Source organism: Chiloscyllium punctatum, chromosome 25 (genome assembly GCF_047496795.1).
Source record: "Chiloscyllium punctatum isolate Juve2018m chromosome 25, sChiPun1.3, whole genome shotgun sequence".
NCBI classification, from domain to species: Eukaryota; Metazoa; Chordata; class Chondrichthyes; order Orectolobiformes; family Hemiscylliidae; genus Chiloscyllium; species Chiloscyllium punctatum.
The window spans coordinates 3949679-4021767 of record NC_092763.1 but is presented as its reverse complement, the minus strand read 5'-3'; positions in this window follow the sequence as shown (position 1 = coordinate 4021767).

Sequence of the window (72089 nt, the reverse complement as noted above, 5' to 3'; positions counted from 1 at the left end):
ATCAGTGAGTTTTTAAATCATAGATGATCATTGAATCCCTACTGTGAGGAAATAGGCCATTTAGCCCAACAAGTCCACACCGACCCACCAACTCTACAATTTGAGTGTTTCAATCCCTCAGATATCAAGCACATGGTTGAGCCAACTAACTTTATTCGACATTTTGACATACAGCTAACTATTGTACAAGTGCATGCAGTGAATCACAGATGAAAATGTAACTGTTTTAAGAGATGGCATGAATGGCAACTGAAATCACCAGCAATGACTGCATTAATTTTGAGCAAAGTCATACTTCTGGCTGGGATATAGCTCCAAAGGCACTAGCAGCTATCAAATCCTTCATGCAAGGCATCACAGCAAACCTTTTGAGACCATATGCATTTTCAGCAGTAGTCACCATGGAACTGTCTGAAGTGAGATCCCTGACCAATTTATCCATAGTCCTAATCCAAAGGCACAGAGGGTTAATGGAACCATTTGATCTCTGACTCAGCTGAACGTTATATCAATGAAATTAAATTCTTATTATGGTAAGAACTTTTCTTATTTTTTTCTAAGGTATGGAAGCAATTTTAATATGTTCTACAAATTAGCTAGGATAAACACTTGCTGCATCCATCTGTTGCTGATGGAAAGCTCCATTGAGTTATAAGATTAGATATGTTTTAAAATAAAGAAGGAAAACTGATAGCACAAAAAAAACTCATTGAATGAATATAACACATTTTAATATACTAAAATATCCCAAAGTGCTTCACCGGTGAATAACAAATATTTCAATATCAATTATTTAAGAGAAAAATAGACCAGGGTGGAAAAGAGGTAGGATTGAAAAGATCTTCGAAAGATAGAGAAGCAATTTGAGAAAGGATTCCAGAGCTTACGTACCTGGTAATTGAAAGCACAGACAACAACTATAGAACAACCAAGATTAGAGATGTTTCAGGGACCAAAACTGGAGGAAGGCACAGATCTCAAAGTGTTTTGATAGGGTCCAAGTTAAACAATGGAGTAAATTGGAAACAAGGATGAGAATTGTTATGTCAAGGCATGGGTGGAATAGGACTCAATGTTGTTCAGTGGGCACTGGGTTAATGGGTGAAAGGACTTTGATCAAGTTAGGAGTAGAGGTAGCAGTGGATTGGAAGCGCTCCAGTTTAGAATGTGGAAGGTGGGAGGCTGAGCAGGAAAGCATTGCAGTTATCAAATCTGGAGATAACAAAATAAACGGATGATGGTTTTCATTGAAAATTGTGTGCAGGGCTGAAGATTGATCATGTTAAGTGGCTGATTTTTCCTGAGAGAATGCTGCTTACCACCCAATTCCCCAAACTCTGACAACAGTTTTCAATCCAGACCATCTTTAAACAGGGTTCCCTGCAGCTTTGTCCTGAAGCAGCTCAGGGTTGGTCTTCTAATTGGTTGGTGTGTGGCAGTCTCAGCAGTGGCAGAAGGCAGTATTGGCAACTGTGTTAGGGTTGTGAGGATGATGACAATGATTGTGGATAGATCACACATCCAGTTACATCCTGGATCTTTTAGATGAGGAGGTATCGGGGAGCCTCTGTGGTGTGAGTTTGCCTCCAATAGGGTGTTTTACCAGAGCAGCAATACTTTGTTTATTTCTTGTAACATAAACTGAGGGTGAATATTGTGGTATTGAATAATCTAATAGGCATTAGTAGAAATAATTCTTCTATACAAATGTTCCATTCCTCAGGCATATAAGTGTCTGAGCTTTTAGTTAGCCATTAGTTTATGATAGAAGAGCATACTTTCATGTTTCAAGTAATCTGAGGTAAGCTGCAGTATGAAATCTTTGTACCATCAGGTTACATACTATGATACAGTGCTGGTAAATGTGTGTCTCGTTTAAGGAAGACTAGCATACTGACACTGAGCCATAATGCAAGCTAGGTAGCAGGGAGGTTTGGAGATTGGTGGCCACATGGCAGTGATATAGGAGAATATCATTTTATTCAGGTGTCCCAGTTATGGACAGCAAAGTCCCAAAATAATGTAGTCCGCTTTCTTCCCATCTTTCAATCAGTTTGTAAGAAAATCGCTTTCTACCTGCCACCCACCCGCTCATAATAACCATTTTATTGCATGGGCAGCATAGTATTCAAATTAATTAGCTTCTTATTAATCTAATTTCCTGATTTATTTAAAATAGCATGAGGCTATTGATTTAAATGCCTGAATGGCTACTGTTTTATGAGCCTAATTTGACATCAACACTTGTTCACATATATAACAAGGCATTTTGGAGTTTGATCACCTTGAAACTTCATAGGTGTGAAAGGATTGTGTCTGCTTTCAACTAAATATGCTATGAGGATAGCCTTTAAATTGCAATTTACTTACTGCTAGTTCTGTAGTTGTAATTGCAATTATCATGCTTACAAAGGATCAAAGCTCTCCTTAATCTGAGTATTACAGACTGAATCTAATAAAACTCACTTTCAGGTAAGAGAGAACAGGGGTGAGAGCAGTTTCGTTCAACTGGAAAGTGGAAGTGAGGTCAACAATGCTAAAGGCTGCAGACAGGTTGAGTCGAATTGAATTGAATTATTGAATTAGCTTTATTGCCACTTGTACTCAAATGAGTACAGTGAAAGGTTTATAAGTCACCATTTACAGCAACATCTTAGATACAAATGTACCTAGGTACAATCCTTAGTAACAAAATAGAGAAATGAAGAAAAAAGTTACGTTACAGCTATACACAGTATGACTAAAGGTAAAAAAAAAATCAAGAAACAAAGTTTAAGGAGACAAACGTCACAGTCTGACTCCAAAGGCTCTTTGCAGCAGACCAATGCAGGGTGCCCCCACTTGGTCTGACACTAACTGCCGCCACGGTCCCTACTGGGAGCCATTATCCTTACTCCCACACCAGGCTGCTTCCATCTGGCCACTACCCCCACTCTGCATTGGATCGCTGATTGCTGACATCCCTTCTTTGTCCACTGGCATCCCTGCTGACCATTGACCCCACTTCAGAGGCCTTAAGTTGGGGGCTGCGGCTGGGTATTTGAGGTCAAAAAAAGGGAGGAGAGGGGAGAAAAACAAACAAAGGAAAGAACAGGTGGAGGGAGAAATTCTGCTCGGAGAGTCTACTCTGCAGCCATTCTACTGGAAGTGATGGTTAAGAAGATGAGGAAAGGTTGTTTATCACTAGACAATGCTGGGGTGGCATTATCATGACACTATTAATGTAGAGGCCCAGGTAATATTCCGTGGTGCTGGTATTGAATCCTCTCATGGCAAATAATTGAACTTGAATTCAATAGAAACAAAATCTGATATTAAGAAATTAATGATGACCGTTGTCAGGAAAAAAAAATCATCTGGTTCATGAATGTTCTTGAGGGAAGGAAACTTCTGATCCTTACATGGGCTGGCCGACATGCGACTCCAGACCCACAGCAATACGATAACAATTAGGGATGGGCAATAAATGTTAGCCTAGCCTGCAAGACCCTGTGAATGAATAAAAATACATAGGATATGGATGCCATTTTGGATTGAACTCAGGGTAGTTTCAGTGCTTTGCCATGGTGAAAAACAGCTCACACATGTTCATCAAGGAGTTACAGATCAGATAACTTGTTGACTTCTTTAGCAACAACACTTGAGTGGAAAAGGAGGCCAGAGATGGAAATCAGACAGATATACAGTTCTTGAAGTGGAGCTTGCATTTTCTGTAGATGCAAATAGAAACTGCACTGCTGAAGTAGCATTCAATTATTTTTGTATTCTGATTTTTGGACCTTGTCACAGAGGTCCTTGTGGAACAACTGTAGGACAGAAAACATTTAGGTAATCAATGGGTAATTCAGCTGGTATTAGTGGAGTGGGTGAACAGAGCAGGTGAATGCCAATATCACAGTTCGTCTGACCCGGGCTGCAAGTGCAGAAATTAGTTCTAAAGACCACAGCAGAGTTTCTAAGCTTAGAGTCAGCTACACATCTCTTACTCCCTTGACAGCTTTGTCACAACAGACCTAAGGCCCGGCAGAAGCAATTCTTCAATCCCACTCCATCACAAGCTTGTTCTCCAACCAGAATGGGCAGCCCGATGACACTGCCTCCAGTTTATACTCACGTTTATCACCCACCACTGTATTCATAATTATTTCACCTTCTTAAGTTATCTGCCAAACTGTGAATGTCAATACTTTAGAACTGGCCATGGGACCTAAGGTCATTTCAATGAGTATTTCAGCTGAACCCTCTTTACGGGAGTGTGTTGAACCACGAATAACATTTTTCAAGAACAGTCACACTTAGTATTTCCATCTCTGGATTCTACTAATTCTTCCAACTTAGTAAGATCAGGATACCCAGTGCATAAATGCTCCAACTGGATTACTAATATGCCACTGTCTATTTTGTGGTGTTTTTGTTAATTCCTATTGGTTATTGGGATGGGCTTATTTATTTTATCAAAACCTTTAATCTTGAAAACCTTTATTAGAATACCTTCTTCAGTTTTTTCTCTTCCAGAGAAAAGAATTCTAAAGTTTCCAATCTCTCCTCCTAACTGAGGCCTCAACCACTCTAATAAAATCTTGGTGGACCTTCTTGGTTGTCAAAGGTCTTTACTTCCTTTCTGCTATCAAGATTTGTCTATGGTGTCCCAGCTGATGCCTAACCTGTGATATAGAATATTCTTGAATACTCTCTTCAGATTATCAATGGAGGCTTATAACATAAAATCAAAGTATGCAACAATTTCAGAGACAGTTCAAATGACCCTGGTTATATGTGACTTGAAAAAATATTGAATTTGAACAACACTGCCACAAAGAAAACCTTTTCAGAGCCTTTGCTCTCTCTCTCTCTCTCCTTTCTCTGAAACATCTTAAAAGTTTTACAGTTGAAAACATTGCAAAATCTTATCACCACAAGTGGAAGATGCCTAAAGGCAAATCCAAAATCTATACCACAGCCTCCGGAAAAGTGAATTCAGCCAGCCATAGCTGATTCTCAGTGCCGGGCAAAAGTGAGGACTGGAGATGCTGGAAATCAGAGTCTAGATTAGAGTGGTGCTGGAAAAGCACAGGAGGTCAGGCAGCATCCGAGGAGCAGGAAAACTGCCCAAAACGTTGATTTTCCTGCTCCTCGGATGCTGCCTGACATGTTGTGATTCTCAGTGCCTACAGGTTGTATGCAAAATGACTTTGACTACTGACCAATGTTTTGCAAATAAGTGAATAATAAGTGGCCAGGATACTTTTATAACTTTTATATCTCCTACACCTGGAGGAATGTGTGTGTTTACTGCGTTTAAGAAGATGGATATATTTGCATAGTTTAAATGTATTGTTAATGGTTTTGCATCATTGCTCAAGTAATTTTGTTTGCAATATTTATTTATGTATGTGTGTATTTACTCTAAAGGAATCTGGCTGACTTATTGCTGATACTGAACTGTATGCAGACTGAAGTATTTGGCAATATCACCTCCCTTTTAAAATTCAAACTTTCTTGTGATCAGCAGAGGAGTGGGACAAGGAAAGGTATCAGTTCATCCTTCCTAACTTGGGCAGAGTAAGAGATAAGAACATTTTTGGTGAGATCGTTAGTTTAATTTCCACCAATATGCTTTCTGTGGATGAGAGGATAGTCAATCCTTTTTTTTTCATGCTTTCTGGAATCCATTTTGGAACAGCTATTGGAAACTATAGGAGACCATCTTAAAAAGTCCAGCATCTGTGGTAAATAAAAAAAACTAGAGATCTGAAATAAAAACAGAAAATGCTGGAGAAACTGAGGAAGTCTGGCAGCATCTGTAGAGAGAGAGGAAAACAGAATAAATATTTTGAGTTCAGTGAATCTTAATCAAAACTGACTTACACATGTCTTTTCAAAAGAAGAGTCTAGGGACTTACAACATTAACTGTGTTTTTCTCTCTCTAGATATGCTACCAGACACGTTTAGTTTCTCCAGCACTTCCTATTTCAATGGAAAATAGTCATTTTCTTGTCGCTTTAAAAAACCATGAACATTATTGAGAGTTTTGGCAGTTGTCCTGTGGTGCTTTAAAGCATATTGTCAGTTTATGATGACAACTGCTGCAATAAAAACCCACGAGATCTTGGGGAAAATTCAGCTACAACAAAAAGACAATTAACAGCTAAAAATGTTGCAATGTAATGCAGATTGACATTTGGCTGATTCTGCACAGGAGTAAAAGGGAAGGACATTTTCAAGAAAGGTGCTGGAGCGAGATGATGCCTTCTGCTCTGCTTGTTAATAAAGCTCATTGCATGCTTCATATACCATAAATTAGTGATTTTACAAAGTTTTTTTCTGTTAGATGGGTAATTACCAGCTACTAGTTGATGTTCCTATTTGGCAGGACTCCTGTCTTGAAATGGTACTGGTTTTAGAGAAATTCATGTGCCACACAATCTGTCTGGTTCCACCTCCACACAGATTATATTTATATCAATGCCATTATACAGGGCTTTCAACAGGATGTTTGTGTCAGTCCAACCAGTGCAGTGATACAACTCTTGATGACCAGAATATAGTCATAGTTGGAGATTAGATTGTATTCTTAATGAGAATTATGACTGGACATAAAACCTAATAGTGGGTGTCTTTGCACAGTGGAATAAGTAATGTTTAGTAAGATGAGATTTTAGGCACGTTTCCTGGAATATCACAAAAAAGGCACCTAAAACACATCTAGCGTAACAGAAAGCACTGATCTTAATGAAAGCAAAGTCATCCAAAACTGCATTTACTGAACAGTGTCCATGTTAATGCCTGTCAAATAAGACAATACTTACATAATCATTTAGGTGCACCCTGAGATTAGTATACATTCTAATTGCTGATTATGAGAAGTTAACTATAAACACAATATTCTGGATCTAAACCAAAAACAAAGTGCTGGAGAAACTCAGCAGGTCTAGCTACAGTATTGGAGAGAGAAACTGAGTTTGTGTTGTCTTCAGAACACAGTTTCTGTTATGTTAAACAACAATTATTCACATTATTATAATCCAAAGAATCCCCAATAGCTCTGGCTTTTGGAAGGTTGGTACTAGTGGAATTCCAATTGATCTTGGTACTCTTGCATGAGGTCTAATCAGTGACTTAAGTAAGTGTATCAAAACCTCCCTAGTCTTGTACTCTATGCCCTCTATTAATGAAGCCTATAATACTGTTTGCTTTATTAACAGCACTCTCTATATGTCCTGTCGCCTTTCATGATTTATACTCATATACGCCTCTCTACTTCTGTACACCCTTTTGAAAAGTATCCTTTGTTTTGTACTGTCTCTCCATGTTCTTTGTCCCAGACTATACTACCTCATACTTCTCTGCATTGAAATGTATCTGTCTCATATTTACCCACTCCACTCGTTTGTCAATGTCCTTTTGGATTTCCATGCTGTCCACCTCACAGTTTACAATCCTCCCAAATTTTGTGTCATTTGAAATTGTCCTCTTTCATTGAAAATCATTTATGCAAGAAAGCAAAGCTAACAATAATGGCCTCAATGGAACTCCACTACGAACCTTCCTATAACGCTTATAATTCTGTCCTTGACTCCACTGAAATATCTTCTTTCTCCAAGTGTATAATGCTCCTCTTAACCAAAAATGCCATCCTTTCTCATTTATCTGAATATCTTGTAACCAGGAATATTGAACACTCAAATCATCCCTTCCTTAAGCTATGTCTCCATTACCACCACAACATCAAGGACTTAAATTGACATTACATGATTCATGTTCAGAAATAGATGTTCCTTTTATATGTCAGTGACAGTCAATTGGCAAATGTCAGCCAGTAAGTCAAAAAAACTCGATAAATAGCAATTGTACATAAACAAGATGAAAAAATTGGGTTTGTTATCTATAGAAAGATATATTACTTCTTTTTTGATAAATATGTTAAATGAGTACTATTCCTTACACAGTGTTTCAAAAATAATTGCAATTTCAAAGTACAAGAACGTTGACTTAAATCTGTTCATTTTTAAGTTGTGATCAAACAAATTTCCTTCAACTCTACATGCTCTGCTTTTAGATTAGTACAAACAGGGCAGCACACCTCACATCATCAAACATATTATGTATCTAAAAGAAATGAGTCCTGAACGGTGGGGACAAATATACTTTCATTTGAAAAGTTCAGTCACCTTGATACCGTTGGTTTTCCATTAATGCAGCTGTCTGATGTTTCCTCTTTCTTTAGTAAGCAGCAATCATTAAGGCTGGTTAAAAGTCAGCACATCAAATTATGATATATTTCTTGCATACTGATCAATGAGGATAACCTTACATCTTGCAGTTCTGACAAACTCCCATTCAAAACACAACATTATCAGTTCCTTCTCAGATGTTAACTGATGGTTGTAATATTTTCTGTTATTTTTGTTTGATTTACATTTTTTCATTCATCCCTGCCTCACATATACAGTTTTAGGAATGTGAATTTGAGGGCATTTCTGTGTACAACAATGATAAATCAATCTATTTTCATTTAGTACCTTATTCCAAAAGGTACAGTACTCAGGTGGCACAGAAAATGCAATTTCTCCAGTCATTACACATGCCTACATTTCTAAGCCTCAAAAAAAGAACTGTCAAAATAATAACAAACATTTTCACCGTAGCTGGTGCAGCCAAATTGATCTAAGTTCTCAGGAGTCAGAAAATTAGAAGGTAAATCTGACAATCTCATTCCACTGTACACAATCTGCAAACCTTCACACTTATGTCCACTAAAGAAAAATGAGCAGCCAAGATTTGGTCTGGTGGAAAGTCAACTTTTAAAAGGCTTGCACGTTGACTGTCGAAATAGATGAAGTAAGCATCATCCTCTGTTTTCTTTACTGGCATTTTCTTCCCCACCCCCACTCTCCAAAATGTAAAGAATTGGAATTACACAGTTGCTTAATGCAAATACAATTCTGGAAATCACCATTCTTATAGAAAATTCTATTTATTGCTTAGAGACAATAGAAAAAGGTACACCTACATCTGCCAAATGGTCATAGCCATCTCAACTGGAACCATCTGGGATGCCTGAAGTAGATTGACCGTCACTAATTCATCTTATTGATACTAGTCGAAGTTACCATTACAAACTGGGGAGGGATGCCCATGATTTCATTTTGTCAGAAGAAGGCTCAGTTTTATTTGTTGGTTATTATATGGTACTTAATGGTAATTTCCATTGTATTTGAGCCAATGTCAGGCTGTACTAAAGAGTAAATACACATCATTGCTACTGAAAGATTTTAATATACAACTTTGATAAAACTGAACTCTGGGGGATTCATTGCCAGAAGGGGTGGAAAAGGTCAAGGATGGTGGTGGGGTAGGGAAGTGGGAACAGGATGGCAATGGACAGAGACCTTCTAGCATATGCAGGAAAGTGGGTCAGCACAATACAGGCCCTTCTGCTTGTTGTGCCAAGCATTTATCTTAATCTAAGATTAACCTAACGTACACACCCCTCAATTTACTGCTGTCCATGTGCTTGTCCAACAGTTGCTTAAATGTCCCTAATGTATCTGACTCTACTACCACTGTTGGCAGTGCATTCCATGCGCCCACTACTCCCTGCATAAAGAATCAACCACTGACATCTCCCCAAACTTTCCTCCAATCACCTCAAAATTATGACCCCATGTGGCAGCCATTTCTTCCTACTCTATCTATGGCTCTCATTACCTTGTACACCTCAATGAAGTCACTTCTCTTCCTTCTTCTCTCTAATGTAAAAAGCCCTAGCTCAGTCAACCTCTCTTCATAAGACAAGATCTCCAATCCAGGCAGCATCCTAGTAAATCTACTCTGCACCTTCTCTACAGCATTTATATTCTTACTATAATGAGGCGACCAGAACTATTCACAATATTCCAAGTGTGTTCTAACCAGGGTTTTATAGAGCTGCAGCAAAACCTTGTGGCTCTTAAACTTAGTTCCCATATTAATGAAAGCCAAATCACTATACGCCTTCTTAACAACCTTATCAATTTGGGTAGCAACTTTGAGTGATCTATGTACGTGGACCCCAAGATCCCGCTGTTCCTCGACACTGCCAAGAATCCTGTCTTGAATCCTGTATTCAGCATTCAAATTTGATCTTTCAAAATGAATCACTTTGCATTTATCCAGGTTGAACTCCATTTGTCACTTCTCAGCTGAGTTCTGCATCCTGTCGATGTCTTGTAGCCTGCAACAGCTCTTGACACTATCTACAGCACCTTTGTGTAATCGGCAAACTTACTAACCCACCCTTCCATTTCTTCATCCAAGTCATTTATAAAAACTACAAAGAGCAGAGATCCAAGAACAGATCCTTGCAGGACATCACTGGTCACCTGCCTCCAGGCAGAATATCTTTCATCTGCTATCACTTGCTATCTTCTTGCGGCCAGCCAATTCTGGATCCAGACAGAAATTTCCCTGTACCCCATACCTCTTAACTTTCTGAATGAGCCGACCATGGGGAACCTTATCAAATGCCTTATTGAAATCCATATACACCACATCCATTTCTTGACCTTCGTAAACTTGTCTCATCACATCCTCAAAATTCAATAAGGCTTGTGAGGCATGACCAGCTCTTCACAAAGCCTCACTGACTATCTTTAACCAAACTATGTTTCTCCAAATTGTCATAACTTCTATCTTTCTGAATCCTCTCCAGTACCTTACTTATCACAGATGTAAGACTGACTGGTCTTTATTTCCCAGGGATTTCTCTATTCCCTTTCTTGAACAGAGGAACAACATTTGCCTCTTTCCAATCATCCGGTACTACTCCCATGGAAAATGAGATCATCACCAGAGGCGCAGCAATCTCATTTCTTGCTTCTTATAGTAACCTTGGATATATCTGGTCTGGCCCTGGTGACTTATCTATCCTAATGCTTCCCAGAATTTCCTGCACATCCACTTTCTTAATATCAATCTGTTCAAGCCTATTAACTTTGGTGTTCTCACGATCAACAAGGTCCCTCTCTCTCATGAGTACTGAAACAAAAAAAAACTTAGGGCCTCTCCTACCTCTTCAGACTCCAGGCACAAGTTCCCTCCACTATCCCTGACTGAACCGATCTTCTCTCTGATCATTCTCTTATTCCTCACATAAGTATAGAATACCTTTGGGTTTTCCCTAATCCTTCCTGCCAAGGCTTTTTCATGCCCCCTTCTAGCTCTCCTCAGTCCATTTTGAGTTATTTCCTAGCTACCCTGCAATCCTCTAAACCTGTGTGAGATCCTTGCTTCTTCCACTAGAAGAAAGCTTCCTTCTTCCTCTTGACAAGAAGCTGCTCTTCTCTAGTCATCCAAGGCTCCTTCACCTTACCACTCCTTGCTTGTCTCAGTGGGACAAAGTTATCCAACACTCACAACAAGTGCTCCTTAAACAGCCTTTGCACTTCTGTTATGCATTTCCTGTAGAACAGTTGGTCCCAATTTATACTCCACAGCTCCTGTCTAATAGCAGGATAATTTCCCCTCCCCCAATTAAATACCTTCCCACACTGTCTGCTCCTATCCATCTCCATTGCTATGGTAAAAATGAGGTAGTTGTGGCCACTGTCACCAAAATGCTCTCCCACCAAGAGAGCTGACACCTGGCCTGGCTCGTTGCAATGCACCAAATCCAACATGGCCTCCCTCCAGGCAGCCTATCTACATATTGAGTCAGGAATCCTTTCTGGACACACCTGACAAAATCGGCTCCAACCAGACCATCTGCTTTAAAGAGGTTCCAATCAATAATGGGGATGTTGAAGTCACCCATAAATACATCTACACCTTTCCAAGATCTGATGTCTAATCTGCTGCTATTGGGGGCAGCGCGGTGGCACAGTGGTTAGCACTGCTGCCTCACAGCGCCAGAGACCTAGGTTCAATTCCTGCCTCAGGCAACTGTCTGTGTGGAGTTTGCACATTCTCCCTGTGTCTGCGTGGGTTTCCTCCGGGTGCTCTGGTTTCCCCCCACAGTCCAAAAATATGCAGGTCAGGTGAATTGGCCATGCTAAATTGCCCATAGTGTTAGGTGAAGGAGTAAATGTAGGGAAATGGGTCTGGGTGGGTTAAGCTTCGGCAGGTCGGTGTGGACTTGTTGGGCCGAAGGGCCTGTTTCCACACTGTAAGTAATCTAATAAAGAAAACAAAAAGTGACTGCTCCTGTTACTGACTTCCATTCATACTGACTCAGTCGACAAGCCCTCCTCAACCACCTCCTTTTCTGAAGCTGTGATGCACTCTCCAATTAACAATGCTTCTCCCCCACCTCTTTTACACCCTTTCCTGTTAATTTTAAAAGATCTAAATCCTGAAACATCCAGCAACCATTCCTGTCCCTGTGAAATCCACATCTCCATTATGGTCACAACATCATAGTTCCAAGTTCTGATCCATGCAAGTTCATCACTCTTATTCCTGACACTCTTTGTATTGAGATAGATACACTTTAATCCATCCTTTGCCCTATCAACTGTGTATCCTCCCTGACAGACTCTCTGCATTCTATTTCTGACCTCTCAACAGCTCCCCTCTCCTCTGATCTATAGCTCTGGTTCCATTCCCCTTGCCAAATTAGTTTAAACTCTCCCAAAGTGCTTTTGCAAATCTCCCACCCAGAGCATTGGTGCCCCTCCAGTTTAAGTGCAAACCATCCTTCATGTACAGGCTTACTGCATCATATTTAGTGGAGTGATTCTCACCATGAGGCCAAGTGAGTTATCTTGCTGAATATTACAAAACGTGTTACCTTGATTGCTGTCGTTGCCTCAGTGGTGAGTATCACTTCCAATTTGTGCACCTTTTTTGGAACAACTCAGCAGAGATCCTAGAATTGATCAATGTCCCTGCTGTTGGGGCCATATTTCAAATGGTCATTGTGACCTAGACAAGTGCAGTCAGTTCAGTGCTGACCTACATGGTTCTTGACATTTGCACTGGTCTTGGGGGCATGGGGAAATCAATACCCCATTTTCCGTCTCTGTTACCATCTTTTCTCCAATACCTCACACTCACTCTCTTTGTTACTATACTGATGTCCTACCAAGATACTGAAGCAGTTCATGCCCAAATGTAGCAAGACCAGGGTAATATCGGGGCTTGTGCTGACAAGTGGCAAGTAATATTCTCGCCGACACAGGTTCCAGGCAATGACCATCTCCAAAAAAGAGAGAGTCTAACAATTGACCCCAGACATTTAATGATATCACCATCACTGAATCCCCCATTGTCAATATCCTGGAGCTTATCATTTATCAGAAACTGACCTGGATTAAATTTGCAAGCACTGTAGTTACAAGAGTAAGTCAGAAACTAGGAAACATGTAGTTAGTATATCATCTTCCAAATGTCCACAGAGCCAGTCCACCATCTACAAGTCATAAACAACATTCTTCACTTACCTGGATGAATGAGATCCATGAACATTCCAGAAGCTGGATACCTTTTAGGACAAATCAATACAGTTGATTGGTCCCACATCTCTCCTTGATCCAATACTGCTCAGTAGCAACAGTGTGTATTATTTACAAGATGCACTCAAGAAATTCACTCAAACCTCTTATCAGCACCAGCTAAATCCAAGATAACTTGTATTTAAAAGGAGAAGAGCGGCAGATGCAAACAAACATTACCAAATTTAAGCTTGTTGGGCCGAAGAGCCTGTTTCCACACTGTAGGGAATCTAATCTAATCTAAATGAATGCACTATTAGTTTAGTTTGTTTTCCCTCTTGATGGTTGTAAATAAATATTTATGTTTGGAATTGTCCAATTACTTAACTTTCATCATACTTGTGTATGATATTCCCCTACTGGACATTATTGGGCTGTAGTAGCGGTGACCTAAACAGTGTGTTTAGATGTGAGAAGGTATGGAGAAGTGAAGTGTGTGCTCCGTTGGTTAAACAGTGACTAGGGTAAGGCAAAGGGGTTATGTGTGAGGGAGTAACACTGTATGTGCCATGAGCAGTGTGGCGTTTTGGCTGCTGTCCCATTACACTGCCAGTGAGGTGCAATGCCAGATTTCCAGTGCTTGTCCAGGTGCACAACAGTCTTTCAAAAATAGTGCAGATGCCAAGGGTGTCTATCTTTCAGTGGATCTCTCCAGGGACAGTGCTTGGTGAGATTGGTCTGATGTCAGACATGAGGACTGCCATTGGGGCCACGCAGGTAGTTAGTGAGGTGCATTTGGTAAGATATGGTGTGAAATCTCAGTAAACCTCCAGGCAGGGATCTCTCTGAGTAAACACAGTGCAACTCATACTTTGCCAAATAAATGGAAGATTCAGTCCAGAAGGAAATGTCACACACCTTGTTTCGAATAGCTTATGGCACTGATAGCCTGTTGAGCTAAGAATCCTTATGAGCACATTGAACACATTGAGCACAAACTTACCCTCACCTCAATTGAAAAGCCACAAGGTGGTCCTTCATCTCTTAGCATTTTCTTAAATTCAAAATGCAGTGATGCAACTTAATGTATATTTTTTGTGGACAATTTAAATAATTCTAATCAATATTCTAAGTAGTCTGTATATCTCTGGGAGATAATCCTTTAAACCTGACCTAATCAATAGTATAGTGTTAATTAAAATTACTTCTAAACTATAGGAAAAATACCTCTAATGTTCATCTTCAGGTTTTGAACAGTAAATTAATTAACAGTCAAAGGTATCAGAGTCCATTTCTCCTTAATCAACCTCTTTTCAAATTTGTTTCCATTTCAAAGATAATGGTCAGAAACTTCTGGGAATGTGAATATCTGGTTATGGTGAAATGTGTGGCAGAATCAAGCGAGATGATTGATGACGCCCAGCTTAATATTGAGATCATTTTGTCACATCTTCTGTGCTTTTCTGGAGCAGCGCACAGGCTTCGTGCTTGGCGATGGTGAATTGTATTTTAAATCTATTTGTGAGATGTGGGTATAGCTGGCGGGGCCAGTATTTATTCCCCATGCCCTGTTAGCCTCGGGACAGTGGCTGTGAGCTGCTTTCTTGAACTGCAGCTTCTGCCTTGTTGTAGATCCAACCACAATGCCATTAAGGAGGGAGCTCCAGGATTTTGATCCAGCGATATTAGAAGAACAGCAATATATTTCTAAGTCAGGAGGGTGAGTGGCTGGGAGGGGAGCTTGCAAGTGGTAATGTTTGTTTGAATCTGCTGCTCTTCTCCTTTTAGATGCAAGTTGTCTTGGATTTGGCTGGTGCTGATAAGGAGTTCTGGTGAATTTCTTGAGTGCATCATGTAAATAATACACACTGCTGCTACTGAGCAGTATTGGATCAAGGAGTGATGTGGGACGAATTAAATGCATTGATTTGTCCTGAAATATATCCAGCTTCTGGAATGTTCATGGATCTCATTCATCCAGGTAAGTGAAGAATGTTATTAATGACTTGTAGATGGTGGACTGGCTCTGTGGGCACTTGGAAGATGATATACTAACTACATGTATCCTAGCTTCTGACTTACTCTTGTAACCACAGTGCTTGCAAATTTAACCCAGGTCAGTTTCTGATAAATGATAAGCCCCAGAATGTTGACATTGGGGGATTCAGTGATGGTGATGCCATTAAATGTCTGGGGTTGATTGTTAGACTCTCTCTTTTTTGGAGATGGTCATTACCTGGAACCTGTGGTGTGGAGAATATTACTTGCCAGCCCAAACCCAGATATTATCCAGGTCTTGCTACGTTTGGGCATGGACTGCTTCAGTATCTTGGTAGGATGTCAGTAGAGTAACAAAGAGAGTGAGTGTGAGGTATTGAAGAGAAGATGGCAACAGGGCCCGGAAAGTGGGATACTGATTTCCTCCTTGCTCCTAAGACCAGTGCAAATGTCAAGAACCATGTAGGTCAGCACCGAACTGACTGCACTTGTCTAGGTCACAATGACCGTTTGAAATATGGCCCCAACAGCAGGGACATTGATCAATTCTAGGATCTCTGCTGAGTTGTTCCAGAAAAGGTGCACAAATTGGAAGTGATACTCACCACTGAGGCAACGACAGCAATCAAGGTAACACGTTTGGTAATATTCAGCAAGATAACTCACTTGGCCTCATGGTGAGAATCACTCCACTAAATATGATGCAGTAAGCCAAAGGCCATACAATTCAGTCCAAAAGGTGGGAGCCAGGAAGGAAATAGGTAAGTCAAGGATTTTAAAAATTAGATTTCAGAAGAAGACATAAAGTAGTTAGATTTAATCAGAAAACTAAAAACAATGAAAATGGAAATTGAAAACAGCATAAGCAGAACTACATTTTTGCTATATTTTAGCATATTTGTATAGTGTGGGGACTAATATAGGAAACATAAATCAAAACCCAAATATGAGCGTTGATTTATAAGTTCAGATGACCTCATTAATATTCCATCTGTTGCTTATTGAACACCATCTGGCACACTCTATTCTTACTGCATCTAGGCCCACACATTTACATTTGGCCACTATTTTGAAGTGAGATTAAATCATAGTTTTCTTTTCAAATTGTATTCTATTTTGATTCCTGTTGCAGTGAAAAATAAATATGTCTAAATGTCCAAAATGGCTTTGCCATGCCTTATCTTTTTCATGTTATCACTTCAACCAAAACTTCAATCATATCATGTTCCCAGTATTGACGCCTGTACATGGTATGAATGGATCAGGACAGAGTGGAACTCAAACACAGTTACTCAGAGTATCCCAGTTAAAGCAGCATTAGGTATGAGTGACTGATTTGCTTTAATAAAGGTCAATGGCTTCTGTAGGTCAGGATTTTGGAAGGAAGCCTTTTTTTAAAAAAACCCTCAGATTCTTACTTCCAATCCCTATAATCTTTTGTGATCTCGCAACTGCACCATGCATGTACACTTTGGGTCTGACTTATTTCTAGTGCATTGTGACTGACAGCACTTAAATATAATACAGGTTGATGAACATGGGAGTGAAAGGATCAACACTTGTTTGCATGTAGTTAGCACCATCCATTATGACAACATCACTGTTTGCACCTCACTGGAATAGTGGGCAGGATACAAAGCCACCTTGTTACCAAGAGTTATCTTAAAAATAGAAAAAAATCTCCAATTTAGCTGCTAATTTTGGAATCAAATAGATCCAGGCTTGAAGAAATAATGTGCCATGTTTCTGTGGTTAAAAAGAACCATGATATATTACAAATGAATACACTCAGGAAACAACTAACAACTAATGGTTTATAACTACTAGTTGTAACTCTTAAGTCGTTTATAAATACACATGTACAGACATTCTGGTGTTTTGGGTACAGAGAAAAAAAAATGGGAAAGTGATTCATTGGTCCCAGTTCAATGGGTTCACTGAGATAAACAATCTCTATGTCAGGTTCTTCTGTTCTTCAATGTCCGCCCTCTAGGGTCTTTTCACTTCTTCAGAGGAGGCACACTTACATGGACTGCAAAGTCTCTTAGTTACTTTGGAAAGACCATATGTTAGAGACACTAGAGAGCAAACATAAACTGGCTTTCTTTAGGATTTAGGCATTTTATTGGAGAGAAACACCTTTTGTCCTTGTAAAGAGCTTTCGCAAGTTTAATGTGCACCCACAAGCTGCTCAGCTCCACATAAACCAATTAGACATTTGTTCTCAGGCTGATGGGGTTTGTCATCCCTAAGGCCATAAGATGTAGGGGCTGAATTAGCCATTCGGACCCATCAATTCAGGTCTGCCATTCAATTATGGCTGATATGTTTCTCAACCCCATTCTTCTGCCTTTCCTCCATAATCTCTCTCTGACTAAATACACTCAAAGGCTTGACCTCCACAGCACTTCTGTGGCAATGAGTTCCACAGATTCACCACTCTCTGGTTGAAGAAATTCCTCTTCATTCCATGTTCTAAAGGGTATCCTTTCACTCTGAGTCCATGTTGTCAATTCCTAGTCTCTCCTACAAATGAGAACATCTTCATCACATTGACTCTGTCCAGGTCTCTCAGTATTCTGTAACATTCAATGATATTCCTCCCCCCCACCTACCTATCACACCATTCTAAACTCCAGGGTGGCATGGTGGCTCAGTGGTGAGTGCTGCTGTGAGGCAGCAGCAGGGTCCCAGGTTCGATTCCAGCCTCAAGTGACTGTCTATGTGGAGTTTGCACATTCTCCCTGTGTCTGCGTGAGTTTCCTCCGGTTTCTTCCCACAGTCACAAAGATGTGCAGGCCAGGTGAATTGGCTATGCTAGATTGCCCATAGTGTTAGGTGCATTAGTCAGAGGGAGGTGGGTTACTCTTTGGAGGGTCGGTGTGGACAGGTTGGGCTGGAGGGCCTGTTTCCACACTGTAGGTAATCTAATCCATCAAATACAGACCCAGTGTCCTCAACCTCTCCTCATGTAATAAGCCTGTCATCCCCTATTCTTCTTACAGACCTCTTCTGGACTTCCTCCAAGACCTATACATTCTTCCTTAGATATGTGGCCCAATGCTGCTCACAATATTCCAAATGTGGTCTGACCAGATTCAGGATTCTATTAAGGTTAGCATACAGGTTCAGCTGGCAGTGAGTAGAGCAAATGCAATGTTACCACTCATTTAAACAGGACTAGAATAGAAGAGCAGAGATGTACTGCTGAGACTGTATAAGTCTGGTCAGACATTATTAGGCTATTACAATTGCAAAACATCAAATATTTTATATTGTCCAAAGCACATTGCCGTTCTTTAAAATAAAATGGCATTCTTAAAACTATTTATTTTGTAAAGCTGCATTTTACAAATTGATCATTTAATTCCCAAATGTGGTGTGGATGGATTGATGAAGTGAGCTTTGTGTAAAGCATTGGCACAACTAGGAATATCACATTTCAGAAACAAAATCAATGAACCTTATTAACCAATCTGCTGTCTTAATGGGATGCTGTTTGCTTGCCATTTTATACGTTATGCAGCTGTCAAGCAATAGAGTAGCTAAATGGATATTTCATTCTATAATCAAATATTGTCTGATCAATAAAAACTCTGAAAAGTCACGGGGTTAACACTTCAATTTTCAGAATGTTTGTCTTTTGAAGTAGACAAATCAGCTGGAGGGCCAACTATTAAGTGATTAATCATGTTTCAGCTCCAACTCATGCATGTTGCACAGACATTTGCTTTACTTTTGTACAAACAACATAATTCCATCCACCTGTTAGGGGTAACTTGGTTATGATATGAGTTAACCTGTAAATCCAAATGAATGTCCAGCCAAGATAACATTGTTAATGTTATAGAGATGACGGCAGTGGAGTAGCAGCTTTTGGACTACGAAGCTTGGGGCTTGTACACTTTCTACTGCTTTTCTTTTCTTTCTCTTTTTTTCACTTTTGCTTTCCTTTTTCTTAAAGTCTTTTCTCTTACCTTTTTCGCCTCAGCGACAGTAGTGTGCCCTGCATTGGATGGTGGAAGAAGATGGCGGCGCTGGCCTGGGGAGCAGTGAGGCTGAGCAAATGGTGAAGGTGAAGGTGTTTGGTGGCGGCAGCAGCACGGTCAGGATGAGGCAAACACGGCTCCGCCACAGCCAGAAATCTCTGGGCAAGGAGCAGCTCCCAGGCTTAAAGCCCCAGTCCAGACTTGCAGGCTGAGCCAAAACTCTCGGCAGGAGTGCGGCTAGGGATGGGGTGGTCTGGTGGCAAACGGAGCAAGGTTGATCCAGCCAACAGCTGCATCAGTGACGTCAGCCCGGCATGAACACATGGTGGTGATGTTGGTGGAGACAAGATGGCGCTAGAGAGTGGCAACTCTTTGTTCCAGCGGTAGCGGTGTGGTAAAGCCCTTTTGCAGCAGTGCCGACTGTTGGCTGCAGGGACTCAAAGAATCAGGGTAGAGGACCCCGGATCCAGACACACGGCAGAGCTAGAAGTGGGAGCTGTTGCATAGATCACCCACCTTTATTGAGATAAAGCCAAAGATGAACATAGAACATAGAACATTACAGCGCAGCACATGCCCTTTGGCCCTCGATGTTGCGCCGCCCTGTCATACTAATCTGAAGCCCATCCCACCTACACTATTCCATGGACGTCCATTTGCCTGTCCAATGATGACTTAAATGCACTTAAACTTGGCAAATCTACTACCAATGCAGGCAAAGCATTCCATACCCTTACTACCCTCTGAGTAAAGAAACTACCTCTGACATCTGTCTTATACCTATCTCCCCTCACTTTAAAGTTGTGTCCCCTCATGTTTGCCGTCCCCATATTTGGAAAAAGGCTCTCCCTGTCCACCCTGTCTAACCCTCTGATTATCTTGCATGTTTAGGGTTTTATTTTTTCTGGCTGCATATTCTGTGTTATGGTTTATTTTTTGTCTTTTAAGATGGCAGCACCAAACAGCATTGTATTTGGGACAAATACACATGACAATAAATCAATCAACCGAGGTAGAGAGTTTTAGTTAACTTCATAAGCAATAATCATCTGAATAATTTAAGGTTCAATTTCATTTATTCTTATTCAAGAAAGTACTCAGACTAAAAGGAAACTGGAGCCACATGCTCGTGCATTGATGCAGCAGACAGACAGTCTCTATGAAAGTAGAATGTGGCCGAACCAGCGTTAACCTTGAGGCTTTATTTGGAAATAGAATGTGAGGATGGCTCTGTACCACATTGATAAAGACAAAGCTATGAGATTTAGTAAAGGATGGGAATGTAACAGGCTTCGGAGAGGAGGTAGGATGGCACCTCGCAAGATAGGAAGGGGCAAGAGATGTCTTTTGGAGTGTATTTAAAAAAAGAAATACTAAACAGGCCATTTTGGATTTCTGTACTGTCTACCTAACTTACATAATCTAAATATCTGAGTTCTCTTTGAGTTTTATGCTATCTTGGAATCTTTTCTGGGGTGGACTCTCCCAACATTGGCTCAACAATAATAGTCATTGACCTGTTTCAAGACACTTGAAATCCTTTCATAAAATAATCTACTATAACAAACATTCTGTGATTTCACAACTTCTCAATTACTTCTCAAATTAGGTAATTGCGTTGATTTTCAGATGGGACTTTATTTTGTTACAAATTACCTTGTCACTTAATTTTCTCTTCTCTTTTCTGTTCAGAGCAAAATCACCAACAATGGACTCAAAAATTGTATGATGGTTTGAACAAAATCTAAGCGTGAAGTTAGCTGGTTTAGGACTCAATGACGAATTTTCTGATTTTATTATGCCAACTGTTGACCAGGATCTCAGGCTCGTTTTTTTTCTCAGTGGGGCTGTGCCATTGTCCTTTGAGATCCCCGTTTGTTGGGCCAGTTAAACTCATTATAGACTGAAGAATATGGTGAGAACAGTGAGGTTTCCTCTGTCCCATAATTTGTGCATAGTTTTGCCCGAGAAGTGAATACTTGATGTTTGACTGATTAAAAGGCAGCCAGGCCATTTTCAATCTCTATTAACATGAGGTTTTCTGAAAAGGTACTTATGGTGATATAGATTGTTTAAGTCTGCATCAAGCTGCCTCAAGACACTTATGATGTGTTTGATAAAGATTGATTTTAGGAGATGCGTTAACATCATTATATTTACACTTGACACCACCATAACACCTACAAAAAGTAATCATGAGCAGAGGCTTGAAAGTAGGTTTGGCCTTATAGAAACCAACCCTGCAATTTTTTTTTTGTTAGACAAATTATGAGGGCAGAATGATTTGCCCTAAAATAAACTCATTATGACTCTTGTCTGAAATTCTGGCATGAAGTATGATCCAATGCCAGCAGTCACAGATGAGATCTATGTTGGTTGAGTTGTAACCTATTGCAGTTTGATAACAGATAGCTGTTGTATGCAGGAATTAAATGACCACATTGGTGTCATCAATAATGCACTGAATATTTGAGAATCAATGCTCCAACATGTTTTATTTTGTCTCTGGTTGCTTATAGGAAGTGTGATTCATTTGTTTGCCCTGACAACTAAGATAGTAATCATTTGTTTAATGCATCTGTGCTCTGAAAATTAGGACTTTCGATTTTAATCCTATGCTAATTAAATTTTTAATAGTATTCAGGGTGTAATATTTGCCTGTACTCCATTACATAGGAGCAGAATGAAAATGAGATTACTGTGGTTTGGGCGTACATATTTCTAATGCATCTCTTAAAAAACAAAAGCTTCTAAGTGAGTGAAGAATAGATTCCAGTTCTGTCCATTACCATCTGGTGTGAACTGGTAGCAAGGAATGCTGGAAGCTAGGAAAGGTTTCTTTCACATATAAGACTAGAATCTTAGTGACCTATGTGAAAAATAGCAGAAAAAAAAATTCTTGGGGTATAATTCCTGTCCTAGGGAGTGTTGCTAAACAAAGAGACCATGGAGTGCAGGTCCCTCCTGCAACATGGCACCAGTTATGGTCGACTTCTTGTGAGCTCCTCGTGCAGATCTAAATTTTCTATTTCCTACTATCATTCTACACTCTTCAAACTTAATAGCTTGCTTTTAAAAATTACTAATAACTCTGTTTTTAACATTCGGCTGTACCTGTGTTTTTGTTTTTGTCACTGTTTATCTATTGTTTACTATCTATGCTACTTAACTATGTGATTTGCCTGTATTGCTCATAGGACAAAGCTTTTCACTGTGCATTGGTGCACGTGACAATAAATTTAATTCATTCAATTCATTCATAGTTCCTTGAAAGTAGAGTCGCAGGTGAATAGGATAGTGAAGAATATGTTTGTATGCTTTCCTTTATTGGTCAGAGCATTGAGTACAGGAGTTGAGAGGTCATGTTGCAGCTGTACAGGACATTGGTTAGGCCACCTTTGGAATATTGCATGCAATTCTGGTCTCCTTCCTATTGGAAAGATGTTGTGAAGCTTGAAAGGGTTCAGAAAATATTTACAAGGATGTTGCCAGGTTTGGAGGATTTGAGCAAGAGGGAGAGGCTGAATAGATTAGGGTTGTTTTCTCTGGAGTGTCAAAGGCTGAGGGGTGACCTTATAGAGGTTTTATAAAATCATGAGGAGCATGGATAGTATAAATAGGTAAAGTATTTTCCTTGGGCTGGGGGAATCCAGAACTAGAGGGCATAGGGTTAGGGTGAGAGGGGAAAGATATAAAAGGGACCTAAGGGGCAACTTTTTCATGCAGAGGATGGTGCGTGTATGGAATGAGCTGCCAGGAGAAGTGGTGGAGGCTGATACAATTGCAACATTTAAAAGGGATTTGGATGGGTGTATGAATAAGAAGGGTTTGGAGGGATATGGGCCAAGTGTTGGCAAATGGGACTAGATTAGGTTGGGATATCTGGTCAGCATGAGCGAGTTGGACCGAAAGGTCTGTTTCTGGGCTGTACATCTCTATGACTCCATGACTCCAATTGAACACTATTAGGTGTCAATGCTATTGAGTACAGAATGATGCCAGAATCTTCTGAGAAAGCGAATAAGTGAGTCATGAAATAACTCCACCAAGTCACCCTTCATTTACGCATGTATAGTATTTGAAATGAGGTAAAAATAATGACTGCAGATGCTGGAAAGCAAATACTGGATTAGTGGTGCTGGGAGAGCACAGCAGTTCAGACAGCATCCAACGAGCAGTGAAATCGACGTTTCGGGCAAAAGTCCTTCATGATGAAGGGCTTTTGCCTGAAACGTCGATTTCGCTGCTCGTTGGATGCTGCCTGAACTGCTGTGCTCTTCCAGCACCACTAATCATAGTATTTGAAATGGCCCTGGCTTCATCAGAGTCAGCTGTCAAAGTGAACAGAACCACTGTTACTCCTGTTCATACCTTTCAGCCAGGGCTCCCTGATTTCGAATCCTGCTGTGCCAAATGGTGGAAGTTGAATTCAGTGAATGTCTGTGATTAGAAATCTGATGGGTGACCCTGAACCATTGTCAAGTGTTGGAAAAAAAGTCTGGTTCACCTAATGTCCCTTAGGGAAGGAAATTGTTGCCCTTAACTGGTCTGGCCTATTGGTGACCCCAGAGCCACAGCAGTATGGTTGAATCTTGACTGATCGTTGAAATGACCTAACAAGTCACTTAATCTGAGGGGCAATTAAGGATGGACAAGAAATCCTGGGGAATGAATGCTGGCCTAGCCAGTGACACTCACATCCCATGACTGTATAATAAAAAAAACTATAGATCTGGGAGCTGAGACTTTCAGATTCCAGAGTTATTCCTTTCTGTATACTTAATGAAACCCTATTAAAGGGCACTTAACTGATTGCAGATTTGACCTTACTACAGAAAGAACTTCTCTCCTTTTCTTCCACAATTGTACTGTGAGAGTTGAGAGCAGGTAAGACCTTGGTTTACCATGTTGACAGATGAACAGTATCTCTGATAGTGAAGCACTCCATCAGTACTGCAGGAGATTGTCAGTCTAAATCGACGTGCTCAAGTCTCTGGAGTCGAACTTTAAATATTTAATCTGCTGACTCAGTATAGAAACAGTACTTCTGACAACCTCTGCAGTGTAAAGCATAATTCCTATGTGGTTTTCCTTTTGAATCCGTGACTGTCAAGATTGGAAAACGAGAAGAGGAGCAAATAAAATCTATTGAGTAGCGGGTGCAATTTGTTCAGTTGTGTGTATGACTGATTATTCTTTGTGTATTATGCTGAGTTATTTAATCCATGAAGTCCCATTAACTGCTTCAGTCATAGATTTCCCACCACTTCAACTGCGTGCTTTTCCATCTGGTAAACACTTGTTCATATTACTACCATTGACAAATGCAAATTTGCCACTTATAGTCTGTTAAGTAGTCTGTAGTTTTTAGGTGCATATAACTGTATACTTACCTGTTTGCATCTCATTCAGGAAGAATCCTCTTGTAAAATTTACTTCCACACCTTTAAGAGCAATTTACTACTGATGATTGGATACCCAAGACCGACTTGATCCTTTCAGAGAGGAAAATAAAGGTTTTTGATTCAACTTGAAATCGAAAGCTGAGGAGCAGAGTAAATAGCCATTGCTACGTCAGAGGAGTGGGGGTTTATTAACCAAAATACATTATAAAACACCAGTTAAATCAGTTGACTGCTGGAACCAACAGGATTACAATAAAAGGTCAACTATACACATGCAAGAATTATTCATAAGATTATTCATATTCATAAAATATATTTTGCATAAAGCAAATTTGTTTGGCTAGAATAAGATCTATAATTTTGTTGTTCTGTCACTTTTGAAGCTGGAACCCTGTGGGGAGATTGGATAGTTATTTGAGCTAAAGAAACTGAAGGAGAAGTATTCTGTTTGTTGCTGTGGGTGTGCTGTCAAAATCTATGTTGAAGCCACAGTAAATTAAGTTATTCAAAAGATTATAAGGGAGCAAAATCCAAGGTTGGAATCACTTAGAATATGAAAGCCAAAATATTTAGAACAGAAAAAGCAGCGACACAAAGATATATCAGTGATTTATCCAGGTCAATTTGACTTCCAAAGAAATGCTAGTAGTTACAGAACAATCTATAATGGACTGAAATACAGTGATGTATATAAGGAAGATTTATTGTGGCAGCAAATGGGAATTCAAGTTTAAAGACTGCTTGCAGATTGTTACTGTGAGAGAGCAGTGATGAAACATAATAAATATCCTGAACATGAATCAGAAAGGATAAGGCATTCTTTTTCAAATGTATACAAAAGCACAACAACGCCTGATCTTGTATCCCAGATATAATCCTGGCAGAGTTAATTGGTAGTATGTTCTGCTGGGACTACAGCCACACCAGTCCAGCATTCTGTCGGCCTAAACTAATGTAATTCGGGAGTCTGTTGTAACATCAAAGTGAGGCTGCTATTTCTAATTCACGATGTTGTGTTCTCAATGGAAGAAAATATTTCCTCCCTTTGGTACAGGGAGCAGTTGTGAAATGCTCAGGAGAGATGCAGGTACAACTCCTCCACAGCATCCAAGGGGGACTTGTGTCTTTTCCTTCTCCCTATATGTTTTAAATAAGATCTATCACAAAACAAGGCTGAAAAACATTGGAACAAAACTGAGCACATCCTCTCACAAAGTGTAAGTGGCATGAAACGTTCAACAACTCTGATACTGCAAAACTATAAATGTTATTTTCATTTGAGGTAAGCCAAGACAATAGCAGCCTATCATGTTACAATGGAAACTGACTAAATGGCATCTCAAGCAGCAATAGTGCCAGAACTTTGTGGCACCAATTTTCCTTGCCAGATCTGTTAATTAGAACTAAAAACAGAAAAAGCTAAGGAAAAGACAGCACATCAAGCAATTGCAGCAGAGATCACAGAGATTTTTAGTGTAGACCTTTTGCCAAAATGGAGGATATTACGAACACCATATGAAAAATAACAGAACAATGGAGGAAAGAGAAACATACCCAGAAGATAAACAATAGAATTCCTGTAAAGTGGAACAAGGGCGATGTAGGAGAAGTGATACAGAAATAGTATGAGACATGCTGAGAAAAATGAAAAGGCATTAATGAGCTAATATGTGTGAGTAGCTGGAGGAAAAGAACAAGGCAGATAAAAATGAAGGTTCAGAGAAAAATTCGCAATGTAGAACAAACAAGCAACGGGCCTGGATGAAGTGAGGAAAAAAACAGCAAATTTATTGTGTGGTTTGATGTCATACCATGGGTTTGTGTTCATAACAGACTGATCAAAGAGAAAGCAAAGTCAATAATTAATTTCAGCATTAGACTTGAATATTACACTATTATTAATTTATAGTTCTATACAAAATATTTCTTTACAAGAAGAGATATCAGTGTGTGATCTTAGAACTGGTCCTTCCTTAATGCTATTCGGACAATTCTACCTTCTTCGTGTGTTCATATCCATGTGAACTCAAGACTTCTTCTCATTCTGGAGTGTTCAAACTCCTCCACACTGTTCCATTTATAGTTAGTGCTATGTAGAACTTCATCCCCACAATGTCAGCCAGATTTCAGGATTATGACCAAAGGTTATTTGATGGTCAGTGAATGTCTGTTGCACCCAGGTCTCTTCTGCTGTAACTGGTGTCAATGACATTATATCTGCCTTGTAGCACCCAATGCAGCTCTATGTCCTTGTCCTTGTCCTCCTCCTCAGAAGACTGCTCACAGTCCATCAGGTCTTTTGCATCCAATATATCATTGCAAGGTTTGGAAGCCCTCACACAATACTCCTCCTCAAGTATTTTTCACCTTGTCATAAATTTGATGAACAGTTATAAGAATTTTCATATGAGTTATCTAGTGATAATCTTATGGGTTCCTTTTGGCAAAATCTGAAGGTAGATTGCCACAAAGCCTAATGAGTTCTCTCCCCATATCTTGCCAAACTCACCTCATTAAGGTTTCCATGGCATCACTCACGTTCAATCTCTTACCGTGCACCATTCCTGGGAAAACTTGCCATGCATCAGACATTTACCATATGACTGGCATTCCTTGTCACTGTACCATCTTTGAAAGGCCCAGACAAACAGTGGCAATCCAGCATTGTCCCTCACCTGCAATGTAGTGGCACAGCAGTCATACTGCTCGTGATGCATAGTCTGACATGGATAAGTTTGCCTTGAGCATACTTTTTGCAGCAGCTTGTGAACCTGCAGAATTCTTTACCACAGAGCACTGGCAAGGCTGGGTCATTAAGAATACTCAAGGCTGAGATAGCTTTTAATCAGTAGGAGTTATGGGCAGGAAAGTGGAGTTGAGATTTATCAGGTCAGCCATAAACTTATTGAATTATGAACCTGACTCAATGAGCTAAATTATCTTTTTTCTGTTCTTTGGTCTTACAGTCTAACTTCACAAAGATTTAACGATAATTCATCCTTCTCTGTTTCAAACTTTCAAGCTAATTGAAACTCCACTCTGGTGGATGGACTCTTAGACCATAAGACCATAAGACCATAAGACATAGGAGTGGAAGTAAGGCCTTTCAGCCCATCGAGTCCACTCTGCCATTCAATCATGGCTGCTGGGCACTTCAACTCCACTTTTCTGCATTCTCCCCATAGCCCTTAATTCCCCGAGACAACAAGAATCTATCAATCTCTGCCTTGAAGACATTTAGCGTACTGGCCTCCACTGCACTCTGCGGCAATGAATTCCACAGGCCCACCACTCTCTGGCTGAAGAAATGTCTCCGCATTTCTGTTCTGAATTGACCCCCTCTAATTCTAAGGCTGTGTCCATGGGTCCTATTCTCCTCACCTAACGGAAACAATTTCTTAGCATCCACCCTTTCCAAGCCATGTATTATCTTGTACGTCTCTATTAAGTCTCCCCTTAATCTTCTAAACTCCAATGAATACAATCCCAAAATCCTCAGTCATTCCTCATATGTTAGACCTACCATTCCAGGGATCATCCGTGTGAATCTCCGCTGGACACGTTCCAGTGCCAGTATGTCCTCTTGACACAAGCTGCTGGATTTTGCAATTCAAGAACACAATTACCTCTATGCAGGTAATTAACAATTCATAAGGTATTTTCTAGTAGCTTCTAGTAGAGAAGCAACAGCTTGGATATACACAGAAAAAAAATACCATGCATATTGTGTTGTTGGAGGCTGCAGCTTTTTCTTCAGCTGAAAGGCTCCTTTGGTGGTCTTCCTCCTCTCCTTGTCCATCTTCTACTTGAGGAGGCAGCTACTTGACAAGGACCTGATAAGAACTGCCTCCTGTTTCTGACAATTTGTTGATAAATCTTATTTCTAGGGGCCAATAGTTTACACTATCTCAATCACTCATTTAACTCCTTCTCAATAAGGACAAGGGACAAATATGCATGATGTCAGAATAGCCAATAGCAGTCTCCCAGCTGTATTAGAAATTGAAGTTGTGAATAATGGCAATTATCCTTGTGATTATATCCTTGATGAGCTTTCTCCTGAAAAGGGACAACTGGTTAGGAAGCATCTGGGATAGGTTCGACTATGGTGTATACTACTGCGCCGTATAACTGGAAAAAAAACATAAAATGCCAAGAGAACAGGTTGAAATGTTCAAAGTGGAAATTGTCAGCTTAGACACCCAATTATTATAAGAGCAGGATGAATGTAGTGATGCATGCTATAAAAATAAATAAATAAGGCAATTGCTGGAAAGAAACAGTGAATTAGGAGCAGAGAATGCCAAGCGGAGGGGGGAACTAGGCAAAGGGTTTGAGACAGTTAATTTGACAAAAAAGTGTGGAATCCCCTGAAGCAGACCTCACTGCATGTAATACAAAACTTAAAAAAAGCTCCAGACATAAATTGTCCACCATCGAGAAATGGTAGCTACAATCCCCACGAGTCCAACAATTGACATTGGCATATGCTGGGCGCGTAAATGTAGAATGTCTCTGCTGGGAGAGAGGTGTTGAATGTATGCCCTCCTCAGTCCTACTTCTCCTGTGCAGTGAAGTAAAGATCATGTGGTCACATGACCCATGGCAAAAACTGAAGTAGAAGGGACTGACCTATGACCTCGCACCATGGTTAATGAAGAAGCCATCTCCTCACAGAGACCCTCTTTTGATAGGGATGTTGCCTGCACTGACACAATCTGTCACAGTTGCATACTTCTCTCTTTAATCAACACGTATATAATATCTAAGCTAAAGCTTCACAAAAAAAAACTGTTCAAACATTCCTTATGAATGGCCAGTTATGCTTATTGCATCCTGAATCTCAAAATCTAACACCTCTTTCTCCATGGTACTGTATCAGATTTCTGTATCCCAAAACATCCTTGAAGCTTAATATATGAGTTATCACATCCTTACCTGACAAGAAACTCCCCAATATCAGTGATTAAGGTATCAACAGTAATAATCATGGAAAAGTATGGCTTGTAATGGCTAAGATATCAGTAAAGGGCAGCATGTCCTTAAATTTCTGAAAGATCATTTCTTGTGCACATCCCAATACCATGTATATGGCTTCTTTAAAACGTTTCCCAAGGCCTTAGTAACTAGCATACTCAGAAACCATTGCAGATCATCACCAAATTTGGAGTTAGTTTTGGAATATATTTGACCACCTCATGTTTCTGGGATCTACTTGTATGTCATGCTTGCTGATTATTTACCCTAAGAAACAAATTGAATCCATAGAAACTTTACATGCATAAATCCTGTTGCTTGTAAACATTTGGGGATATTGTCCAATCTTATATCACAAAGCTTTCAGGATATCATCAACTTGCTATATAATACCACCTAGTCCCCGTATAATGGATATACTGTGTTGGAAACTATCTAATGCAGGAATGATACCCAAGTGTAGTCTATTGAAACTGTATCTGCTGAAAAATGTAACGATGTTCGTGAGGAGTTGAGGTCTCCCATCCAAACTGACCTCTTGAAACCCCTTATTGGCATCCATCCTCCTAAATATTTTGCTGGTGGAAAACTTTGAAAAACTTACCTTAGCTATAAATATTGGATAAATGTCTCCAGTAACTGCTTTGTGAAATGTACATCAATTGATATGGAGCCATTAGACTTGGGAACTATGATCATGCCCAGCACTGTTCTATAGGTAAAATCACCAGGGAGAAAACACCCATATTGCTCATATGCTGCAATGGTTTTTGTTTCCATTAATGGGTGACAGACTTTTTCTGCATGCAAACAGACAGACTGGTTTAGCATGATAATAATTTTGTGAGGAATTATAGCTATCTCAGTCTCGTAAAAAAATCGAGATTATGGTTCTAAAAGACATTTTTCACAACCTGTATGAGTTCCTGCACTCAGTATGCCATCTTGCTCAATGGAACAGATTGTTGATTAGTGATGGTATATGCTTTTTCCTCATATACATTTTTTTTATGTCAGTCTGGCATACAGTATCCTTTTAATTGTCGACACAGCAACTCCAGCTGCACTCAACTCAAAGTGGTTAAATGTTCATCACTGCGAATTAAGGAGTATCATCCAAGGCCATCATGACACAGATGCCAGTAGCTAACACAATTTTCATTTGATAAATATTGATGTAAACAACATCTACTTCCTACTTCTGAATAACATAGGTTTGCCTGAGGTACCAGCTTATCACGCAAAGAGCTTGTTCCCATGTAATATTGAAATGTTCTTCATCCTCACTGTGCCGTGCTTCATAACACCATTTCAGCAGATTTGTTTTGCAACTAAGATATTTCAGATGCAATGGACAAAATCTTATAGGGGCCTGAACAGCACAAAGTATGGCAAGCAACCTGGGAGCATCGCATATGAACTTCAATGAGGCCTATTCTGATCTTGGGAGCTGCATTTTCCAACTAAATTCCAGGTGGCAAGACAAAATTCTCATTTTCTTCTGCAGCGAGGGTCCTTTTAACAGGGATCCTTGATTGTTGACAACATCATGAACAATGCAACTTGTCTCATTAATACACAGCTTCCTATTGTACAACCCATCGTGAGGAAAACTAAATGTTGACAATTCCAGCACGTAAGTCAGGTATGAGGTGATTGCACCCCGCTGCTTGGTCTTCCATTCTACCTTCTTGGATACTGGATGACAATACCTCTCCAGGGTGTCAGCCACATGTAGCTCTTGTCCACGGACTCTAATATTCAATAACTGGCAGACTCCCAAAACTCTCATGCTACCTCGCTGATCCACTTGCAAGCTGCTTATGCATTGGAAAGTTTTATTTTCTGGTGCACTGGCAACTACCATTAAAATGCTGCTACAAGGAAACTGCGCACACAGGGATAAGTACTCAACTCACTGTCTGGATTAGTATGTTTCTCATGACTGCTCATTTGCTCCCTTAGCTCTCGCACACTTCGGACCTACCCAAAGATTCACAGCATGCCCACTTTGCCTTGTTTAGCATGCACACAGTGCAAGTCTGCTTGTCATGTTTATCAGTAACTATCAGTCCAGGTATGCCACAGTGAGACAACCATCTCACACCCACAGCTTGAGCCAACTGCCTGCGTAGCGAACACACCGCATGCTTTATTTTTTCAATCAAGAGCCAAGTCTGAAATTATGTGTGTGGTAGTCCTCCATCAATTCAAGGAGGGCTACTATCAATCAGGGGTAGATTCTGTACACAGTCCAGGAGCTTGGCCACTCTCAGTTGTCCACTTGGGGCAATCGCAGTCAGAAGATACTTCCAACTACAAAATCTGGCAAGTGGCCATAGGTCAGTCCTGCAGGGCCATCAAAAACAACCAAGGAATTGCATAATGTCAGTTGAGGTGCTACAAGGAGAGTGCTCAGGGGTCTGGACAGGCCTTCCTTGAGCCGTCCACTAATGTCAGTTAGAGGGTTGGAGAGCAGTCATTGTTTCGGGTCTTATGGACAGGGGAAAAGAGGATCTGGGAGGTAAAGAGGTGCTCTGTGGTGATTCTGGGGGGTGGGGCATTTAAGGCTTTGGGGTAAAGTAGAACATCTGTTGAGATGGAGAAACAGATGGTGGTGGGGTGAAAGTAGAGGTATATAGTCGTAAGTGGTAAAGAATGTGAAGGCATGGAAGGCTATTGTGGGTGGGAAGCTCATTGCCAGTTATCACCATTGTGGCCTCCTCAGGGGATCATACATGTTTAGATTAGATTAGATTACTTACAGTGTGGAAACAGGCCCTTCGGCCCAACAAGTCCACACCGACCCGCCGAAGCGTATACCACCCAAACCCATACTCCTACATTTACCCCTTCACCTAATACTACGGGCAATTTAGCATGGCCAATTCACCTAACCTGCACCTTTTTGGATTGTGGGAGGAAACCGGAGCACCCGGAGGAAACCCACGCAGACATGGGGAGAATGTGCAAACTCCACACAGAGAGTCGCCTGAGGCGGGAATTGAACCCGGGTCTCTGGCGCTGTGAGGCAGCAGTACTAACCACTGTGCCACCGTGCCGCCCACAGTGGGCATTATTGAACTGTATATTCAAAGCTCAGGGGCAAAGTAGAAAGTTAGAGCGTGAGCTATCCACATGGTAAGGATTGGTGGAAATGGGCTGTTTGGGTGGAGCAAGGTGAAGGGGTACTTACAGACTCTGGGGCTGAGTTACTGAGTGACCAAGCTGATCCTGGTGCTGATGACACCCACCATGAGATGTGCTTCCTGCCATCACTTATTGTTTGCTCAAAGCAACTGCCAACTAAGAAATGTCTGAGGTGATGCCCAGGTTGGCAGGGTCAATGTCAATTTGATCTGCAAAAGTGCTGGCTCCATTTCAGCTGGACGGAAAGGCATTGAAGGGACAAAAACGTCAATCATCCACTGGCAAAGTGCAAGTACATTTCACTGGCAATCATACTATTGTTCATGTGGAATGTATGCAATGTAAACGTGAGTGGTCATGGATGATGTCCACTTTGTCACGTGCCCTTGCAAACTGCAAATGGAGATCTTAATGAATCACACCTTATCACCATTAAGTTGAAAGGAAGCAACAGCCGACACACTTCCACAGATCCTGTGGAGGCACTGGAGTCACAGGAGGATGAGAGACCTTCACCCTGCAACCTATTTCCTCAGGATATGCAAGTGCAGGTTCTGCATTTCCTAGGATACCATGATGGAGCTTTGTCAGCTTCTGTGTAGAGATCTGAGGGCTGCAGGAGGGATGGGAATGGGTGTGGTTGTGGCTGTGAGAATGGGGTTTGGAGGGGTCAGTAGGTGAGGTGGGAGGTCATCCTCTCCAATGGCTGTGAGGATGACAGCTGTTCTCTGCTCCCATGTGTCTGGCTCCTTCCAGGGAATGACAAGTGACCTGTGGGGTATCTGTCAGTCAGGCTCCCATAAATACATCAAGACAGATACTGAGGCCACCTGTGCATGGTCACACCAGTTCATTTTGCTTACTAATGGAGAGGTCAGTGCTGCAGCCCAGGCAGTTGGATTTGGGGGTATAACTGTTCTTCACAGTGCAGGATACCATCAACAACGTCCATATGGCACTGAGAGGGCTGTATCACAATGTCGCAGCATCCCTAAATAGCAAGGACTTCTATTCTTTGAATGGTTAGATGATCTGTGGTCAATCTTCCTTTTCCTAGAAGTGTGTGCCCACTACACAGACAGCTGCCATGACTCCCACATCGTGGGTTACTCTCATGTACTTTGTGCAGTTGAGAGTCTGGAGCCTTACAAGGCTGATTACTGGGGAACTAGAGTGACCCATTGTGACCATGCCTCATTACACCATTGTGTAGCCTTCTAATTTATGCAGAGCACAGATGCAATACTGCCTATTCTTCAACGAAGGCTGTGGTGGAGCAGAGTAAAGGATTTCTGAAGATTCAGTCTCCCTGCTTGGTCTGGGCTATCGTCCCTGCAATTTGCACCTGATGAGTGTGCCACATCATCCCGATGTGCTATGCTCTGCACAATTGAACCAGACAATGAAGGATGATGCGATAGATGCTGAGGAACTCAGAGAATGGGAGCAGTCTTCTGTAGAATAGAACATGGAGACTGCAGGGGAGGAAGATCTCCTTTTCCAGGACAGAGCTCAGCTGCAACACGCACTACAATTCAGACAGGATTGGATTTGCACACTATTCTAGAAGATGAGAGCTGGGTGCTGCAAACACCCAGCAGACAGCAGACTGTAAAATAGTCATTGGTCTGCTTGCCCAGCATTTTGTTGGAATTGTGTGGCCAAACAGCAACGTTTACTCATTTTGTTTCTGTTTGCATTTGATGATTTCAAATAAAGGTCTCTTTCAGGAATTGTTAATCAGGATGTGAGCTTCCCCAACTGAACAACAAGATACAGACCTATAGTGCGCATGAATGACAGAGGCCTTATCGAGGGGGTGGTTGGACTGAATGTAGTTAAAAACAGGTAAGCTGTGTGGTCTGGTGGTTAGATAGTATCAAGAAACTGGAGTTATGTGTGAAGAGATGCCAGCCATGCCAGCTATGTGCCGTGAGCACCAAGTGTTTGGAACTACTGTTGCTGGACCACTACATTACCAATAGTAGACAACTCTCGAATGCTTGGCTGTGTGTTTAGCTGCAGTTTAAACATAGTGTGAGTGCCAGAGATGTCAGTCAATTCTGGGATATCAAGTGACTATCAAGTTCTTCAGCCTATGGCAATTGGAAGAAACAGACAGCATCAGACGAGAGGGGATCCATAGGGTTGGGGTTGATAGTGAATGAGCCAAGTTGATCCAGAGAACCTAACTAGGCCTCACAGAAAGAAAAACCCTCTGAAACTCAACAAAATTGACACAGCCAAAATAATTTAGACCCAATTGATCAGGTTTGAGCTTTCTCGTTATCTGAATTATTGTTTGTCAAAAAATAAAATTGATAAAACTTTTTTATTTGCCACATAAACTTTGAATTTGTCAAAACCTCTCAATAACAAAAAGAAATCACAAACTTTACTGAGGGCTCTAGTATTTCAAATTGCAATAATAATTTTCACTCCTGACTCTTTATTCTATTTTAAATCAATTTTCTGTCAGCTTGTACTTGAAGAATGATCTTTCTCTTGTTAGCCATGACATTGGGTAAGTAGTTCAGAGGTTTGTTAACACAGTCAGAAGTCTTAACTGAGCTCCAGCTTAGATTTCAAAGAAATTTATTACACTGCAAAAGTGAATACTGCTATCCATGGCAATCACAGATCTAGCAAGCTCTTGGAAGTTAGCTTTCCACCCACCCCGTCTTGGGAATTGGCAGCTGTGTAGGCTCTTTCTGGGTCATGTGACCCAACTCCCAATCCAAACAACACCTACCCACCCATCTCTGGTCCAGCAAAAAACCCAACAGGTGGCCATTTTTAGAAATCAGACTCACAGACCCAGGATTTCCCAACTCTGCACACCCAACTTGGGAACAAATTCGGGCCTATGAGCTAAGTATCTGATTTCCTCCCTTTAATGCCCAATGATTTGGACTAAATGTATCATTGGTCACTAATGGAAACTGTACAAATGTGTTTTGCTCATATACATGCGTATAAATTGTATACTTCCATTAAGTTTTAGCTATGCATATCAAGGACCAAGATGTCCACCTTCATCCATTAACCTCATCAAGCATTGCAAGATCAATACAGCACACATGTTTGTAAAATTCCCCTACTCTGGTCTAACAACATACTTCAGTCCAATTATATCTTGAATCTATCTCATTTCATCTTGGGAGCGGTACGATGGCTCAATGGTTAGCACTGCTGCCTTACAGTACCAGGGACTTGAGTTCGATTGCAGTCTTGGGTGACTATGTAGAGCTTGCACATTCTCCCCGTGTTGGCATTGGTTTCCTCCGGGTGCTCCGGTTTCCTCCCATTGTCCATCAATGTGCAAGTCAGGTGAATTGGCCATGCTAAATTGCCCATAGTGTTAGGTGCATTAGTCAGATGGAAATGGGTCTGGGTGGGTAACTCTTCGAAGGGTTGGTGTGGACTTGTTGGGCCAAAGGGCCTGTTTCCATACTGTAGTGAATCTAATCTAATTTAATCTAATCTTATAGTGGGAGAAACAGGTAGCATCAGATGAGAAGGGACCATAAGGTTGGGTCGGTAGTGAATGAACCAAGTTTAGGATGATACAATGAGAAACCTAGCTAGGCCTCACAGAGAGAATCATTCAATAAAACTCAACAAAATTGACACAGCCAAAATAATTCAGACCTACTTGATCAAATTTGAGTTTTCCCTTTACCTGAATTGCTATTTATCAACAAATAAAATTGATAAACTTTTTAATTTGCCACATGTAGTGAACCTGTGGAATTCTTTACCAGAGAGCACTGTTGAGACTAGGTCATTAAATATATTCAAGGCTGAGATAGATAGCTATTTTATCAGTAAGGAAATGATGGGTTATGGGAAAAAGGCAGGAAAATGGAGTTGAGAATAATCAGATCAACCATGAACTCATGGAATGGCAGGGAGACATAATAGACTGAATGACCCATTTCTGCTCCTACATGTTATGGTTTTAGAATTGTTGGAGCTGCAATACTTGGTGAATTTCATCCTAGGGAGTCTAAAATGAAGTGGCTATTGAGATAATTGATGCAATGCTTTTAAATTTCCAAAATTCCCCTGTGTCAAGGAAACTTTCCATTTGATTGGAAAAGAACAAAATAATTCCTTTATTTCAAAAGGGAGGGAGAAAGAGAGCAGCAAACTATAGGCTGGTTGACTTAACATCTGATGTTAGGAAATATTATTAAAGACAGACAAGAGGATTCTGGGTAATCCAAGATGGAGGACGAGAAAAGTTTCTGGCTGTAACAGTTGCTCCTTTTTTTGAGGTATTTTAGGTGCTGGAGGTGATTTCCTTGAATTCCAGGAGCAGCAATTACTGTTGCATGTGCTTGCATTGTTTTGGAACTTTGGGAAAAAAAAGTCAAAACAACAGCAGTTTTAAAAGGGAGAAGAGCAGACAAAGGAAGCACATGGTGAGGTCAGTGCAGGAGAGAGAGAGAACCTGCACAGTTACTGCCCTTGCAGTTTTTGGATTCATGTATCGCTGGACATCAGAGTGTGTCTGGGAAAATTAACAAACAGTGAATTTCACAACTAATCTTGGAGGAACCTGTTTGGCGAAGTTCACAACACAGAATCTGATAAGTTAATTGTTGTTGTAAATGTGTCCAATAGTTAAGCTGTAGTAGTCAGTACAGTGGGTTATTTCTTGATTATATGTTTTGTGGAAATAAGTCTCTTGATTAAACTTAAAATATAAGCCATAATAAAAAATTTAACCTGGTGCAGTGTTTTGTAGAGGCATAAGACGGTGTTATTTTCTTGGTCTGTAGATTGTGAAGGAACAAAAATGGCCTTTGCAGTGAGACGTACTTCTTGTCAGATGTGGGAGTTTAAAGAGAGTTTAACGGTTACTATAGATTATATCTGCCATAAATGCTGTTGGATGCGAAGGTTATCAGACCAAATGGATCTTTTGGAGAGACAGTTGGAAGCGATGAGGAATTTGCAACAGCAACAATATGTGATGGATGGCAGGTATAGGAAGGGGAAAGTCTCAGAAACAGTCACATAGATGGGTTAACTCCAGGAAGGGTAAGAGAGGTAGGCACCTAAGGCAGGAGTCCTTTGTGGAGATACCCATTTCAAACAGGGATGCTGTTTTGGAAAATGTAGGGGGTGATGGATTCTCAGGGGAACGTAGCACGAACAGCCAAGTTTCTGGTAATGAGACTGGCTCTAATGCAACAAGGGGTACATCGGCTTCCAAGAGATGAATTGTGTTAGGGGATTCTGTAGTCCGAGGTACAGACAGACATTTCTGTGGCCAGCAGAGACAAAGCAGAATGGTGTGTTGTTTCCCTGGTGCCAGGATCAAGGATGTCTCAGAGAGGGTGCAGAATGTTCTCACGGGGAAAGAGGCCAGCAAGAGGTCATTGTCCACATTGGAACCAATGATATAGGAAGGGAAAAGGTTGAGATTCTGAAGGGAGATTACAGAGAGTTAGGTAGAAATTTTAAAAAGGAGGTCCTCAAGGGTGGTAATATCTGGATTACTCCCAGTGCTACAAGCTAGTGAGGGCAGGATAGGAGGATAGAGCAGATGAATGCATGGCTGAGGAGCTGGTGTATGGGAGAAGGATTCACATTTTTGGATCATTGGAATCTCTTTTGGGGTAGAAGTGACCTGTACAAGAAGGACGGATTGCGACTAAATTGGAAGGGGACTAATATACTGGCAGGGAGATTTACTCAAACTGCTTGGGAGGATTTAAACTAGTAAGGTGGGTGGGGAGTTAGGACCCAGGGAGATAGTGAGGAAAGAAATCAATCTGAGACTGGTACAGTTGAGAACAGAAATGACTCACAGTCAGGTCAGGCAGGGAGAAGGTAGGACTAATAAATCAAACTGCATTCATTTCAATGCAAAGGGCCGAACGGGGAAGGCAGATGAACTCAGGGCATGGTTAGGAACATGGGACTGGGATATCATAGCAATTACATACACATGGCTCAGGGATGGGCAGGGCTGGCAGCTTAATGTTCCAGGATACAAATGCTACAGGAAGGATAGAAAGGGAGGCAAGAGAGGAGAGGGAGTGGCATTTTTGATAAGGGATAGCATTACAGCTGTACTGCGGGAGGATGTTCTCAGAATTACGTCCAGGAAAGTTATTTGAGTGGAACTGAGAAATAAGAAAGGGATGATAAACTTATTGGGATTGTATTATAGACCCCCTAATAGTCAAAGGGAAATTGGGAAACAAACTTGTAAGGAGATCTCAGCTATCTGTAAGAAAAATAGGGTGGTTATGGTCGGGGATTTTAACTTTCCAAACATAGACTGGGACTGCCATAGTGTTAAAGATTTACATGGAGAGGAATTTCTTAAGTGCGTACAAGACAATTTTCTGATTCAGTATGTGGATGTACCTACTAGAGAAGGTGCAAAACATGACCTACTCTTGGGAAATAAGGCAGGGCCGGTGACTGAGGTGTCAGTGGAGGAGCACTTTGGGGCCTGCGACCATAATTCTATTAGTTTTAAAATAGTGATGGAAAAGGATAGACCAGATCTAAATGTTGAAGTTCTAAATTGGAGAAAGGCCAATTTTGACGCTATTAGGCAAGAACTTTCAAAAGCTGACTGGAGGCAGATGTTCACAGGTAAAGGGATGGCTGGAAAATGGGAAGCCTTCAGAAATGAGATAACAAGAATCCAGAGAAAGTATATTCCTGTCAGGGTGAAAGGGAAGGCTGGTAGGTATAGGGAATGCTGGATGACTAAAGAAATTGAGAGTTTGGTTAAGAAAAAGAAGGAAGCATATGTCAGGTATAGACAGGATAGATCGAGTGAATCCTTAGAAGAGTATAAAGAAAGTAGGAGTATACTTAAGAGGGAAATCAGGAGGGCAAAACGGGGACATGGGATAGCGTTGGCAAATACAATTAAGGAGAATCCAAAGGGTTTTTACAAATATAATAAGGACAAAAGGGTAACTAGGGAGAAAATAGGGCCCCTTAAAGATCAGCAAGGCAGCCTTTGTGTGGAACTACAGAAAATGGGGGAGATACTAAATGAATATTTTACATCAGTATTTACTGTGGAAAAGGATATGGAAGATAATAGACTGTAGGGAAATAGATGGTGACATCTTGCAAAATGTCCAGATTACAGAGGAGGAAGTGCTGGGTGTCTTGAAATGGTTAAAATTGGATAAATCCCCAGGACCTGATCAGGTATGCCTGAGAACTCTATGGGAAGCCAGAGAAGTAATTGCTGGGCCTCTTGCTGAGATATTTGTATCATTGATTGTCACAGGTGAGGTGCCTGAAGACTGGAGGTTGGCTAACGTGTTGCCACTGTTTAAGAAGGGTTGTAAAGACAAGCCAGGGAACTATAGACCAGTGAGCCTGACCTTGGTGGTGGGCAAGTTGTGGGAGGGAATCCTGATGGACAGGATATACATGTATTTGGAAAGGCAAGGACTGATTAGGGATAGTCAACATGGCTTTGTGCATGGGAAATCATGTCTCACAAACTTGATTGAGTTTTTTGAAGAAGTAACAAAGAAGATTGATGAGGGCAGAGCAGTAGATGTGATCTATATGTACTTCAGTAAGGCGTTCGACAAGGTTCCCCATGGGAGACTGATTAGCAAGGTTAGATCTCATGGAATACAGGGAGAACTAGCCATTTGGATACAGAACTGGCTGAAAGGTAGAAGACAGATGGTGGTGATGGAGGGTTGTTTTTCAAACTGGCGGTCTGTGACCAGTGGAGTGTCACAAGGATCGGTGCTGGGTCCTCTACTTTTTGTCATTTACATAAATGATTTGGATGCGATCATAAGAGGTACAGTTAGTAAGTTTGCAGATGACACCAAAATTGGAGGTGTAGTGGACAGTGAAGAAGGTTACCTCAGAATACAACAGGATCTGGGCCAATGGGCTGAGAAGTGGCAGATGGAGTTTAATTCAGATAAATGCGAGGTGCTGCATTTTAGGAAATCAAATCTTAGCAGGATTTATACACTTAATGGTAAGGTCCTTGGGAGTGTTGCTGAACAAGGAGACCTTGGAGTGCAGGTTCATAGCTCCTTGAAAGTTGAGTCACAGGTAGATAGGATAGTGAAGAGGCGTTTGGTATGCTTTCCTTCATTGGTCAGAGTATTGAGTACAGGAGTTGGGAGGTCATGTTGCGGCTGTTCAGGACATTGATAGGCCACTGTTGGAATATTGCATGCAATTCTGGTCTCCTTCCTATCGGAAAGATGTTGTGAAACTTGAAAGGGTTCAGAAAAGATTTACAAGGCTGTTGCCAGGGTTGGAGGATTTGAGCTATAGGGAGAGGCTGAACAGGCTGGGGCTGTTTTCCCTGGAATGTCAGAAGCTGAGGGGTGACCTTATAGAGGTTTACAAAATTATGAGGGGCATGGATAGGATAAATAGGCAAAGTCGTTTCCCTGGGCTGGGGGAGTCCAAAACTAGAGGGCATAGGTTTAGGGTGAGAGGGGAACAATATAAAAGAGATTAAGGGGCAACTTTTTCACACAGAGGGAGGTGCGTGTATGGAATGAGCTGCCAGAGGATATGGTGGAGGCTGGTACAATTGCAACATTTAAGAGGCATTTGGATGGGTATATGAATAGGAAGGGTTTGGAGGGATATGGGCCGGGTGCTGGCAGGTGGGACTAGATTGGGTTGGGATATCTAGTTGGCATGGACAAGTTGGACTGAAGGGTCTGTTTCCGTGCTGTACATCTCTTTGACTCTATGACATTGGTTCTGTAGAATTGAGCAAAAATCACCCAATTCTGAAAAACTGGACCAAAATCCTGGATTTTTGAAAAATAACTTTTAAAAGAAAAGTGGCAGCAGGGCTGAGCTCTGGGAAAATACAAAGACACGGAGATTGCTGCATGGAACCATTGTTGTGCCTGGAATTCCAATTCACACCTCAACTCTAAGAGAACCATCAATCAACCCAAACATCCTCGACTGAAACTAACTTTTACCCTAACTTCACCTGATGAAAGGACAATGCTTCAATAGCTTGTGATTTTGAATATACCTGTTGGAATATAACCTGATGTTGTCTGACTTCTGACTTTTTCCCTTTTTCCATCCCAGTCCATCACTGGCATCTCCACATCATAACTATACAGACACCAGATATTCAACTTTAAATAAATTACTCATAACTATCGAGAGCCAACTGACCTCAAAGGGAACACCAGAGACACAATGACAACACAGATTTGAGAGGAGATAACGGGGCACAGAGTCTGTATAACTGCTAGCCCCAATCCGGGAGAGAGAGTGAGAGCCTTTCCAACATCAAGCTCCTGCAGAAATAGCTTCCCCAGAGGCTCCAGCACCAACAAACAGTTTCAGAGGCAAGAACCACAGAGGCCAAAGAGAAAAGCTGAATCGGAAAGACAAGCCAATAGCATCATTGCAACAAAGGACATCTGAGACAAGGGAAGCCAACCAAGCACTGTCCGAATGACAGCTTCCAGACATGAACCTGTTCTGAACCAAGAGAACCAACAGCAAGAACCTCAGCAGCCAGATACATGTTAAAACTACATTTTCCCCAGTGGTGAGCTGAAACTCCTGAGACCCTAAATTTTCCGACCTAACTAGCAGGGAGGGGAGGGCAGGTGGTGACAATAGAGGGAACCCCAAAGGTAAGAAATCTGATTAAAGTGCCTGTGATTAAAACTGCTGTTTACGTTCTAATAGTGTTAATCTGTATTTAATTAATAGTCTATTTAATTGCTACCTTTTGTACAATTGATTGTGACAGTTTCACTGTTTATTACATTTGCCTTTTATTGTATTACATTTACCTTTTGTATTTAATAAATACAGAGAATCTTTTGCCCTGAAACACCTGTCTTTTTCTTTTCACCGTCCCTAAGTAAGTTCAATGTCAAAACCAAGGTTCTGGATGTGATTCAAACCACCTCAAAATCGGCAAATTACTGATTGCAAACCAGAACCCTACAGAACAGAGCACTTAGAAAAGTTCAAGGTGATCAGGTGGTGTTAACATGATTTTGGGAAGTTGTAATTCAGAAATTTAAGACGGAACTTTATTGATACTTTTAAGATCCTAATGGATTTCTTAGACAGTGGATATGGAAGAAATGTTTCCTTTTGTAGAAGAAACTAAAGCTATGGATAATTGCTTCAAATTAAGAGATCATCTATTTAGGACAGGGATTTTCTTTTTCTCACAGAAGATTGTGAGTATTTAGAATTCTCTTTCTGAAAAGGCGGTGGAAGCAGATTCCTTGAATATTTGTAATTCAGAGGTGGGTGAAGGGGTGAAAACCTATTGGGGGATGCTACAAATGCAAAAGAGAAGTCCTGTTGTACCATGGCTTTATTGAACTGACTGTCAGCTGGCTGCCTGCAGTGTATGCCTCAGAAAAACATAGGCACATGGGAGCAGAATTAGGCCATTCAGTCCTTCTAGCCTGCTCTGCCAATCTGGATCATGGCTGATCATCTTCCCATCAACATAATCCCACACTATTCTGATATCCCTTGATGTTATTAGCAACTAGAAATCTATCAGTCGCTGTCTTTAATTTGCATAATGACTGAGCTTTCACAGACCTCTGGGGAACAGAAGTCTGCAGTGCCATTATCATCTGAGTGGAAAAGTTTCTTCTCACCTCAGTCTTAAATGATTATTTCTGAAACTATGTCCCTGGTTCCAGTAACATCAGAAACATCCTTTCTGCCTTTACTCTGTGTCTTCCTTTAAGGACATTTGTAGGTTCTATGAGTATTGGCCTCTCATTCTTCTAAACACCAGAGAATATAGAATATATCTCCTCAATCTTCCCTAAAAGCATCTCCATTCCTGGAATCAGTCTGGTGAACCTCCACTGATATGGTACAGGTTGAGATCACATGAGTACAGCAAGCCAGAAAACACATTAGTGAAAGCTGGAGCTCAGAGCAATCAGATCAATCATGATCTCATTGAATGGCAAAGCAAGCTTGACGAACTAAATTGCCTAATCTTGCTTTTAGTTGGCACATTTGGATTTTCTCAGTACGGGTAGATCTGATATAAAGCGTGTTTCGTAAACACACTTTGGCTATAACACCGCTGAAGAATTAAGGAACGGTATTTTCGAGAATGCTTACCTCTGTTCACAATAGCACTGGAATCTGACTGCTCCGACTCCAGCTTACACTAATGTGTTTTCTGGCTTGCTGTAGTCATGTGATCTCAACCTGTACCATATCAGTGGAGGTTCACCAGACTGATTCCAGGAATGGAGATCCTTTCAGGGAAGATTGAGGAGATATATTCTATATTCTCTAGCGGTGATTGTTTTGCACACTTCATTTTGCACATGCACTGATGTCAGTTGTTGTCAGATCATTGAGAGGTACAGTGCTCTACACTGAGCAGTTTCATCTCAAAAATTAAACCTGTGTTGTACCACTCTGCCAATCCACAAACCTTAGAGGGTTACCTTAAATCTACTATGGGCATCTAATTCAGGTCAAGCAATAAAGGTTTGATGATGGGGCAAATCTTGTCTGACCTTTTTTGAAGTACTTAGACTGTATTGCCGGGAAAGGAAATTGGATTTCAAGGCTTCCCTCACTCTGGATAATGTGCCAAGCCATCATGCCACCATTAGTGAGCTTTCTGAAAACACCAAAGTGCTATTTCTAATTCCAAACACAATGTCACTTATTCAACCCATGGACCTGGGTGCAATATCAGCTTTCAAGAAACACATTACAGCAATGATTGACTTTATTGTGGAGGCCTGTGGTGATGTCAGTAAGAACTGCCTGCATACAGCTTCTCCCAGATTTTTTCAAGATATTAAACGATATGAAACGTCAGAGGAGCTCCCAAAAATCAAAGAGCATTGTGTTGCCCTTACGCAGCAGGTTAGCTTTGAAGAAGTGGAATTTGAGGATATCGAAGAGCTGCTTGAGTCCCATTGGCAAGACCTCTCTACAGCTGATCTACAACAGCTTGTCACTGAGGGGTAAGTGAAAGATGGCGATGAAAAAAATGAAGTCCGGATGCAGCACCACAAGAGCTTTCCAGGTCTCTTTTGTCTTCTATCCTACAGGAAACAGAGAAACAATTGAAGCTCTCAGAGGACAACGGTTACAACGCAGAATGCAGCAGGGTATCAGGTCGTTAAATAAGGCATCATCTGGCTTCCTATGAACAGCTTCTTCAAGACAGAAGAAAAAAGGGAAAAGTAGCAAAAACTGGATGCTTTTTATAAACCAACCTCCAAGAAACAGTCTGAAGATAATCAACCACAACCATCCACTTCTGTAACCACAGCAGTACCTGAAGGTGGTGATGATAATGTGTTAAATTTACTTTTATTTAATTAAGAAATATGATTTAAATCTTCATTCAGGTTGTGTTATACTTTGTGTTAGGCATTTAAATGATTTTGAGTGATTGTGAGTGATACGTTTTACCGCTCATCTCCTAATTCCATTTTTCCCATAGGCCCCATTATTTCTATTAAGCGATTAAACAAGGTTTTGTTAGAATGCAACTATGACGTTATGGGAGAACTACTTGTAAAGGGATGAGTTTGACATATGAAAGATAGGGCCAATAATTCTATACGATCATTCTGACATCTCAGGTGTTTCCAGTTCTAGGCTTATATTTTGTTGCCTGAAGCTTAGGTCAGTGAATAAATTCAGTATTGCTGTAGTAAGTATTTTGCAATGCTTGATGTGAAATTTGATGCTCTAGAGACTGCTTGAACATTGAGAGTTAGCACAGAAGTGCCCTTGTCCTTATATTTTAATTTGAATTAAAAAGGTGATAAATATTACAAATATATCCTAATGTACTGATGATAATAATTCAGTGGAAAATGAATGTTGTCGCTGCCCTTATAGCTACCCACTCTGCAATTTGTTGCAGGTTACAGGACCTCTACTTTCTTACCATCCACTCAACCCATGCCATGTGGAGATCCGAGAAAGCCATATTAGCCCTGGTGCAGCCAGAGATGCAGACTGTTTCTGATCCAGTTCTCCAGTTAAAATGGCTGCTGCTGCATTTCTGCTCAGAATGGTGAGACATGTGGAATTTGCTGATTTCATTGCCCTCTCTTTCCAGATTCTTGCTTTAAAATTAAGGTGCTTATTTTAAAATGTTTTGAGATATTGGCTGACAGAATTAGAATTGTCCTTGCATTTCTGTCCCTTTTTAAATATGCTGTTTTTATAATTTGCAGCATAATGTTATTAAAGTTCCAGCGAGGAAGCTCTTAGAAAGTAGAAACTGTATATATGTACGATGCAATGGTCCAAAAAGTAAATCATAAAATCCTTTTCTGTCCTGACACGGAATCTGCATAATTAGTTAATGGTAATCTTTTCCTCAGCATTTAGAGCTTGAGCCAAACTCTCCAGGAAGATGTTTGTTTTACGTACCTGCAAGCCAGAAGAGCCTTGTTAAAAAAAATCAACCTGAGTAACTTCACCGCAGCGTACACAGGCATGGACCTATCTAATTCTATCATAAAATGCCACGTTGGTATTGCACTGTTAATTATCCCACTAATTAATGGGACACATTTAAAGCCTTTCCACTCCATCTCCCTGTGCTCATTAATGCCATTTATGAGTTATTTGTCCCTAGCTTATTGCTTCCACCAAGTCCTGGTGTTCATTCATGCTGATACAACATGAGATGAAAACTCCCTTTATCACATTTTCTAGGGTGCTTTCTTATAATATTCACTTCACTTTAATCCAGTTGATAGGAAACTTTTTTTTGATGGCAGAGAAATATGTTGATGATTTTAAGCATGGATAAATGTTTAAACTTGGGCCATGTTTCCATCTTTTAGCAAATCGATGATCGAATAACATAAAAATCTAGATTTCAACAAAATCAAGTTAAAATGGCAGATGTCCATCATTTGAACAAATTATTTTCAGAGATATAAACTTTGTGATGGGAATCAAAGGAAAATGACCTATATATATGCTGATAACAATGTATATTCCTTTTTACTAAGCAACTCATTTGTGACACAATCGGCACAAACGATCAATATTTCTTTTATTATTTTGTCAAAGCGGTAAACTATTGTTTACGAGAACCATTTTCACAGATTGTGATCTGAAAATCATGAGAGACAGCATTAAAATAAAACTACAAATAATTGGTGTTGGCGTTTTGTTTTCTGTTGATGTGTTTTCATGTATATTGTAAATTTCATTGGGTAATATATTATGCCAATTTAAAGCCATTGTCAGAATTTGAGGTGAGATCTACACAAAGTTCATGACAGATCAACAGGATCAAGGTAAGACAAGATTATAACTTTCTGATATAGGGATTATATGGATAAATTAAGCAAGGTAAGTTAAATACCACAGTACAAAATAAAAACAAAACTAATAAAAATGAAGAATTGATGTGCCAGGTACCAAATCAGTTTATTTGTACAGAGATTCACAGGAGATGCAATTATATTTAAATATGGTAAACTGGCTCACATTGTGGTAAATTGGGTCCCCGGACAAGTTTGTTCTGCAGGTGATACTTCGGTTGTGTGCTCTGTTCTTCTTTCATCAAGCTGATGCTGCACTGTAAGATTCTTATGCTGCAGTCACAGTGTGGGGATGAAAACTCTATAATGCTATTTAATTCTGTCAGGGTTGCAAACTTACTTGCAAATCTTGTGCTTTCCCCTTTTAACTAATCCACAGGTTGGAATGTGAGTTCACAACTCCATTTCTATTTTCTTTTACTCTTCTTCCCTTCTGTTTCATTGTTACATTGTTAAAGATGCAGCAATTTTTAACTAATATGAACAAATACATTTCAGCATGGGAGCAAGACTATTGATAAGAACAGAAGAAAAATTGATGCCCTTTTCTCCTGACTTTCCTCACTAGCTTAATACTGTTTATGTCCAATAATAACTGTTTACAGAGAATATATTTCTATTGGCGGAGACAATGTGGGTGGTTGATTATCAAAATCTGTAATCTTATCACAAACGTCAACCTCCTGGTAGGCCACAGTGAGACTCTTGGTAAGTTTCCACAATTCTGTTCCATGATGGGCAGACAATCATTAAGAACAAACCTGCTGTTTTTTTCTTACATGGAAGAAGTTGTGATTCTTGTTAGGAATGTGCATTAATTTAATCATCTTCCCTTCACAATTTAAATGTATTTCTCTTTACATAGCTAGAGATTGGTGATATCCCTTTGTTATATGATTCCCTATTTCAATGCTCTATGTTGTGGTGATTTTTAGCATACCTTTCCAAGTAATTAGTTTCAAAACTGCAACGGACTTAATGAACCTCCTAATCTGTCAATTCAATTCACATTTTTAAAAACATCAGTAATTTTATTCAGTATGGTTTGAAAATAAAGTCGGTTTATGATCAAAAACTCAAAACATTTTAAATTTATCTTGCTTCATGTTCAAGTTGATGTTATACCAGGCGGTCGCACAGCAGGTTGAAACGCTGACATGCTGTGCCGCAGGCTTCTGGGACAAATGCTTCACAGCTGAATTCCCACACATTCCTTGCTTTCGTAAGAAACAATAGGGAGTATGGAAGAATCAAATAGGAGTCTTGACTAATGTATTTCCTACCTCCCATAAATTTATACTTACACTTGGAAAGACTTTGATTTAATTTGTTGCTCGTTACAGTTTAATTCAATGGCACTAGAAATACCTGAGATCTGGTCATGATTCACTCGATTTCTGGGGGAGTCATACCCATCTTAAATGTCGCACATTATCATTGTTCCCACGATTTTCTGTAAACTAGAAATTCTGTAAACTAGACATTAGAAATTCAACTGCAGGATTCAGTGCCATTGTGCTGCTGATTTTGGCACTTTGGGAGCCAGGCAAAGAAAGTTGCAGCGTGTGAGGTGGGGCAGTGAACAGCTGGTGGAGGAACGTGGTAGCTTCTCGTATAGCCCACTCTGCTTATCATCTTTGAAACACAAATCTTTGCTCAGGAAAGATTCCTGTACATTTGTGCCTGAAAAATAGGACAGATATTGGCATCACTAAGTATCTCATTAAAAAAACTACCAAATATTTTTTAGCCAACATTTATGACTACAGGATGGCCAACACAGCACTTTGACCATAGTCAATGTTGTAATGTAAGAATACATGATCTGCCGCTTTGGATTTCACAACTTCCCTTAAATAGTCTTGTGAAAACCTTCAGCTAAACATGGATTTAGCTGAGTATGGAACCTTAATTTACCTCTACACTTGCATAATATAAGGAAAATCTGTAGAACTTTCATTTGAGTTGCTTTCAAATTTCTTCTGCTGCTGCAGAGCTAGTGGAACTATTGCATTGTTGAAAACTTATCAGATCTTCCTTTAGTTTATAGAGTGGTGTTAATAATTTTGAAAGCATTGAGTGGCTTTTGGCATGAACTTAAAATTAACCAAAGATAGCAAAGTAGAAGAAGCAGTTCACAACGAGTGAAGGAAGGATCTCAAAATACAAGTGTTCAGAAAGCACCTTCTCTAGCTGTACCTCAACAAGGAGCAATGTCTGCATTAACTACACTTCACCAAGAAGTAGCCTATGGATTTCAACTGAGTCTGCAGGCAAAGAGGAAGGTGACGATAGTTTTGCCAATAACCTTAAAGTGATGCAATCATCAATTTCTGTGCCTGTGGATTTTCCCTGGTTACAGCTGGCAGCATCACCAACATTGTTCTTAAATTACTCTCTATTGTTGCACCTAAGCTAAGGCCCCATGAGCAAGAAGCACTGAACTTATAGAAATGGATATAAGGCTTTACCAGAATAATGTGCTTCTCAGTGCTACAGAGAGCCATTAATTCAGTTCATTTTTTAAAAATTATGTTCATTAATAGATTGAATTTATTGCCCATCCCTAATTTCGCTTAAATTCAACCACATTGTTTTGGGTATGGAGTCACATGTAGGCCAGACAAGGTAAGAAAAGCAGTTTCTTTCCCCAAAGGATATGAGTGAGCCAGATGGGCTTTTCCTGGAGGGTGACACATGTTTACCTATTAAGTTCTTAATTCCAGATTTTTATTGAATTTAAATTTTACCATCTGATGTAGCAGGATTCAAACTCAGGTCCCCAGAACATTACCTGGGTCTTGGAATTAACAGTCCAGCAATAATACCACTTGGCCATTGCACCCCCTGATTCTACATGTGCCACATCTTGACAAGAAGACATTCCAGCATGGCAACAAGTTCCATTAGCTGAACCTGCAATTTGCACAAGCCAATCACAGACTATTGTGTGAGTAAATGGTTACTATCCTGACAGCAGTCACAATGCTTCATCCTGCACTACTCAGGAGTAGCATGCTGGCACATGCTGGCATTGCAATACAACCAAATCGATAGAACCCATCTCGGGCCTTCAGGTTTCCCTGTGGCAACTACCTACCATCAGCATTCCTCTGAATATTCTTTCTGGCTGCGTAGAATGACTTCTGAAACCAGAAGTCAATGCCAATATCGGTATGCCAACACCAACTGCCATGTGCAGACTCTTACTGCAGATCTGCACAGCTTACAGGGAACATTACCCAGCATCAGGAAGCTCCCGAGAAAATCCGCAATTCTGAGCTGGAGTTACCACTCACTTAAGCTTAATGATTTCCCCATGAAAGGGTGCAGGATTAAAATTCTCCTCCAACTCATTGGTTACTAATAAATGGAACCTCTGATCACTGGCCTCAGTGACCTCTGACAGCCACCACCATCCACTCCTGATCGAACCCACCCTTGACTCATCTGGGCTTCACAACTCCAACCAATCCCAACCTGATGCCATCAACATCACCCCCTGCCCAAGTTCCCCGTACCTCAATCGAACATTCCCACCCTGTCCATGACACATCACCCCAAACCGAAACAATTCCAACTACCTCCAACTTGCCCCACCAGCAGGGTCTCTTGAGCCTCGACAATGCTCTTCCACTTATCTAACACCCTGTAGTCCCCACTCCTCCAGTCCCCTCAAACCCAACTGCATACTTACCTTATATACACTTACTCTCTTTCAGTAGCTTTCCAAGTGATGACAGGACCTTTAAGTCACAGAGTGCTTCAGAAAAAGTTGGAGAGATGTCCATGCTGACCTTCTCCATGTCTGTCTTATTGGATTCCTGATTAATCTACCTTACTTCGGAAAAGAGAGCTCCTGATTCAAACAAAGAATGCATCAAAGAGATCTTTTTTCTGTCAAAATTTGAGTGAGCAAATATAAGTTTACTCATGATACAAAGCAAAGTGTGAGGATGCCACAAAGACATAGATTAATTGTGAGGAAGCAAGAAAGCAGTGAACAGGGCAGGAAATTTAAGGTGGGAAGATTAGAGAAACTAATAAATTTTGAAATCTAAGATATTTCAATTGCACTCTGCATTCCTGTCAATACTAGACACTGGGAATTTTTGACTGAAAAAATGGCTGGAAACCATAACTGTGCAAACAAAGAACATAAACCAGTATAGCATCGGAACAGGCCCTTTGGCCCACCATGTCTGTGCCGACTATGATGCTATTCTAAACTATGGAAATATCTCCCAGGCAGGGATATGAGCACGTGAGTATTCATTGTCTATTCACAGCATATGTAGAGATGGACTTTAGCAGGAGACCATTTGAACCTTTTTCAGATTTCAATAGAATGATATTGCACTTGAACAATTAGCAAACTAGCTATTAACCCCTTATATTACAATTCAGAGGAATTTAGGTTTCTTTGCCACACCAAGTTAACGTGAAACATCTATCAAGCAATCTGGATGATAACACATTTATCTTTACAGCAGGGGAAGTAGAATATAAAAGTCATGACATCTTCTATCAAATTTACAGTGCTTTGTGAGACCAAGCCTGGATTTCTGCATACATGTTTGGTCTCTTTCTTACCCAAATAAAGAAAGGTTGGATTTGCTTTGGAACCAATGCAACAGAGGTTCACTCTGTTTACTCTTGTTGTGAGAGGATTTCCTATAAGAAAATATTGAGTAGAATGAGCCTATACTGTTTTGAGTTTATAAGATCAAGGTAAGTTCATTGGAATGTATAGACGTGGGCTTGACCTGCTCGATGCTGAAACATTGTTTCCCTGATTGAAGAGTCTCCAACTTTAGGCATAGTTTAAGGATAAGAGGTTGGTCATTTTGGAGAAACTTCTTCTCACTCAGTGGTTTGTGAGAATTGGAGGGTATTTTTTTAGATTAGATGCTTGTGAAAGCTCAGCTGTGAATATATCAAAGCTGAGATCAATTTTCTTTTACTTAAGGGAGTGAAAGGATAGGGGGATTAAGCAGGAAATAGAGCTGTGGTTCAAGATCAGTCATGAGTCTAGTTAATAATTAAGTACGCTCAAGGGGCCACATTGACTTCTCCTGTTTTTACATTCTTAACGTGCATCTATATTTGTGACTTTGATTTCTCAGTAAAACCTCCGAAGATGCCCTTTAGGAATGTTGTGAATCACCTCTTGTTCTTCTAAATTCTGGAGAGTACAGGCTCATTCTATTCACACTCTCCTCCTCACACAAACAAAAACCTCAGCTGAGGTTTCAATCTAATAAATCTTTATTGCACCTTTTTCAATCCGTTTATATTGATATCACAGGATAATGAGACATTTGCTGCTTGTCCAGGCTTTTGGAGGGCTTCCTAAAGAGTCAGGTGTTTAATGGAGTCACAAGTCTTTGACAGATCAATAAAGGCCATGTGGAGTTGTTTACATTGTCCCAGATACTTGGATTGTTGAAGACAATGATCATATCCTTGATTGCACTGCATAGCAGCAAGCCACACTGGGTCACTGGAAGGATCTCTGTACTGATGGCTGGTTGAGGAAAATCTGTGTGAGAATTTCCCCCACATAATTGAGTTTGACTCAATGATTACCTTTTCGATCAAGACAACATATCCACAGTTTAGAATTGTTGTCAATTGCATCGATGACTGCGCAATTATGGCCCACGCTGCAAATGACATTCATATAACCCTCAACCACAACAGCTCCACTTGCAAAAAGGTTGACTTCATTGTACATGCGTAAGACCAAAATCTTGAACCAGAATGAGTATCTACATCTGCAGCAGCTGTTCCTGAGACTTGAGAAGTCATTGGATAGTTTCCATATCTCGATAGCTCCCTTTGAATTAGAAACATGACAGTGTAGCCTTCCAAAACTTGTGCAGCCAGTCTTTGACAGCAGAGAATTCAATAAAAAGACAAAGACTTCAGTTTACAGCTTATAACATTGTTGTCACTGTTAATTGCATACCCTGCCTTGAAGAGAGTTCACGTTTAAGGACTTGATGCGGTGTGTTATTCAATATTATGGTCTCTGCCTGGCAATTAGTTCACAGTTCTCCGGCAAGCTATGCACACACAGAAATCAATTGGTTTACTATAATGTTAGCTTGAAAATTTGTTTTATGTTATCTATTTTGAATAAACTGTCACTCAAAGTTAATTAATCCCTGATGACCAATTCATTTTTAGATCATTATCGTTATCTGAACAGTCACCACCCTTCTCTTTTGAAGATAGAGGATTGGCTGACTGGCAGAAAGCAGAGAGTGGAGATATAGGGGCCTTGTCAGGATGGCAGCCAGTGACTAGTGGAGTTCCGCAGGGATCAGTTTTGAGACCACAACTATTCACATTAACGATCTGGATGAAGGAACAGACGGCATTGTTGTGAAATTTGCAGTTGACACAAAGGTAGATGAAGAGTCGGCAAGTATTGAGGAAGTGGGAAGACTGCAGAAGGACTTAGACAGGCTAGAAGAATGCAGAAAGAAATGGCAGATTGAAGACAGAGTGGGAAAGTGTGAGGCTATGCAATTTGGTAGGAAGAATAGAAGCATAGACTATTTTCTAAACAGGGAAAGGCTTCAGAAATCTCAACTACAAAGGGACTCCTAGTTCAGAATTCTCAAGTTTAACAAGTAGGTTCAATTCACAGTTAGGAATGCAAATGCAACATTAGCATTCATTTCAAGAGGGATTGAATACAATAGTAGAGATGTACTGCTGAGGCTGCGTAAGTCTTCAGTCGAAATATTGTGAGCAGTTTTGTGCCTCATATCTAAGGTAAAGTGTGCTGGCCTTGGAAGGAGTCAAGAGAAGGTTTACATGAATAATACTGGGGATGAAAGGTTTGTCGTACAAGGAAAAGTTGAGGGCTCCGTGTGTGTACTTGATGGAGGTTAGGACAATAAAGGGGATCTCACTGAAACTTACAGAATATTGAGAAGCTTGGATAGAGTAGACATGGAGAAGATGTTTATACCAGTAAGAGAAACTAGGACCTGAGACCACAGCCTAAGAGAGAAGGAGCAACACTTTAGAACTGAGATAAGGAGGAATTTATTCAGCCAGAGGGTGATTAATCTGTGGAATTCATTGCCTCCGAAGGCCCTGGAGGCCAAATCACTGAGTGCATTTAAGATAGTTTTAGAGAGGTTCTTGATCAGTAAAGTGGTCAAAGGTTACTGGGAAAAGACGGAAGAATGGGGCTGAGAACCACATCAGCCATGATCAAATGGTGGAACAGACTCGATGCCTTGAATGGCCAAATTCTGCTCCTATATCTTATGGTGTTATGGTCTTACATGACATTTAGGTAAGTGATTAAAGACACTGTGGACACTAAAGAATTCCCACCCATGATGTCCCTTCAGGATATTTATAGTCAATTAGGAAAGCCACCTGAACAAACTCCAACATCCTCACTGAAGCCAGTTCTGACAGCATTCAACCATGATCATGGAAACTATGGTATGATTTCCCTCACGAGGTGGATAACTTGAATTGGAAAATTTTTCAGCTTACCTAGACTTTACCTGCGACATCAGGAACAAAAGACCCTGCATGACATGCATATTGCTTTGGTGAGGAAAAAGACTGTGTGATGGACTCAAAACACAAATGCGCCCAGAAGGAGATCAGCCATGACCACAGAGATTAACAAGTGCTGAAGTCGACATGTTTAAAGACCAACTTCATTACATGTTGATGTTTTGTATATCATATTAGATCCGTTATCTCCCCACATATTATCATTACCCCCACTCATTTCCCATGCTCTGTCCAAGCTAATGCATGTCACCATTCAATATCCTGCCTGTCACCTGTGCCAATAGCTGTCCTTTCACCTATCTCTAATGGCAAGTTAAACAGTCCATGGCATTGCATGGTTCTTCACACACTTCCAGTGGCCTCTCATACTATCCATGCCAATTCGGGACATTCCATTTATCTCAATTATATGCTATCTTAGCACCAGTTCGCACCCCATACCTGCCATCCTTGGCCTCCATCCAGACTCATCCAATATACACAATTGGCACCGTTCAGGAATCATGCTCTGATAAAATAAAGTTACATGTAATTATTTGTGTTTCAGTGTTAAAGGATGTCTCATTCATAAAAACTCATTCAATTTATCAAAATCCCCTCAGGTACTTGATATCTTATTTTAAAAAATGCAATCCTAACCTTATACCAAACATAGGTAATCTTTTAATCATGTCTCTGAACTGTCAATCAATCAGTTTACATATAGTGCCTCCTACTATCCATTATTTACACTGTGATAATGATAGCTTATGAAATGAAGTCAAAGAGTAATAATGTTATAATTATATCACTTAGTGTTATGTCAACAAACAATTACCATGTCAGTGACAGCCCCAGGCAAGGTGCTGGAAAACTGGAGGGTGGCTAATGTGGTGCCTTTATTTAAGAAAGGCTGTAAAGAAAAACCAGGGAACTATAGACTAGTGAGCCTTACTTCAGTGGTGGGTAAGTTGTTAGAGAGGATTCTGAGGGATAGGATTTACATGCATTTGGAAAAGGAAAGGACTGATTAGGGATAGACAACATGGCTTTGTGCATGGGAATTTATGTCTCGCTAATTTGAGTTTTCTGAAGAGGTAACAAAGAAAATTGATGAAGGCAGAATACAGGATATTGTCTAAATGGACTTCAGCAAAGTATTTCACAAGGTTCTGCATGGTAGACTGGTTCGTAAGGTTAGATCACACAGGAGCTAGCCAATTGGATACAAAATTGGGTGGAAGGTATGAGATAGAGAACATTGGTAGAGGGTTGATTCTTGGACTGGAGACCTGTGACCAGTGGTATCCACTGCTTTTCATCATTTATATAAATAATTTAGATGTGAATATAGGAGGTATGATTAGTAAGTTGGCAGATGACACCAAAATAATGTACAGCAAGTTTAGATGACTCAGTCTATTTGTAGTCATGCAACTGCATCCCTCTCCTCCCCACTCAAACATATACCTCGACTAGCAAAAATGGGATTTGCCAGAAATGTGGATTTAACCTTTGAATCCCCAGTTCCCATCCATTATTTTTAAAGGTCCATGAAGTGTTCAATCTGGAGTTGTTTTGTATGTCAATCCAATAAAATAAAACAGCTGCCAAAGCTGATTCAAGAAGGCGGCTGACAAATACTTTTTCCGGGGTAATCAGGAAGGGGCATAAAATACTGGCCGCACCAGCAACACTCATTTAAAAAAATGTTTGAATAGTTTACACTGGAAATGTGGGTTATTGTTTTTCTTTCAAATAATAGATATTTGATTTATGTACAGTCTGAGATAATGCTAATTATAAAAAGATGGAATTAAGATTAGTAAGACAGTACACCAAGGCCTCAGGCAAAATGTTATCAAGAAGTTTCCAACCCACTTTTGATGATTTTGTGCTTGAAATGTAGGCCTGAATTTTCCCGGAGTTGTGCAGATTTCAGCAACGTTCTGAAGTTCTGGTTGGTAGAAGATATAAATATTCCACTCCATTTCTGACAGATACAACGTTCAATGTGCTAGGGGGTAAATGTGAGACAGAACATGATCCCCACTTGTGGAAAAAGAATGTAATGCCTGCTTCTGTCTATGATTTGACAAAGATCTGTTCAAGCAGTTTCAGTAGCTGCTTTTTGACATGCCTGGCATTATTAATGTTTACCTGCTTTTCACACCCTGTCTATGTCAGGTGGAGAACAACTTACAAAAGTTATTAAAGTATCATTTATGTGGGGTCAAAAATACAAGACTGTTTATTTTGATAAATTATTAAGTACACAAGGGTATTTCTAAATTTTGAATGGACATCCATGAATAGGATATGTATGTGGAATTCTGTAATAGAGATTTAGGACTTTATTTTACTTCTTCTCATCAGGGACCCAAGGTTTGACATGCTGATTATGGGATGAGTTGACACAGAGGATGAAAATGCAAAAGGACATTATTTGGTAGTACAAAGTTGAAAATCACACAACACCAGGTTATAGTCCAACAGGTTTAATTGGAAGCACACTAGCTTTCGGAGCGTCACTTTTTCATCAGGTGATAGTGAAGGGCTCAATCCTAACACACAGAATTTATAGCAAAAATTTACAGTGTGATGTAACTGAAATTATACATTGAAAAATTGATTTTTAAGTCTTTCATCTGTTTGAATACCATGATAGTTTCACTTCTTTCATGTGGAGAGGTCAAACAGGAGGCAAATCAAAGGTGCAATTGGGAAGAAATGGTTGTAATCACACTTGGGTGGGTTTGGGCAGGCAACTCAAGTTGAGAGGGAAGGGACTGTAGTATCATAGTGCTTCTATCATGGAAGAACCTTGATACAGACTCCATGCACTGTATAGCATACAGGCACAGAGGATGCATACTCCCAGCCTTCCTACAATATTGGCCCTCTCTTCAGGGCAATGGGATCATTGAATCTCACGTGTTTGCCTGCTGCTCCTGTTCCATGCTGATAAATAAAGTCTCCTGATTGCTAACACCTCAGGATTCTCTCCTGCCCAGGGCTTAGCAGATGCCTGGTCTTCAGTAGTTCTCTAATGCCAGCTGCCAGGGAATTTCCTACCTCAGCTAGCTGTGGAGCTACCATAGTGAGCTGATCACAAGCTTGTCTCTACATATGATCCCCTCCATTCCCCAAGGTGTCAGTATCTGGTAGGGTATACAACATGTAGCCTGACTGGTATTTCCTCTGAGACCTTTGTACTCTCATCCTCAGATGTCCAGGAAGGCACCTCTGGGGAGTTAGGAATTTCTCCACAGAGGTTGCAGCAAAAATAGCAGAAGCTAGCTTTCACGGTGGAGAAGAGCAATTTTTAAAAAAATCAAGAGAACTTATATGAGCAAATATTGTCTTTTTCTTGATACAATTTAATCCTGGGACAATTACATTTTAGAAAGTCTATTTGAATACTAAGCAGGAACTGAGAAATATCAGGCATGTATTTTTTTTTGCACCAAGAGATGCTCTTGCACCTCCACAATAATCGTCAACACCGGTGCCCTGCAACGCTTCCTACTCAGCCCATTATCATAGCCTTTATACACTCGTGATTGTGTGATCAAATTCAGCTCTAACTCCATTTACAAATTTGCTGACTACACTGCCATAGTGGATTGGATCTCAAATAATGATGAGACAGAGTACAGCAAGGAAATAAACAGCTTATGTCATGTGAAATTAACTCACAATACTAGTTATGGGTCTTGTGAACACATCCCAGTCAACCATGAAAGCCAGTCTTCCATCCATTGACTTCATCTACACTTCCCACTGCCTCGGGAAAGTGACCAACATAATCAAAGACCCCTCTCACTCTGCTTCTTTCAACAGGGCACAAAAGTTTGAAAACACATACCTACAGATTTAGAACATAGAACATAGAACATAGAACAATACAGCACAGAACAGGCCCTTCGGCCCACGATGTTGTGCCGAACTTCTATCCTAGATTAAGCACCCATCCATGTACCTATCCAAATGCCGCTTAAAGGTCGCCAATGAATCTGACTCTACCACTCCCTCGGGCAGCGCATTCCATGCCCCCACCACTCTCTGGGTAAAGAACCCACCCCTGACATCTCCCCTATACCTTCCACCCTTCACCTTAAATTTATGTCCCCTTGTAACACTCTGTTGTACCCGGGGAAAAAGTTTCTGACTGTCTACTCTATCTATTCCTCTGATCATCTTATAAACCTCTATCAAGTCACCCCTCATCCTTCGCCGTTCCAACGAGAAAAGGCCGAGAACTCTCAACCTATCCTCGTACGACCTACTCTCCATTCCAGGCAACATCCTGGTAAATCTTCTCTGCACCCTCTCCAAAGCTTCCACATCTTTCCTAAAGTGAGGCGACCAGAACTGCACACAGTACTCCAAATGTGGCCTAACCAAAGTCCTGTACAGCTGCAACATCACCTCACGACTCTTGAATTCAATCCCTCTGCTAATGAACGATAATACTCCATAGGCCTTCTTACAAACTCTATCCACCTGAGTGGCAACCTTCAAAGATCTATGTACATAGACCCCAAGATCCCTCTGTTCCTCCACCTGACCAAGAACCCTACCATTAACCCTGTATTCCGCATTCTTATTTGTTCTTCCAAAATGGACAACCTCACACTTGGCAGGGTTGAACTCCATCTGCCACTCCTCAGCCCAGCTCTGCATCATATCTAAGTCCCTCTGCAGCCGACAACAGCCCTCCTCACTGTCCACAACTCCACCTATCTTTGTATCATCTGCAAATTTACTGACCCACCCTTCGACTCCCTCCTCTAAGTCATTAATAAAAATTACAAACAGCAGAGGACCCAGAACTGATCCCTGCGGAACTCCACTTGTAACTGGACTCCATGCTGAATATTTACCATCTACCACCACTCTCTGACTTCGACCGGTTAGCCAGTTTTCTATCCAATTGGCCAAATTTCCCTCTATCCCATGCCTCCTGACTTTCCGCATAAGCCTACCATGGGGAACCTTATCAAATGCCTTACTAAAATCCATGTACACTACATCCACTGCTCTACCCTCATCCACATGCTTGGTCACCTCCTCGAAGAATTCAATAAGACTTGTAAGGCAAGACCTACCCCTCACAAATCCGTGCTGGCTGTCCCTAATCAAGCAGTGTCTTTCCAGATACTCGTAAATCCTATCCCTCAGTACCCTTTCCATTACTTTGCCTACCACAGAAGTAAGACTAACTGGCCTGTAATTCCCGGGGTTATCCCTATTCCCTTTTTTGAACAGGGGCACAACATTCGCTACTCTCCAGTCCCCTGGTACCACCCCAGTTGCCAGTGAAGACGAGAAGATCATTGCCAACGGTACTGCAATTTCCTCTCTTGCTTCCCACATAATCCTAGGATATATCCCGTCAGGCCCGGGGGACTTGTCTATCCTCAAGTTGTTCAAAATGTCCAACACATCTTCCTTCCTAACAGGTATCTCTTCTAGCTTATCAGTCCGTTTCACACTCTCCTCTTCAACAATACGGTCCCTCTCGTTCGTAAATACTGAAGAGAAGTACTTGTTCAAGACCTCTCCTATCTCTTCCGACTCAATACACAGCTTCTTCCCTGCTGTCATCATACTTATGAACAGACCTTTCATATATTAGAGTTGATCTTTCTCTTCACCTTCGCTGTAGCTATAACACGATATTCTGTATTCTGTTCAACTACCCTGATGTACTTACATAAGACATGATTTGCCTGGTTAGCATGCAAAACAACACTTTTCACTGTATCAAGATACATGTGACAATAGTAAATCAAATCAAAAAATATATATACTTGACATATAATTGCAGCTGTATCAAGATATTTATATTTAAATCTTTGCCATGTGAAAATTTCACAGTCAATAAGATATTATTAATCCTGTATATTTCATAGGGATTATCCCACTGTTAGTAATGAACAGAACTACTGTTTTATGCTGATTGATTACACTAAAATTAGACATTTATTCAGTGAGATGACTGGACTTTTATTGATGCTTTTGGAAATGTGACCAATGTCAGGATTTCTAAATGTGTTGGGGTTGGAACAAGATGTAGATGTAGGAACAAGTTTGTACCACTGGGCTGCATGCTGGTGCATTGCCCCAATCCCAACCCAGAACCATTATCAATGAAAGTAAATTGAAAATAGATTGGTCGCTGTCTGAAAAGATAGCTAATTGAGGCCAATTACTATGAATTTCAGGACCAACAAAGGCCTGTTCCATGCTACATGGAATTTCCAGTCGGCAATGAGGGTGGCCTATGTCATGGTGGTCTATGGATGGGTACCAGTGAGGGAAAGATAAAATCAAAGATCAGGTGACGGAACATGGGCCTAAAACAGATGCTGGGCCGTAACTCAGTAGCCCTCCAGAATCATGACCAGATCATGACCTTTTAAAAATAAACATCAACTGGCCCTTATAGTCTCTATGATCCTGTAATTGGCTCTCATTTTGACTGGTGACTCTGATAGTTATTGAGCATTGGCCAACTGGTATCAAGAGCCCATCCACCATTCTTGATTGCACGACGAGTGTACTCCTTGATCTTTAGCAGGCTGTAGCATTTAACATTGAAGTAAACAGGCCTAAAGCATATTGTGTGGGGTCAAAACCTGGAAGTAAGCCACAAGTCTGGTTCCTGACTTCATTTAAAACTGCAGGCCCTACATTCTGTTTTTTTCCCCTTCTGCAACAAAAATATGTGACTCAAAGCTGACACAAGTAATTCATTGTATTGCACTACTTATGATAATGAATACTATAACAGTTGTCAATTTACAAGTTATATTCCAGTCTTTTGAGGGAACACTGTAAAGGATTAGATGATTTTCAACATATTGGTACAAACTGATGGAATGGATATCTTATTTCAGTGTAAGGAGGAAGAGGTATAGCATTTTGTTATACCACACCTTTACACTGCAGATGACATTTTAAATAGCAGACAGCATTTATCTTTAAAGCATCTGTACACCAGACTCCACCTATTCACAAGCAGGATGAATTACAGCCACGTGAAAAATGGTCCATGATAATTAAATGCGAAGCATGCACTTCAATGTTTGTTTCTACCTGCAAACTTGTGACTGCTATAGAATTTATGCATGTCTTGCCTCTTGGGCAACAAAGGATGTTACAAAATTGGTTTCTTGGCATACATACAGCAACTGTGCTTTGTGGTGTCATTGGGTCATCCCAATACAAGCACAGGCCTACGCAAACAGCACTTCAAATCTATAGATCACTCAGAATTATTATGGTTAACTTCATGTGGAATAAGTATTGCAATAATCAAAGTAATGGCAATAGCCTGTAGAGAATAGTGAAGAGAATGAAGTTCAGAAACTGCCACAGTTTGCACAATGCACACCTAAATGGCAAATAGAAAATGTCCTTACTTTAATTCTTATTTTGTGCTTTTTTTCTTTCAACATATAACCCTATATGTTCTTCAAAGGGTCAGTGTTGACTCGATTGGCTGAATGGCCTCTTTCTGCACAATAGGGATTGTATGATTCTATATTTGCAAGATAAGTGATATTTCCTCTTATTTAGAAGCAAGTTAAACTGTAACTTGATTTACATTTGCTTTAGTCTGTAATAACTTAATTAAAAGATGTTTAAATGCAATGTGCAAGCAAAGTGATTTTATTTTTATGATAATTCTTGCTATAATTTGTTTGAATGGAATCTATTGTAAATCTGTGATTTGTGATCTCATGTTATCATTCTTTAACTTCAAACTCTGCCAGATGAATCCAAAATTGACACGGCAATGATAGATGTGTAAGTGATGACTATAGCATTACCTCGGGCATCCACTAGCCCATTATCTGTTTTTATAGGATTGACAGCTCTGTATCTGTGGCAGGATCTTGCAGGGTAGTAATCACTTTAAAAGGATATTTTTAAAAAGTTATTTGCTTCATGTATAGAGGCAAGGGTGATCATGGAGGTTTAACAGGAAATTTGTTCCTAGTCCATGCTTGCATACCTTTGCAGGACAGATTCTTATGTAGGCTGCTGATTAAATCAACACAACATGTTTTAGTGCAGACTAGCACTTGAATTCGTTACTGCTAGTTGTCTAGATACTGTCTCCAAGCATATTGCTTATCACTGCATCATTGAAGTGTGGAGAGCATCAGGAGGAGTTTTCACACTGTGCCATCTCTCAGCATCACTCAGTTATGATTTGGTCAATAGCCAAGTGTAGGCTTCCAGTCACATTGGTGAAAATTGCAGTTATCAGGGTGATATATGTTAGTTTTTGAGGTATCTTTATTCATTTGATTTCTGTGTTTTTTGAGTTGATGCAGTTACAATACCAGTTATGTTTGGTCTCCCATTCCCTGAGTCCATGAGCAGGCTACTTCACTTACTCAGATATTTAGGTGCAAATTTATGGCGTGCCCAAGGAACATGCAAAGATATCATTTCCATTACTGCAGCAATGGTTTTATGCTCAGATTTCATGTGATTTTCCTTGTAATTCAAAAAAGACAGAATAAAGCTGAAAGAGACTGCCTCGGATTTTGTAAATTAACCTATCAGATTTATTCATCAACTCGACTTTTTAAAAGTATTTACAAAGTGACCATATTTTTCTAATTTTACCTAAGTTTCCCTAGCATCTCAAGTTCCAAAAGAAAAAATGTTGCTTAGTACTGTGTTAAGTAAGGTATAAACAATATTCTTAAGTGTTCCTTTCCTCTGTACCAACTATTTTTATCTGGCCTAAGTATTTCTCTTTCAAGAAAGTAGGTTTTAAACCAAAAATAGATTAATAACTACTTTCAGAAAATAATTAGGATCAGTCACGTTTAAATTATTTTTCTTTAAAAACAGCTCACAGTTAAATGCGTGCTCAACAACTTCCAAAAGCTTGTCGTTAGAACATGAGTTTTAGTGTTATCTTTTAAAGTCAAGCTCAAACACCAGTAACTTAAGCAAAGCTAGCTTGTAATTTTTTTTTCAGTAAAGAATTTGGACAGCAAAATGGCTCAGTGGATAGCACTGCTGCCTCACAGTACTAAGGAAGTGGGTTTGATTCCAGCCTTGGGTGGCTATCTGTGTGGAGTTTGCACGATCTCCCAGTAATTACATGGTTTTCTGTCAGGTGCTCTATTTTTTGTGGGACTGTTAGATGCTGTTCCTGTGACTCTTCCCACAGTCTAAAGATGTGCAGGTTAGGTGGATCAACCTTGCTAAATTGCCCGTAGTGTCCAGAGATGTGCAGGTTAGATGGATGAACCTTGGTAAATATGGAGTTACAGGGATAGGTTACGGTGCTGAGTCTGGTGGAATGGTCTTCAGAGGGTCGGTGCTGACTCAATAGGCCGAATGGTTGTAGGGATTCCATAATGCTAGCTTTCTCTCACACATTCCACTTACAAGTGCCTCAAGGCCATAACAGTTCAAACACATTTTTTTTGCTGATTTTCATGCTCTCTCACATGTACTTGATTTTTCATTGCAAAAGTTGTCTCTCATTGCATTTAAGAGCCTTGTTAACTTGGTGATAAATGATTCAGCAACACTTCCTCAGACACCATCTGATTAATTGATGAGCTGAACAGCTCACAGGATGTGCACATAAACCCTTTGTATGGTCTTCAATGATTAGGACTATCCTTTGAAAATCATACGTGATCTTCCTGACCATTCATTTTACATTGCTTAACTTTGGGTGCCAGGTGACTGGTTTATGGTGCCAACTTACATAATTAATGCTCCAAATAGGAGTGGGTCAGAACGGGCAAAACATTTAGCCAGAAGCAGTAGTGCGTCTTGTCCCAAGCAGAGACTGTGAGCTTCATTGATGCAGCTTTCCCATGGCTAGCTTGGGGTTCTATCAGCACTGAATACTAGTTTTCTTTAGCTGTCTCTGTACTATCTCCAGCTTTACCCATTTGCCTGATATTTCATCAAGAATGCTCAGGCCTGAGAAGGCACCAACATATTGAAGTGACCTCGTGGTCCCTGACCCGTGGCCTGCCTCTCATAATGGAGTTGCCAAGGTTCTGAGCTAGCAAGCTACCAGCATCAATAGCCTGCCCATTGCCTTTAATAGAATTGCAAGCACTACGTGAGCAATTAGAAAGTTATCTACAGGAATATTGCTGAGTTGGTCTGGCTCCTGGCAAATGCAATTTCAAGACTTCCATTTGGTCCACACAACTGGATCTGCAGTTCCATGGCAAAATCCTGCTAAAATTCTACTGCCAACATCAGTGTTGTTTCGAAAGGAAAGCTGTTTAAAAGGGGATTAGAAATATAATTGTTGGTCCATCATTCTTGATATTTAAACTTACATTGAAAGTTGGCACATTAACTGTAATGTAAATTTGTCTGCTTTCCAAGAGCAATATATTGGTCCTAGGGCAAGGTAATTTCAGAGTAGAACCAAGTAATATTAGAATTGGCAATTTCATAGGGTCAGCCTTGAAGTCAATGGCAATTTATTGATCCTTCTTCGTGTAAATCCCCTAAAATAGCAGAGTTGATTAGTACATTCAAAATTTGGGCCATTAATATGCAAGACCATGTGATAGCCTGCTTTCTGTTTTAAATCTGTGAAACATTGGTTATTCACCTCACTCAAGATCAAATGTGTGTATTAAATAATAGATAGTTGAAATATACTTTAATGCCAATGTTCGCTGTGCTTTGGATGCTTCGACCAGCTTATTTATTGAAAATGTTTTACCCATCTGCTCTTGTTAGTTGGTTGGACAAAAGGATACAGTATTCTGTGAGGTTCAAATATTAACAAAATATTCATTTTTAAAATCACCATATGAACATTTCCCAAATCCTCCTGATACTAATTCACTCTGCAGCTCTATCTGTCAAAGAAATGATGTTACCTGCAGTGATCTACCTGTTTAAGCCAGAGCATTGGGACCTCCTTCCTCTCCATTGTGGGACTAGCTCCCTTCCATGAAGGTGGGTCTCACAGGTCAAGGTGGATCTTCTCCTGAGTCATCTTGGTTTATCATACTGTCTTCTGCCACAATTCTTGCTGTGAGTCTTCCCTGTGTCTTTGCTGAGGCAGTGGCTTGCAGGTATGTGTTTTTACCCACCACCCCTAGAACTTCCTTAATTTTCTGTGGCCTTCAGCCAATGGGTTCAAAGTATCCAATAGAGTCATGCCAGCAATGTAAAATAGAGTCATGGGGAGATCTAATAGAGACGTACAAAATAATACATGGCTTTGAAAAGGTGGATGCTAGGAAACTGTTTCTGTTAGGCGAGGAGACTAGGACCCGTGGACACAGCCTTAGAATTAGAGGGGGTCATTTCAGAACAGAAATGCGGAGACATTTCTTCAGCCAGAGAGTGGTGGGCCTGTGGAATTCATTGCCACTGAGTGCAGTGGAAGCCGGGACGCTAAATGTCTTCAAGGCCGAGATTGATAGATTCTTGTTGTCTAGAGGAATTAAGGGCTACGGGGAGAATGCTGGTAAGTGGAGCTGAAATGCTCATCAGCCATGATTGAATGGCGGAGTGGACTCGATGGGCCGAATGGCCTTACTTCCACTCCTATGTCTTATGGTCTTATGGTCACCCTCCAACGTTGTTGTGCCAGGGAGACATAAAGTGCATGCCCTCAGGCACTGGCTGAAAGTCAAGGTACCAGAAAGTCTGATTGATACTTCTCCAATACATAACCCTCAGGCTGGTTGTAACTGGTTCCCCTAATCTTTTGTGACATTGGTCTCTACTGTTCTCCGTAGCTAATAGCTGCTGACTGTTGTCTAATTTAGTTTGGCCAACTTTCTGTCAGGCCCAATATGTCTGGCTTTGGGGGTCAATTTAGGATGTCCAATTCTAGGCCCGTGCTCACTTGACCAAAACAGTTACCTCCATACCAAATTGTAATTGCTCAACCCAGACATTAAAAGGTCTACTGTTTTTTGTCTGACTGCAGTGCTATTATCCTCCCTGCACCAGATTTGTCAGCTATCTTTGATTTTTTTCCAATTCTGCATACAAGAGACTCAGACTGACCTTGGATATTACCAAAACAAAGCCCATATGTGAACCCAGACCTGGTCAATGAAATAATCCCCCTCCCATATTCATTGAAGGACAAACTCGGGAACATTTTCATTTTCACCATACCTTGGCAATCATCTTTTCCCAATGTCCACCATTGGTAAGGAGAACCTACACTAGATCAGTTGCTCCAACATACTTTCCATAAGCTATAGCAGCAAGTGTCAGACAGATAGCGTCCTCCACAAGTCCCTAAAGGCCCTCCTATACAGAATAGGTGTCAACACCATACTCCTGCACTACAGTGAACCTAGAATGGCCATCAGCAGCACATAACATTGCAGGAGAAATCCTACTTGGAATACCTTCTCTAAATTTAATGGAGAACCAGCAATAAAGTGCTAGAATTCTTCTTGATGTCAACTCAACAAATATTCAGGTAAAACTCATCAAAATGAAAAAATAATGGACTGAATACTATATTCTGAACTCTCCTTGAAGTGCAGCTGGATTGACTTGAATGGTAGCAAAGTCCACCAAGTCATTCATTCAAAATGGCAACAATTTGTCGATCCATTGAATTAAAGTTTAAGTCCAAACATCTCCTACGATGAGATGGAGCAAAACAGAGAAGGAAAGTAAAGGAAGTTCTGGTTTCTGTAGCCCCTGACTATATTGAGTGTCTGTCACATGTGCCAAAGATCTGAGAGTGGAGGATTGGCCTGTTCAGTTACATAAAGACCCATAGCAGAAACTCGTGACACTGAGCAGACATTATTCTGTAAATGACGTTCATTTTGCTTGTTTTCGGTATAGTGTCTTTTAAGTTCATTAGTTAACTACAAACTACCTTGCAGGAACTGTAACAAACACTACATTGGGCAAACAGGCAGAAAACTAGTCACCAGGACATATGAACATCAACTAGTCACAAAAAGACATGACCCACTATCACTAGTATCCTTACATACAGATGAGAAAGGACACCACTTTGACTGGGACAACACATCCACCCAAGGACAAGTCAAACAGAGACACGCACAAGAATTCCTAGAAGTGTGGCATTCCAACCAGAACTCTATCAACAACTGCATCGACTTGGACCCCCTTTACCACCCTCTGAGAAAAAGAACAGGAAATGACATCACCACAAGAAATGACATCACCAACCCAAGGAAATCTAAATATATAAATAAAAAATAGGACATAACACCAGCGCTTCACCAGAGGCTCACTGATGAGGTTACCTAGCATGGTAATGAAACATCTGAAAACAAACCTTGCACAATTGGAGAAATGCACTGCAAAGATTCTGTGTAATAACCTTAGTACCTTCCAAACTCATGATAACTACCATCTAGAAGGGCAAAGGTAGGAGATACATGGGAACATCACTAACTACAAGTTCCTTCCAAACCACTCATCATCCTGACATGGAAATATATCGTTGTTCCTTCACTGTTATTGGGTCAAAATCCTGGAACTTCCTCCCAAGAGCAGTGCAGGTCTGCCTACAGCACATGGATTGTAGTGGTTGAAGAAGGCAGCTCATCACCATTTTCTGAAGGGCAATCAGGGATGGACAACAAATGCTGACCAGCCAGCAATGCTCCAGGCCCAGAAGCAAATAAAACAAGGTCATTGCCTTGCAATTGTATGGTGTGAATACTACTTGCCGCTTGTCAGCCAAAACTTGGATATTGTCCAGGTCTTGGTCCATTTTGTCATGAGCTGCTTCAGTATCTAAGGAGTTGCAAATGGCACTAAACATTGTACAATCATCAGCGCCCATTCCCCATTGCTGATCTTATGATGCAGGGATGATAATTGATGAAGCAGCTGAAAATAGTTGAGACTAAACATTTGTATTTAATTATTAATGGACTATCCAGCAGTAATTCAATTAGAGGTTAGTGAAAGATCTAAATACAGTTCAAAATACTTTTTAAACAATATATTGGGTAGTTTTAGTCATATACATTTAAGATTGATCATTATCTTATCTTTACTTTTCTTGCAAATTCATCAATTACAATGTGATAGTCTGTCACTGTCGTATTTACCACTTTTCAGAATAGACAGGGGAATGTGATAAAGAAGCAGGATGATCTCTGATGAATTCCAGTTTAGCTAAAAGCTGATTGTTAATCCTATGTCATGTATAAGGCTGCATTGTGCATTTTACAGGAGATTTAGTTGGCTTGTGGGAGCTGTCTTTCTGGCTTGAGCACAAGTGAAAAGTGTGAGGAGAAAGCTCCAAACCATAACAATTGATGGCTTGCTAACCAAATTGGCTGCTTAAAGATTAAATCAAGGTAAATTACCTGAAGTAAATAACTGTTGCTATGAAGGTAATTCAACATTGACAGAGTGAAATTAAAGCGCCGCTGAAGTTGAAATGTCTACATTGCCAATAATAGAGAAAAATGAATGGCACAGCTACAAACTGCACTTGGACAGATTTGAGGAGAAACTTGAAGAAGTTAATGCAGAGCACAGGAATGAAAGGGAGCAAAATATCAGTTTAAACATGAGGTGACAAAAAGAATCAAAGCTTTCACCCAATTGGATTAACAAAGGCCTTATTTCCATATTACCAAGAAGTAGACAAAATCAGAAAGGTCCACAGCAAAATCTGATGACAACTGACTTGACTCCAAGAACCTCAACAGAGTAGAATTGGGAATTGGCAGTGAGAACACCACCACCAGGTTTCCTGGTTTCCCCAGGGTCAGTAAGTCTCCTGAGAGCAGCCAACATTTCTCTAGTTCTGGCAGTGCCATCGCTGGAATTACACTGAAGCCTATCTAAGGGACCAACAGTGTAGTCTAATGAGAATACAGATATTAATGATACCATGTATGTCAAATGATATCATTAGTTGCATGTCGCGGAGACTCTCAGAAGAAATGAATGTAAAAACTGTGTAGTGAATGCAACCAGGTTGACTTCATTGATTATGAGGTTGTTGATTGGGATTATTAACCTGGGCCAATCAGGAAAGCCCTGGATGACTAATATAACCAGGAGATTCAGAGTCTCTTCAGTTTAGGGGACTGACTCTGTGCTGGTTGGTGCTACAGTCAGTATGTTACTGTTGGTGTGGGGGGAAAAAACCTGATTCCTGAACTGGCTGAATTATTTAGCCAGTTTGTTAACTGGCATTCCTTTTAGTGAGGACTGATTTCTAAACTCCTGATGCTCACAATGTGTTTCAGGTGAAACTCAGTTCTCATTAGGGGATTGTTGTTTCCCTGGCTGGTTACAGCCTGTGTGTTACTCTTTTCTCTTTTTTTTTGAGAAAAGAACAATGTTCATTTTGTGGTAGGGCTTAGCCCTTGGACTCTAGTTTTCTTTGCTTTTCGTGTAAGTGTCTTCACTGTTTTTGGTGGTTGGACTGAGCCCTTGTGGAAGAAATACATTTCACCAGAGAAGCTGTTCCTGTGGGGAGGCCTAGCCCTGGGACTGGGCCTCTGAAGATTGAACACCTGTGTGTGCGTGCTGGGAGGTGAGCAATTGCTGTATCCTGGAGTTTGGTTGAAGACCTTGCCTTCAGGAATGGACCAAACCCCTGTGAGTTAACCGCACCTGTACAATGTACTATGTTCCTGTGAGTGGGCCTGGTTTTCCAAGGCTGGGCCAGGACTCCACAGAGACTGAACACCTGTGCTGTGGGGTGTGTATTTGCTGCCTTCGGGAGTCGACTCTGCCCTTGGTTGTGGATCCTTTTTTTTTCTAGCGGTGGGCTCTGCAGTTTGGAGTGGACTCCATTTTGGACAATGCACCTTGTGAAATGGAGTGGACTCCATTCCTGGGAATGGACTTTATATTTGAAGACTCTATATTTGGACTGTGGACCAGAAAGGACTCTGTTTTTTATGTAATTAACTGTTTTGTGTTGTTTGGGTCTATCAGCTGCACTGTCTTGCGTGTCTCTGGGTCTGGCAGGTCTTACTGTGAGCTGGGAGGCTCATGGGTTGTCCTGAAAGCTGTCACCCTGAGATCCGGAGGGTGGGTAGGCCATCCTGTGAACCTGAAGGTTGGTAGGCTGTCCTGAAGGCCTGAGGGTGGGTAGGCCACTCTGATGCCAGTCACCCCGAGAGCCAGATGGTGGGTAGGCCGTTCTGAGCGCTGTCGTCCCGAGAAGGGGTAGTCGGGACGGGCTGTCCTAGAAGTGGTCGAAAGGTGTGTCAGACCAGCCGAGAGCCAGAAGGCACGTATGGGGCAGACTGAGATCCGGAAGGCTTGTGGGCTACCCTGCACGCTGTCGTCCCAGGGAAGGGGACGGGCTGTCCTAGAGGTGGCCGGAAGGTGTGCCAGGATAGCCCACTGGCCGGACGGCGCATCGGGGTGGGTGAGAGCCCAATGGTACGTAGGGGCAGACCGAGAGCCAGAAGGCGGGTAGCCGTCCTCAGCGCTGTCACCCCGGGCAGGTACCGGGGCAGGCTGCCCCAGAGGTGGTCGAAAGGTGCTGAGGGTGGTTAGTGAAGCCGGAGGGTGGGTAGGCCGTCCTGACCGCTGTCACCCCGGGCGGGTACTGGGGCGGGCTGCCCTAGAGGTGGTCGAAAGGTGTGTCAGGGCAGACCGAGAACTGGAAGGGGCATGGGGTGGACCGAGAGCCGGAAGGTACATAGGGCGGGCTGTCTTAGAGTGGCCGGAAGGTGGGAGGGACGGGGACTTGCTGGATCTGTATTGTACACTGTTTATGTAACTGGGTTGGCTTTTTATGTACAAATGTCATTGTCGCTGACCTTTATATGTGGAACTGGGATTTGGGGTTTGTGCTCATCTCCCTGTAAACTGGTTGAGTGGTAGTGTTTGGTGCCTAGCTTTGCTGCTCCTCTCCCTTGTAAAATTGCTGTTGTAAACAGCTGTAAATGTTAACTGTTTTTTTGTAAACTGTTTTGTAATTTGGTTAATAAAATATAACCAGGAGATTCAGAGTCTCTTCAGTTTAGGGGACTGACTCTGTGCTGGTTGGTGCTACAGTCAGTATGTTACGGTTTGGGGGGATTCCTGATTCCTGATTCCTGATTCCTGATTCCTGATTCCTGATTCCTGATTCCTGATTCCTGATTCCTGATTCCTGATTCCTGATTCCTGATTCCTGATTCCTGATTCCTGATTCCTGATTCCTGATTCCTGATTCCTGATTCCTGATTCCTGATTCCTGATTCCTGATTCCTGATTCCTGATTCCTGATTCCTGATTCCTGATTCCCATTTAGCCAGTTTGTTAACTGGCATTCCTTTTAGTGAGGGCTG